At 41.1% G+C, this 60948-nt stretch overlaps 2 protein-coding genes across 3 annotated transcripts; both read right to left on the reverse strand.

Annotated features, from left to right (window-relative positions):
• Positions 1–19063: 19063 nt before the first annotated feature.
• Positions 19064–24215, reverse strand: CIMAP3 (ciliary microtubule associated protein 3). Of its 2 annotated transcripts, XM_021001515.2 has the most exons (6): positions 24082–24215; positions 23702–23844; positions 22457–22555; positions 20655–20788; positions 19735–19852; positions 19064–19287 (listed from the first exon to the last, which is right to left on the reverse strand). In XM_021001515.2, the coding sequence occupies exons 1-6, from the start codon at positions 24104–24106 to the stop codon at positions 19219–19221; spliced, it is 588 nt and encodes a 195-aa protein (XP_020857174.1). In that variant the 5' UTR covers positions 24107–24215; the 3' UTR covers positions 19064–19218. The 2 variants fall into 2 exon arrangements, with proteins under 2 accessions (XP_020857174.1, XP_020857183.1); XM_021001524.2 differs by lacking the exon at positions 22457–22555.
• Positions 24216–28397: 4182 nt separating this feature from the next.
• CHIA (chitinase acidic) lies at positions 28398–43712 on the reverse strand. Its single transcript, XM_020998310.2, is given in 12 exon segments — positions 28398–28420; positions 28967–29108; positions 29217–29336; positions 30279–30465; positions 31741–31863; positions 34449–34575; positions 36114–36277; positions 38156–38212; positions 38915–39077; positions 39080–39115; positions 40664–40693; positions 43688–43712. Coding segments are annotated over 12 exon segments (1197 nt in total).
• Positions 43713–60948: the final 17236 nt, after the last annotated feature.

The raw sequence follows: 60948 nt of genomic DNA on the forward strand, positions 1-60948 counted from the left end.
CGAGAGTTCATTCTTCCCAGAGCCCTAGCTAACCAGATCATCTTGGAGACAGCTCTAGTGCTATCGCTTAATTGGGACAAGTTCCTTGTTCTCCCAGCAAGGCTCCAGTGGTCCATTGGTACTTGAAGATAATGTTTGGGAAGTGCTTAGTACAATACCTAGCACATAAAAGGCATTAAATAAATTTTTGTCCTTTCCCCTCTCTATGGGGTGATGCCAACAGATGCCCCAAAGGTGCATTATCCTGTAAGCTCATCAAATTGAATGGGGGAGCTTATCAACCATCCCCTGACATTGATATCTTCCCCATCTCCTATCCCTAGAAGGGTCCCCCATCACTTCCCACCACAGAACCAACTCATTTACAATGAATTCAAGATCAGTTCCTATTAAAATTCGGGATACATCTGGGCCACCTTCTGTCGGTAAGCAATGAGTGCATAAGGACTTAAAATTCATTTTACAGTTTCCGTGTGAAGGAATTGGTGCAACTTTGTGAAGTATTTTTTTGTCCACATGCAAGGACGTTCTGGGTCCCCAGAGAGCCATCATTCTTCCAGCATGACAGAGTGTGGCTTGGAGCTGTTGCTAAGAAAGGAAGCTTAGCAAAGAGGAATTTTAACATGGCACTCCCAGCTCCGGATGTTCCAACTCCTGTGTTTCTGCTAGCCCATTTGTAGACATGGATTGTCTACTTGGACTTGAACTGGGTCCCTCTGGCTTTCAGCCTTCCTTGAATCCTCTGTCTATTTCTCTGAGATAGTGGGAAAAGACCAGCTGGGAGTTCTTGTTTAATGCCTTAATCCTGGTTCTTTCTCATCTTATTTAGTCCAGGGTTGAAAATATAAATGTTATAACTTATTTTAATTGCATTTCTGCCCTGACGCCCTCTCCCTGGATTCCCACTTTGACCTCATCTCTGTTTCTACTTGTGTGACCCAAAAGGACTACCTACTGTTATAGATTATCCTACGTTAAATGAATGGCATTGAAAAGAAAAGACACTACATTAAACCTTGGAGTGGCTGAGTATAATGTTCTCTGGTAAAAGTCTGGAATCTCCACTTTCCAACTACTTCCACTAAGAGCTGAGTTCCTAATTTTGATTCCTCCAAGGGAACAGATGAACCGAGGGGCCATTTGTGAGGCACTATCAGGGATCCCCCATATCAAAGCCACGAAGAGAGGGAAGGGATTAGCCTCATTATTTGAGGCATGATGGCTCACCCACTCCTTCCTGTAGACACTGAGGCAGTTGCTTCCTAGTCAATCACTAATCTCAACAGTCACTGAAAAGTCTCTCTAATGTCTCTGCTATTACCCTGCGCTTCCTGGGTCCCAAAACTCACATTTCACATATACTCTCTCTCTTTTTTTAAAATAAATAAATAATCAATTTATTTTTAGTTTTCAATATTCACTTTTATAAGATTTTGAGTTCTAAATTTTCCTCCCTCCCTCCCCTCCTCAAGACAGGATGCAATCTGATATAGGCTATATGTGTACAATACTATTTAATATATTTTTTAAATTTTTAAATTTTTTCAGTGAGGCAATTGGGTTTAAGTGACTTGCCCAGAGTCACACAGCTAGGAAGTACTGTGTGTGAGGCTGGGTTTAAACTCAGGTCCTCCTAACTCCAGGGCTGGTGCTGTATCCACTGTGCCACTTAGCTGCCCCCTACAATCCTATTAAACATATTTCCATATTAGTCATGTTGTGAAAGAAGAATCAGAACAAAAGGGAAAAACCACGAGAAAGAAAAAAACAAAAAAGAAGATAAAATAGTGTGCTTGATCTGCATTTAGACTCCATAGTTCTTTCTCTGGATGTGGATAGCATTTTCCATCATGAGTCTTTTCACACTCACTTTTTATCCTATCTCAGGTGTGTTTTCACCTGCATCCTCATCTTCAGGTGTGTTTTCTGAAAAGAAGTCAACTGTCTTTTCTTTAAAAGCCTCACTATAGCCTAGCATTGATGATCCTAGGGTGCTGCCTTTATATTAAAATATCTCACATGATTCATCTTCTATCATACAGTTTCTGTTCTTTTCCCAAGTCTAAAAAATCCAGAAAATCACGGGGGAGAAAACTTAGATTGTTTCGGACTTGGGTTACATTTGTTTAACCTGTGATTTCTCTTGATGGCTTCAAAATATTCAGAGAGAGTAAGGGTCTGGCCCCTTCTCCTGAGAAGTGAAGTTAGGAACAGTTAGAGCTTGGTTATGATAGAGACCCTAATCCTAATTTTGTGCTGGTAAATGTTTAACAACCAGCTCCCCCCACCCAAATGTGGGCAACCACAACACTTTTACATTTAATCTGCATTGTTAACATTTTCTCCATCTCTTTCTTAAGACTAGACAATCAATGAAACAATAAATCAAGTCCTGATTTGTAGCTTTCACTGATTTTCGAGGTATAGATGTTCACAGTGAAAATTTAACAATCAGCTTTCTTTGAGTTGATACAAGCCATCTCTAAGTACTCTCTTGAGTTGGGAGAAACCATCTTGTGTATCCTTTTAAAAGGCAATTTAGATGGGTAGCTAGGTGGTGCAGTGGATAGAGCACCCGCCCTGGATTTAGGAGGACCTGAGTTCAAATCTGACCTCAGACACATAACACTTACTAGCTGTGTGACCCTGGGCCAGTCACTTAACTCCATTGCCTAGGGGCCCCCCCCCAAATTTTTAAAAAAGGTAATTTAGAAATACTTGGAAGAGAGAGAAGAAGCAAAGGTTTGGAGTCTTAGGAGCTAGTTAGGGAATTCAGGGATTAAAATAGATAACTCAGTGGTAGGTGTTAAAGAGGTATGGTATTCCCTTGAACCCCTCTCCCTCATGGCGTGTTCAGTTGGCAATTGAGTTAGGGATATGGATACTTGAGGTGGGACTGCTCTAAGGGGGGTGCCATGATTTTTTATTGCTTAACATTCCCTTTTCTCTGTGGGAATAAACCTCCCTCATATATCAGATTAATGTTTCCACTCTAGCTAACTTTTATATTCCCTTCACCCTGCCTTTCCATCTGTTGGGGAAGGTTCATTAGACTATAGCCAAAAATAGAAGCAAAGGTGGAAAGTTGGGATTGAAGCAATGAGACCCTAGTTTACCTATTGAGAAGACAGAAAAGCTCAGAGCAATGAACCTGGTAGGCAAAAGCTCATCTCTATGGTCTCAGCCCAGCCTGCTGTGCTAGGGAGCTGAAGTAAAAAACAAAAATTCTCTAGATAGAAACTGTAATCAATCAATTAGCTTGTACATAAACAGGATGATAAACAAGTAGGTATTTAGGGACTATCTCGTAAACTAATTGAGTTATCAACTAGCTACTTAATTGATACTGTGAAGGGAATTATGATTTTTATAATAATCGATATGATATGTGTCATGAATATTCTAATAGATTTGATTTTTCAGAATTGCCTCTCTTGTGAGAGAGCTCACAATGCAGCTGAAAATGATAAATCAAACCTTTGACAGCACTCACAATCACTGGCATCCTTCTGACTGTGTACCTGAAGTGAAGCGAATCAAAGATTGTAGAACCTGTTCCCGTCGCAGAACTCTGGTCCTGTGACCCTCCAAGGATCGACCCCCAAAGAATTAAACAATGCTGGTCCCACAGGATGTCAGGACACCTGCACCTTAGCACTATGGGATTTGTGGGCTGGTCGAGGGAAACTACCCTGGCCCTGGGAATGATTGTCTGTAAATCACCTTCCCCTCTCCCTTCCCACTTGTGACTTATGTACATAATCTCTGTTTTCACTTCAGCAACCTGGAATTCGGATCAGGAGAATTCTCGATTTGCACCTCTGTTCCTCATAATGAAACTAATTAATGAAACGGCTGCCTCATTTGTCTCTGGGCTGTGGTTAAGTCATTCTGAGGTTAGAGACTGGCTCAGTAAAATCCTGTTAACAATATTTAGATTTTTTTTTAACTTTTGCTATAAACAGGGTATTTATTACCTTGTAACTGTAAGTCCCTTTTAGTTTTGGAAATATCAGGCTAAATAAGAAGTAATTAGGGAGATAAATCTACTGCTGCCGAAAATATCTCATCCACTATTAGGTTAAATGCAGGATTACCCATTCCCTCCATTAACTGAGACTGAGTCTTAGCTCGATGGATGTTTTGTGCCTGTTGCCTGCTTGACTCCTCAGAGACCTCTGTCTGTCTGTCTGTCTCTATCTCTTTCTTTCTCTTTCTCTCTGTCTCTTTCTCTCTGACTGTCTCTCTCAAGTGCTCAGGGCAGTATCCTGAGTAAGAAGAGTGGAGTCCTCCAGTGGAAGGGAGGTTATTTTTTCCACTTTTTCTTTCTTGGTCCCTTTTCACAGAATCACAGAATTACTAAGTTGGGAGTGACTTCAGAAGGCATCTAGTCTAACCTGTGCCTGACTAAGAATCCCCCTCTACAACCAACTTGATAAGTGGCTTCCACTCTCAGCTCCTGGCGCATTGTCTTTGGTGCTCTGTCTCTCCCCTATGGGTTCAAGGCCCAGAATGGGAGGGGTGGAGGGGTTGCTACACCAGTATGTTAACAAGACCTGGAAGTACCACCTAAAGCTTGAGGAGCTGCCCCTCTCAGTGCAGGAGGCCCTGTGACTCTGGAGGAGTTTCTCATCCCTCCAGTCCTCCGTTTCCTAGTTTGTAAAAGGGAGGCAATTGTGGAGGGTCTTGTCTATTTCGTGGGATGTTTGTGTAAGGAAAGTGCCTTGTGAATCGTTGAGCTTTCCCTATTACTCTGTTAACCAATTCTGGTAGATAGCCTGCATACAAAGGTTTGTGGGTACAGATTGATAAAAAAAAAACCATGGAGGCCTAAGCCACCTATGTAGTAAGGCTTTTGAAGATGGGGGTCTCTTTCTCCCCAGGGTTTTAAAGTGCCCTGAGTAACAAGTAGAGGGTCTGCAATGAGCATAATCTGCACAGGAGTAACTGGGAGATGGATGTTTCCGCTGGGCTGAGTTGCAAAGCAAGGACGGCAGTTCTATTTCATGTAGGAGAGGAAGCCCGTGGCCACCCCAGGCAGGGCAGATGGAAAGCAGACTGTCATGGTTTCTCCTTTGTTCAGCAGGTCTGGTCTTGCTGCTGCTGCTGCAGCTGCAGCTTGGTAAGTACGGTAACCTCCTTCCCACCCCTTTAACTCCCACCTCCGGTAGCCACCCGTCAGACCATGGTTGGTTCCTGGGATCCCTGAGTTCCTGCTGGGACTCCTAGGTTGTTTTTGGGGGTGAGGAGGGGGTAGCCTCCATTTTCAGGTTAATACTCGTCATTCTAAACAGTTCTGAATCTGTAATCCTGTCTGTAATAAGAGGTGAACTAGATGATCTCATTATAATTCCAGTCCCCATGAGCCTATCTCTAAATCAGAACCCTTCCTTTGTCCTCCCCCTGCTCCCTAATCCAATGAACAGAAGGAAGTCTGGTGAGATGGAAGCACACAGAAAGCACACAATGGGAGGGGTGCACCTGAGTTACAATGTCTCCATGGTTCTTGGTATCTCTTACTGAATAAGGGGGTAGATAAACTCTGGTGAGGTTTGGGGGTCAGTCTTTATGATGACATGACAGTTGGATGTAGGGAGCAAAGGTTCCAAAAAGGCAATGGATGTATTACACTCCCCAGCCAGCACCACCCCACTGTATGTAGGTCAACAGGAGATAAGGTCCAGGGAAAACTTCAAGCTCTTAGTCTCACTTGACTTGAGAAGCAGTATAGTGTAATGGAAGGAGCTCTGGAATTAGCCAGTGGGACAGGGACTCTGGCCTAGTCACTTAAACTCTCTGATCCTCAGTTTCCCCATCTGCAAGGCTTGGAGTGGATAGCCTCTGAGGTCCACCTCTAAAGAGACAACTGCAAAGCTTCAGCGGGTTGTTGATTTTGGAACTATGCCGTCGCTAAATTTTGTTCTTATGAGAGAATAACATTTCTGGGCTCGTGCTCAAAGCATTCATTGTAACCGCAGCTAAATCTGTGATCCTTGTGTGTGATTGTGGAGGGAGTAGCTGATCCTAAAGATTCCTCCCAACCCTAATTCCTATGAGCCTCTGCCTCAGTCTGAGCCCCCCTCAGGCTGAGAATCTGGGAGTCTGCTTTCCAGAGGGTCTCCCTTGAGAGGGATACACTTGAGTCATGGCATCTGCTCCTCTTCTTCACCAGGTGCAACCTTCAAGCTTGTGTGTTATTTTACCAACTGGTCCCATTACCAGCCAGACCCTGCCAAGTACATGCCCGAGAATGTGGAGCCGTGCATGTGCACCCACCTCATCTACGCCTTTGCCACCATGAGTAACAGCAATAGCCCCCTATGAGCGGAGTGATGATGTTCTCTACTTGAGATTCCATGGCTTGAAAGAGCAGCCAGTAGCCAACTCTGAGGACAGAGGAGTAGAGGAGGGTGGAGGAGGCAGACTGTGGGAGGCATAAATCAGAGGGAAGCCTGAATCCCGAGTCTGTTCTCTGGGGCTGTAGTCTAGGTTGATGTGGACAAAATAAAGAGGCTTAACATAGGGAAGGAGAATGAAAGCCTTAGGCCATGGAACTCCAGGTTCTGTGTAATGCAGGAGAAGCCGTCTTCTTTTCTCTCAACAATGGGTTGGCATTTTTTTTCTCTCTGCATGAATTATCTGTATCTTTACTTCCATTCTCCACTTAACTCTACTCATATAACCCCACAACACTCAGGCTCCAGATGCTGATAATCACAAGCATTGCTTCATACCTGGGTGACCTTCAAGGCTGCTCGGTATTATGATGATGGTAAAATCCAGCAAGGCTGAGGCAGGAAAGAGGGAAGAGGCAATGATTCCTAACCCTGCCCTGTGGATGGGCATTATCTTGGGAAATCATCTGTCTTGGTGCGCATAGGGTCCACGTGGGGAGCCTACTCCTTTTCTTGATTTAAAGAGGAACTAAATCCTTTTACAAACTGGGCTAAAATAACAAGAAAATGTGTCTGAGATTTCTATAGATATCTGACTGAGTCCCCTTGAGTTTGTCCCTGGACTACAAGAGTATAAATGCTTTTATCAAATTAGATGCGCATTTGTGGTTGCAGAATAGGAGACGCTTCCTGGGCTACTGTCTCTACTCCCTGCTCCCTTCCCCACTCACTCACTCACTTTGGGAGTGTGGTTTGGCCGGCTGAGAACCCCAAGGATGGAGGTTCTAATCTTAGGCTCAGACACTGCTATGGAAAGTGGGATGGACATTTCTCTAAGATGGGTTACTCCCTTTAAGGAAGGGAATTCTCAAGGCGGGAAGTCCCTGCTGGGTATATCGCCCTCTCCACCAGAACTCAAGGACTGAGATATGATAGTAAGCAGCTTCCAGGGTATTTATTTTGTGGGGATGATTAACTTCTGCTATCTCTCCTTTTTCCTCAGCACCAAGAACCTGGTTGTACTCCTGGCTATTGGTGGGTGGAACTTTGGCACTCAGAAGTGAGAACTTTTCCTGCCCCTGAGGGTGGGAGGAGGGGAAAGGGGAGGCAGGGTTAGCCCTGATGTCTCAAGGACAGGAGGATCTTGAGGATAAGGAGAGTCTGAAGAGGGCAAAGACAGAGATAGAACAGAAGGGGTGAAATCAGGACAATATCCCTGGATTGGCAGAAACGTTGGACTTAAGAAAGGGATGGATAACCATCTCTCTTGGATTTTTATCATCCTCTTAAGTCCAGGGAACCATATTGGTCCTTTTCATCTCTCTAAGAGGCAGTGCAGTATTAGTGGAAAGAGTCCTGGGATCAGAAGACCTTGGTTGAACTGAATCTCAGACACTTACTAGCTATGTGACTATAGACAACTTGCTTAACCTCTTGATGAAATCTCTCAGTTTCCCAATAAGAAAAGCATGAGGATCATAATATTTGTACTACCCTATGGGGCACTGGGGAGGAAAGAACTTGGCCGTCCTTAGCATGCTATACAAATGTGAATTAATAGTATGATTTATTTAGGTAGTCTGCCTCTGAGCTTGGTCCAGAATGAGAGAAAGGAGAAGCATAATGACCGCATCCTGGACCGGGAATTCTGGGAGATCTGTGTCTTAGACTCAGGTCTGCCATTAACCAGCTATATGATCATTTAAAAAAAAAATCACTTGTCTTCCTGGACTCAAGTTCCTCAGCCATAAAAGGAGGGGGTTGGGCAAGATGGTTTCTAAGATTCCTTCTAGCTATGTGATTCTATGACTACATTTCTTGCTAGGTTCACCACCATGGTGGCCATGGCTGGCTACCGTAAGATTTTCATTGAGTCTGTGATTGAATACTCTCGGCAGTATGACTTTGGTGGGTCCCAGGGCAGCCCTCCTGAGGACAAGCAGCGCTTCACTATTCTGATAGAGGTTGGATTAGTGTAGCCCCTGGTGCTACTTATCCCCCCTGGAGCTCCTTTGCCCCTGAGCCCCTCACCTAAAAGGAAGCAGAAGGCTGAAGGCAATTATCCAGATATTTCAGGTCCCAAAGCTGAGCTTACCTCTTAAGGGCAGGAAGGGTCAAGCATCCTTACCACCCACATGTGCCCATGTACCATCTAGAAAGGCAGCATGTATGGAAAGTGCTGTATTTGCTGCCATTCAGTTGTGACTGATTCTACATGACCCCATGGACTTTGTTCATGAGGTTTTCTTGGCAAAGATCCTGGAGTGGTTTGCTATTTTACAGATGAGGAACTAAGGCAAACAGAGGTTAAGTGACTTGCCCAAGGTCACAGGTAGTTAAGTGTCTGAGGCTGGATTTGAACTCAGATCTCCCTGACTCCAGGTCTGGTGTTCTGTCCACTGTACCACCTAGCTGCCCCAAAGTGCTTTATAAATATTGGTTATCATTATCATTGTAAAAGAACTGGATTTGGAATTAGGATAAAAACCTGGGTTTTAATTCAGTCTCTGATACTTAATAGCTGTGTGACCTTGGACAAATTACTTACTCTCTCTGAGCTGCAATTACTTCATGTAAAATGGGGTGCCTACTTCATTCAAGTAGTTGTGAATATCAAATGAGCTGACTTATCTATTTTGTAAACCATAGAATGCAATATAAATGTCAGCTATCAGCATTAATTACCCAGAAGGTTGTTTTCCTTAAAATACTGCAATACTTCAAATCTAACCTGGGTCATTTGGGGAAATCTCCATTTGACCCAGAACAAACATTTTCATTATCATCACAATCATTCTTGTTTTCTCTCCAGGAAATATTAGCAGCTTTTCAGGCCGAGGCCCAACTCACAAACAGACCTAGGCTGCGTATCTCAGCAGCTGTGTCTGCTGGCGAAGGGACCGTTGATGCAGGCTATGAGATCCCCAAGACTGGAGTACGAGTTGGGCAGAGAAGAACAAATGGCCTGTTCTAAATCAGGGCATGAATTTGATCTCATTGTCTCATCCATCATAGGGCACCTCCAATTTCAGTCAGACTAGTCAATTTAATTCACCTAATCAGTGCAAACAATATGTCCCATTTATCAGCTCTATTATTTGGATTCACACTGCATATTTCCTTTAGGCTGGAACTAATGACCATATCTTACATAATTCTAACTTTGAATAGCGTGATTCAAATATAAGTGATCACTTTCTTTTTTTCTTTTTTGGTAATTGGGGTTAAGTGACTTGCCCAGGGTCACATAGCTAGTGTCAAGTGTTTGGTCTGAGGCCACATTTGAACTCAGGTCCTCCTGACTTCAGGGCTGGTGCTATCCACTGTGCCACCTAGCTGCCCCTAAGTGATCACTTTCTAAGGTTCGTTATTTGTACTAATTGGGACCTAGTTATATTTGCTTACTATGTGTAAGGCTTTGGACCAGATATTTAGACCAATGGATCATGGCTCTGTATCTATCTTTTCCTTTCTATTTCTTCCTTCCTCCCTCCCTCCCTTCCTTCCTTCCTTCCCTTTCTTCCTTCTGCATTTATTAAACACCTCTTATGTTTCAAGCATGAAAGACTTTGCCCTTTAGGAGTTTACATTCTACCACATCCTTCTTCTTCTTCTTCTTCCTTCTTTCCTTCCCTTCCTTCCTTCTGCACTTATTAAGCACCTATTATATATCAAACGTGAAAGTCTTTTCCCTTCAGGAGTTTGCATTCTACCGCATTCCTCTTCTTGCTCTTCCTTCCTTCCTCCTCCATGAGAGCTGTCTTCAAGTACCTGAAAAACTATCACACAGAAGAGTGTTTAGAACCATTTGACCTGGCCCCAGAGGGTGGAACTGGGAGCAGGTGCTAAAAATTGTTATGAGGCAAATTGACACTAAAGGATAAAAGCAGTTCCTAACTAACAGCAAGAGCCCTCTCAGAGGGGAATGGGCCGCCCAGAAGGTACTGGGTTCCTCCCTCACTGGAGGTATTCAAGGAACAGCTAAATGATCAAGTGTTTAGTGTAAGACTGGCTGACACCGAGTATGTCGACTGTTTGTTGCCATTGATTTTTTCAGTGGTCCCTGTGAAAGTGGTCCCAGGCTCAGTGTAATAAGGAGGGGCCCAGAGAACAGTCTGCCTTTGAAGGCACATATAGTTAGGTAGCACAGTGGATAGATCCAGGCTTGAAGTCAGGAAGTTTCATACTATTTTGCCTCAGTTTCCTTATATGAAAAATGAAAAACCCCATCAGTAACTTCACCAAGAAACCCCCAAATGGGGTCACAAAGAGTTGGACATGACTAAAACAGCTGAACAATACCAACAAAATACCTAGCCCAACTCTGGGCAGAGATAGGATAGAGGGAGCCTTTATGGGCCTCAGTTTCCTCATTTGTAAAGTTCCACATCTTCTGACTTGAAGACCAACGGATGCTCTTACCACTGTATCTCATTTAAGACATCAAGGCACTTTCTCTGAGGGAAGTTATATTAGATTGTAAGCTCTTTGATAGTAGGGCCTATGTATGGTGCTTTGCCCATTATTATTGTTTAAATAGAATTCACCAGTTCATCAGTGTAGGAAGGTCTTGATGAGGAACCTCTTTACCAATGCAGATCAGCACCTTTTCCACAACCAATAACTTTATCAAACTGCCTCAGGGGCCACGGAAAAGTTAGATGAGTTACTCAGGGTTGCAGTAGGTGTCAAAAAATGGATTTGAACCCAGGTCTAACAGACTCAAGTCTGTCTCTCTATGCACTATCCCATGCTACTTCCCATGCCTTGTACCCAGTGACTGTTTAATAAATGTTTGGTGAATTCAGCTCCAAGGGTGTAATGAGCTTTTCTGATTTGCAGGAGAATCATAGAGTTTCGGGCAGCTGGATGCTCAGCAGGTTGAGTGCTGGGCCTGCAGTCAAGAAGACACATCTTTGTGAATTCAATTCCAGCCTCAGAGACTTGCTAGTTGTGTGACCCTGGGCGAATCACTTAACCCTGTTTGCCTCAGTTTCCTCATCTGTACAATGAGCTGGAGGAAGAAATGGCAAATCACTCCAGTATCTTTGCCAAGAAAATCCCAAAATAGGATCACAAAGAGTTGGGCACAGCTGAAACAACCGAACAACAACATAGCGGTTAGAGCTAAAAGGGAGCTTAGACCTATTTTACAGATGAGGAAACTGAGGCTCAGAGATGAAAATCACTTGCTCAAGGTCGCTCACACTGTTAGTAAGTAGCAGAGCCAGGATGTAAAGCCAAGTCTTGCAACTCCCAGATCTGTGCTGTGCCCTGTGGCATCATGCTGGCCCTCAGTTTCAGTTTTTCTGAGTCATACTGTTCCTTGACCCACATTCATACAACATCTCCAGAAGTGTACTGGAATGAAAAAGATAGACCTTTCAAGGAAAAACTTCAGTCGTTAAAATAACTTAGCAGTTTTCCAAAGGTTAAACAATCCTCCCTCCTCTTCTTATTGAGGCAGCATGGGTTCAAATGCTTTCAGTAATGTACTTACTACATCTTGAGCAAGTGACCTTGAGCAAGTCAACGGAGTTGGGGAGGGGAGTCAGTCTCTTCATTTATAGAATGAATGATTAGACTAAGTGAGGTCTCTTGCAATGCTAGTTCTATGATACTGTCTAATTCTAGACTCAAGTGTATCTATATATTTCTTTCTATGTGAAATTGGTGAGTTCTGTAGGCTTATCCATGCCACTTGCATATCACATAGGCATTCTGGGAAATAGGCTCATTCACTTGGATGTTCCTGAGCAGAGAGGTAGGCCCAAGTCTTTTTAGCTATGATGGATCTCAATGTTTCAGAGCTCAAGACAATCATCACAATGTTATCCACAAAGAGGAATACCTGGAGGACCCCACTATCAATAAGGAATCCATCTTCGACCTTGGACTCTGTTCTGGATTTCCTCCAATCCAACAGTGAACATCTTTTGTTAGCTCACACCTGCTTGTGTTGTGTCACCCCTTCTTTTAATAATCAGAGGATCATTGAACAGTGTTATCTCTGTTGTTACATCTATCAAGTAATATTGGTATGCTTTTAACGTATGCATGGAAGACATCTGGCTGGAAGACAGCCTTTAAGAAGATGTTTTGATTTGTCAGATCAAACTCTTTTTCATAATTAAACAAACAATAACCATTGTTTGGAATATTGTAATCTTTACAACTTTCAATTATTTATATGATGGCAAACGTGGTCTTGCCAGAAAGTTTGCTTGATAAAACCTGTCTACTCCTTTCTAATACCTTCTTCTTCTATAAGAATGCCCTTGACTTATGTATAGATTATTCTCATAAAGTTTTATAGAGCAGGAAAAATAGGCAAATGGATTGGGAATTATTGGTGTTCTCTCAATTGTTTGAGTGAGGAATAGAAATAATGTAAGAAATTTCTCCCTCTCCCATTTTTGGTGTCTTTTTCTCCTTCAGATACCTTGAAAATCAATCCCTTAATGCCCTGATGATAAAACTTCCAGCACAGAAGTCCTTCATATTTGCTGGTCTTCATCCAGCTGCTTTTTCCATCTTTTTTTCTTCAGTGTTATTTCTATGTCCTCTAGAAGCACATCTGGGACTGTAAGTTGGCATGCATGTGTGGTGGCTCCACATTCCTTCATGATATAGTTTGTTATGAGATTCTTTGCAGATGTTTTCCAAACTTCATCTATTTCTTGTCCTCCTTCAGGTTTCATTCTTAAATGCCCTCAGATGACTTTGCCTAGCTAACTTTCACCAAATTTTCTTTAACTAGTTTTCCCTCTATCATCATCATCATCATCATCATCATCATCATCATCATCATCATCATCTTCTTCTTCTTCTTCTTCTTCTCCTTCTTCTTCTCCTTCTCCTCCTCCTCCTCCTCCTCCTTCTTCTCCTTCTCCTCCTCCTCCTCCTCCTCCTCCTCCTCCTTCTTCTTCTTCTTCTTCTTCTTCTTCTTCTTCTTCTTCTTCTTCTTCTTCTCCTTCTTCTTCTTCTCCTTCTCCTTCTCCTCCTCCTCTTCCTCCTCCTCCTCCTCTTCCTTCTTCTCCTCCTTCTTTTCCTTCTTCTCCTTCTCTCTTCCTCCTCCTCCTCCTCCTCCTCCTCCTCCTTTTTCCTCAGGGTCACACAGTTATTAAGTGTCTGAGGGAATTTGAACTCAAGTCATCCTGACTCCCCAGCTGGAGTTCTATTCACTGCACCATTTAGCTTCCCCTCCCTCTAGTATTTCTTGCTATTTTAGAACGCTTTTTTTGGGACGTAGGGGTCCAGTGATTTTGATGGAGAAAACTTCCAATGAGGAAACTTACTCTATTAATTAATATCACCTACTGTTCTTCAATTTATTTAGAGTGTTAGAGAATTGTCTGTAACATTGAGAAGTTAAGTGACTTTTTAGGGTCAAACAGACAGTCCTTGTGAGAGGTGAGATTTGAACACAGGCAATTGTAACTTCAAGGCCAGGTCTCTATCCGTTATTAATCACTGCCACTATCAATCACGGCAATACTGCTCCTAACCTTCCGCCCTTCTTAGACTGTACAAATGAGTTCACCGTCTAAGCCAGTGCTGCCCTTGATTGTCACATCTTTCCACTTGACAAACTGTCCAAAACCAAGGCAGTTTTTAGGCTCTTTTGGTCTCCTTGTTATGTAAATTGGTTAAAGTTTAGTTACATTGGTTAAACATTAGTTAAACTTCTGTATGAAATTGTTATATTCAGCTAGACTTAGAGTCAGGAAGCACTGAGTTTAATCCTTTCTCAGGTACTTTCTACCTATGTGACATTGGGCAAGTCACTTATCCTTTTAGTCACAGTTTTCTCATCTGTAAAATCGAGATAAAAATAGCACCTACCTTCCAGAGTTGTTGTGAGGATCAAATGAGACAATAATTATATAAAGCACTTTGCAAATCTTAAATAGTTACATGAATGCTAGCTAAGACTCATCATGTCCATTGTCATGTCACTGGATGTCAATGAACCATGTTTGATTGATTTCTTGAAGACATTTTTCATGATAGATGAGGTTTCTGTGTCACCTACACTTTCTTTACCGCTCTCATTTCTTACTCCTTACCTATATTTTGGTGTGTTTTTCTTCTTGCTCTCCTCAAAAGGTATCTTCTTTTGCTCTGAAGGTCAACATATATATTTATTTAATTTGGAGGGGCTTATTGAGTCCTTCATAGAATAGGGATTCTTTTTTTTTAGCGAAGCAATTGGGGTTCAGTGACTTGCCCAGAGTCACACAGCTAGTGAGTGTCTAGTGTCTGAGGCCAGATTTGAACTCAGGTCCTCCTGACTCCAGGATTGGTGCTCTATCTATTGCACCACCAAGCTGCCTCTAGAATAGGGATTTTTTTTTAAAGTGAGGCAATTGTGGGTAAGTGACTTGCCCAGAGTCTCACAGCTAGGAAGTATTTTGTGTCTGAGGCTAGATTTGAACTTAGGTTAGAATAGGGATTCTTAACCTGGAGTCCATGAACTTGTTTTAAAAAATAATTCTGTAGCAGTTTTAAAATATCATTGATTTCCTTTGAAATACTATGTGTTTTATTTTATGCATTTAAAAATATTATTTCTAAGAAGGGGTCCATCACCAACGTGCCAAAGGGGCCCATGATACAAAAAAAAAAAGGTTTAAGAATCCTTGTCATAAATTTTCAGTATCTCTTCATCTCCCAGAACGGATATTGGAGCATCTATGATTATTTTCAGGGTACTATAACCCTTGGAGATGGGAACAGGGCTAGTTAGCTAAGGAAGCGTGTACTAGCTTCTATAATTAGGTTAAGCATTTCCCAGTTTTTGATTCTTGTGATCTGTAATTTAGTATTTCTGTGCTTCTATAAGTTTGCTTTATTTTACCTTAATTAGTGAAATGCATGCTAGATTTGGAGTCAAAAGATCTGAGTTAAAATTCTTTTTCTGCTTTTTGTTGCCTGTGTGATCTTGGAAAAGTCACTTAACCTAGGCCTCTGTTTCTTGATTTGTAAAATTAGGTAGTTGAATAAGATGGCTTTGAAGGTCCCTTCCAGAAATAAATTGGAACCTATTATCTTGTGATTCCTTAATTGTTAATAAAACTTTTTTTGAAGGGGAAAAATGACCTCTGCCTTATGTTCACAAAGGGGAATAGGAATAGAAGTCCACACCTAGGGTAAACAGATTGGTAGCATTGTAAGAGAGCTAAGGGTCAGCTAGGTGGCGCCATATTGCATAGAGTGCTGGGTCTGGAGTCAGGAAGTTCAAATCCAGCCTCAAACACGTACTGTGACCCTGGGCAAGTCACTTAACCCTGTTTGCCTCATTTCCTCACTTGTAAAATGAGCTGGAGAAGGAAAGGGCAAATCACTCCAGTATCTTTGCCAAGAAAGCCCCAAATGGAGTCACAAAGAGTCAGACAGGACTGAAAAACAACTTTATAACAAAAGAGAGCTAAAGAAGGGACTGCCACTTAGTTTTGGGGAACTGCCCAATAGTAAGCTAGTGAATATAAAGGTCCGACAGGAATTGTAAATTTTTCTCTCCATGCATATATCTATCAAGGAGTACTTGACAATCCCTGGCTTAAACCATCCAACAACAAGCATTTATTAAGTACCTACTATGTGCAAAGCACTGGGGATATAAAGGAAATACACGCAGTAATTCTGGCTAATTTGAATAACCCCACCTTTCAGTCCTAATTGGGCCCATTAGGCTAGAGGAAAAACGGAGGTAAAATGGGGGGTGGGCATTTTATTTAAATTTCTTTGCCCGTGGCAGGTGCTGATATGGGTGAAAAATATACCACCGAGGAAGTGGGGAGAAGAGGATGTTAGACTGTGATTTCAATTAAAACTTTTTTTGGGGGGCGGGGACAAATTTTGATTCAACACATCAGACAGACACCGAAGTGCACTCACAATGTGCAGTGCCTGTAAACAGGTAAGCAAAGTCACCTAAGGGTGTTACTGTGACTGACTGTATACACAATCTTACAGTTCAGTAATATTTGGGTTTAGACCTGATTCAACCTAGTGTCAATGAAGGTCTGCTTGAAGATGTAAGGAGAATGGGGTGTCACTGATCGCTGGGTGAACTCTTACGGAAGCCAGAGATTTGGGGGAATTGAATTTTAAGGGAGAGGCTTCAGAGTGAAGGCTCCGTGATCTGGCTCCACATTTCAACTTAACAGTGGCATGGGCCAGGGCTCCAAAGCGCCCCCTCTGCTGGCCATGATTTCCAGCTGAAGAGAGATGCGGTGACTGGTTCTGGTACTCTGGAGTTTTGTAGTAGGGACCAAACCCTGAGGAACTGTAAGAGGAACCATCCCAGAAAACCCTACTTAATGCTTGACCACAAGAGTCGAAGAGAAATGTTACTTATTGGAGGGTGTCAATATTTTCCATGAGCTCTGATAAGAGTTCTCTTTGTTTCACTCAATTTGGAAATTAAGCTCTTTTTTTCTTCTTTGAATTTTGGAAACTATTTTTTTTGCTCTCAGGAGGACTTGTTGACAACAGTATGGGTTGAGCCAGAGGTGTGAGAAATCCCTTGAAGTGTACCTGGGTCTTTTGGACAGAAGAGAGCGCCGGACACACAGGGATTACTGAACAAATCAAGAAAAGCCTAGGTAGGCTTGTTTTTGAATAGTTATTTTCCTATCTGGGGTCCACAGGAAGAGATGCCATCAAAGAGATGGAAGTACTGAAACAGAGGGAAAAAGAAGGTAAAGAGAGGAGAGGAGAGCAGCATTGATATTACTTAAAGAGGATGATTAAAAAATCTATTGGTTTGGGGGAAGGTGATAGAGATGTTGCCCAAACACATTTATCCTTGGATTTTTGTTTTTTTTAGGCAATTGGGATTAAGTGACTTGCCCAGGGTCACACAGCTAGTAAGTATTTGGTCTGAGGCTGGATTTGAACTCTGGTTCTCCTGACTTCAGGGCTGGTGCTCTATCCACTGCGTCATCTAGCTATCCTTGGGTTTTTATAGACACTTTGCTCCCCACTCATCAACTTCACAGTTGCCAGCTTTGAAAGACACATTTCCAGATATCTTCTAGCTACGATCCCTTAGACTTGAACCCAAATGAAATGACTTGGCACAGTCAGGATGTCATTGTTAAAGGAAAGGAGACTTGTACTCCGCCCGTACTGAAGGTTCCTGCCTGTTGCTTCCAGGAGTCGATATTTTAGCTATTACATGGTGGGTGGGTGAGGAGGAGGAATTCCAGAAGGACTAAGATGCTTGGTGGCTGAGATGACCAGCCAGGAGATAGTACAACGTCCAGACTATTGTAACTAGAAGCCTGGGAGAAGGGACATTGTTAAGGGATAATGAGAAAAATTCTCAGGTCCAAGATTGGCAACTGTCCCAAGCACCTGTGCCCATTGCTCTCAGCTTGGCAGAGCATCATCTCTTAGAGCACAGCAGCTAGCAGCTATAAATCTTTAGCCTGGATCAAGCCAGTGTTAGATAAACAGACCTTGGAAGGGGCAAATCAAGAAAGAAAGAACCCCGGCCCTCCCCATTCACCCCCTTCTCTCTAAGACATTCTTTCCCTGGAGAGCTAAGCCTTAGCAAAGATAGGACAAGTTGTTCCTTCCGCTCTCCCCACCTCCTCCACCCTTCACTCCTATGACCACTATCCAGTTTCTGCCAGGAGGGTGTATAGTGAGGAAGGGAGGGGAGACATCACGGGGGAAAGCCCAGGCTATTGCCTCTGCCAGCATGGGCATGGTGCCACCTGACTCCCTCCCCCCACTTTGTGGGTCAGTGGCAGCTGTGATGAAGTAGAGGCAAAGGAGACTGGGATAATAATAGCTTCTATTTCTATCGAATTTTACATCAATCATTGTTTTAAAGAAAGTGCTTTGCAAATGTTACTGCTGTATATTGGGGTTTTTAATCTTTTTGGTGGCAGGGACCCCTTTAGCAGGCTGGAGAAGCTTATGGACCCCTTCTTAGAATCATTTTTTAAATGTATCAAGACACACAGGGCTACATAGGAAGCCAGTTATATTTAAATATGATTATCAATATATTAATAAAAAATTCACTGATCCTAAATTAAGAACCTTGAGATGACCTTAGGAGTTTATTATTATTTATTTTTTAGGAGGTTATTATTATTATTAGTGCTATATTACTGTTTTAAAATGCTTTCCTGACAAGAAACCCATGTAAGGTAAGTAATACAGTTATTATTATCCCCATTAGACAGATGACAAAATTGAGGCTCTCAGATAAGTACAATTATTTGCCTATGGTCACACAGCTCCTAACTCTGAGAGCCAGGAGTCAAACTCAGGTCTTCTGGGTCCAAGTCCAGCAGTTTTAGCACTGTACTGCCCAGCTCCTGCACCTGCACTGCACCTAATGGTCTTTACGTGGTATGGTACAGAACCCCCAAATCTGAGTCCTGGCTTTGACCAGGGTGACCTTAAGCAAGTCATTTAACCTCATTTTTCTCATCTGTAAAATGGGAGAATTGGGCTAATGACCTTTACGGCCCTGCCTAGCTCTAAATTTAGGATCTTGTTGACCTCACTGGGGTGGGGAGCTGTGGGGAGTGGCTAATTGTGCTCCCTCCAGATAAAGCCATCCTAGGGGTCTCACAGCAGGGATGACTAGGTCTGTGGACTTGAGTATATACAGCAAAATGACACATGAAGACAACACACTCTTGAGTTTTTCAGGAGTACTATTTTGGAACTTAGAATGAACCACTCCCCACCGAAGGTTCAACCCTGGCGGACAAGAGGGTAACAGGGGTACCTTGTCTCATGGCGTTAAGATTAGGTAGGGTCGGGGGAATGAACAAGATGACAGAAAGGTCTCTCAGCTGTAATACAGGCTTAGGTAGGCCTCTCGGTTCCGATGTATCCTGAATTCTTTGTCTGTTATCAGCTGTAATGAAAATAATGCTGGTGAGTATCACACATTCAAAGTAACATTCCGTTCCCCAGTGGTCCAAGGGGGACTATGTCCTCTGTCCCTAGTATTACAACTACCCCGCTTGTGTCTATTCCGGGGGAATAGCTAATCACTCAAATGAAAAATTACAAACATAACTCTACATTTATATGGTCCACAATAATATTTCTCTCACTTTGAATTCCTCAACACTAACAACTGTTGTCTTAGAATTTTTTTCTAATTACCAGATATTTGTACCCAGATCATAAATTCACAGACTTTTGTGTGGGTATGTTTGGAGATCTCCTAACTCACTTGACATATTCTTCTAGCAACTGGACTCTTAAACTCCTGGGGGTAGGCAAGTATTGCACATAACCTAGCACATAACTCACTTAAAAAGTCTATTGAATGAATGAACATCTCTCTAATTCATACCTCAGTTTTTAGGGTCCTTTTCTTTAGGACTGGCACTTGAGCCCAATCTGGAGACCCAAATTTCATTGGCCAAGTGACTTTACGACAACACATGGTCTCTGGATTGTAGGTTCCAGGGCTAAGGAAGCAAATTCATAGCATGTCTAATATTTTTGTTACCACCTATGAGAACCCATGCATTACTGCAGAACTCCCAGCACTCTGACTATGGGGAAAGTTTGACTGATTCATTTCCTGTTTGGGTGGAAAAGAATAAGGGATCTTTAGGTAGATGTTTCACTGAATGCTAGAATTTAAGATGCTCTGCCTTGCCTTTCCCTAGTACCAGGGTCCCCAGAACAAAACATTTCTGTGACTATTCTGCACCAGGAGGTGGCTGGGAAGTCACAAGATTGCAAATTCATAGCTAACGGCAGGTATTCAAGATGAAGTTGGGCAGTTCTGCTACCATAATGCAACAGGGGTCCTTAACCTGGGGTCAATAAACTTAAAAAAAATTGTTTTTCTTGTAACCTTGTGTATTTTATTTTATATATTTAAAAACATTATTTTAAAAAGGATTCTAAAAAAAGGGAGTCTAGAGGCTTCAATCAGATTGGTAAAGGGACACAAAAAAGTTTAAGAATTGCTGGGTTTGGAAGTCCACCAATAATTAGCAATAGCACGAACTCCTTGTGGAACAGGTCTTAGGAGTACTCAAGCTAGCTCTCTCCCATAAAACTATGGAGGCAGCCTTTTTTTATGTCTCATTCCTTGTTAGGCATGTGTGACTATTCTAGGGAAGGTCATATTTCATGTTTTCTCTAGGGGGATTTAAATATAGGATGAATGGTTAACTCTGACATAGTTTGACCATCCCTAGCTGGCTACTTTCCTTACTGCTGTGGTGGCATGAAAGAAAAATCAAAGATTTGACATACCCAGGGAAAAATGATGAGTCTGTGGGTCTGTCATCAAATCGATTTGAGATGGAGTTAAATGGAGCATAAGAAGGAGGAGCACATTTGGGCTTAATTTTCAGTGAGTCGGGTGAAATTGCCTTGGGTATCACCTCCTGTTTACAAGAAAATATAGTCATTGAATATATATTTTATATATACAAAGAAGGGCTACTAAGGCTTTCAGTGGTGGTGCTTGGCAGTGGGGAGGGAGGGGAGGAGTTCATGTAGATCTCGAGGGTAGATCAACCTCAAGCTAAATCTGAATTAACTCTAGAGTATCATGAGCGGTTTGGGCCCCATGTAGCAGAGGAGGATTGGGAAAACTTGGGAAAGCACAATCTCAGTGTCAACAACAAGCAGTTCCAGCAAGGAAAGGCTAAAGGAGTGAGCCTATGGAGAGAGCTGTAGTTGGAGTGAGAAGACAAGAATTCACATTCCTATTCTATCCTTTTTAAGCTGTGTGACCTTGGACAAGTCATATCAGTTCTCTGAGTCTTGGTTTCTCTATCTATAAAGTATGGTGGTCTTCTTCTCCTTCTCCTCCTTCTCCTTCTCCTTCTCCTTCTCCTTCTCCTTCTCCTTCTCCTTCTCCTTCTCCTTCTCCTTCTCCTTCTCTTCTTCTTCTTCTTCTTCTTCTTCTTCTTCTTCTTCTTCTTCTTCTTCTTCTTCTTCTTCTTCTTCTCCTTCTCCTTCTTCTTCTTCATAGCTAAACTTGTATTACCTACCTCACAGACTTCTGAGGATTCATTGAAATAATGTATGTAAAGTGCTTTGAAAATCTAAATAATTGTTGTTGTTCTGACTCTGTGTCCCCATTTGGGGTTTTCTTGACAAAGACGCTGGAGTGGCTTGCCATTTCCTTCTCCAGCTCATATTACAGGTGAGGAAACTGAGGCAAACTGGGTTAAGTGACTTGCCCAGAGTCATATAGCTAATAAGTGCCTGAGGCCAGATTTGAGCTCATGCAAATGAGTCTTCCTAACTTCATGCCCAGTACTCTATCCATTGTGCCACCTAGCTGCCCCAATCTAAACAATTGTAATTTATCAATTATTTGAAAGAAGTCATTTGAAAAAAAAGGAAGTGGAAGAAGGGGGAAGACAATTAGCATTTATCAAGTGCTTCTTGTGTGCCACACTGCTAAGTACAGGACATACAAATGCGTACAAAAATAGAGTCCCTGAGCTGGAGGAAAGAGGAACAAAAAGGGAAGATACACAAAAAGGAACTGAAAAGCAAGGGTAAGGGGAAGGAAGAGTTCTGGGGTCAGAGTGCTGATTTTGAGTCCTGGCTCTGTTGCTTCCTAGCTGTGTGACCCTTGGTGAATAACTAAATCTCTCTATGCTTCAGTTTGCTCATATTAAGATGGAGATGATACCACCTGCACTCCCTACTTCACAGGGGTGTTGTGAGTCAACCGGTGAATCTGAAAGCCCTATAGAAAAAGGAATTACTATTATTGTCATTATTTTACCATCACAAGGACATAGATTCAGCTATCTCATCATCAAGTGCCTTGTCCTCCCTCTCTGAAAATACAGTTCCATGGAAGAGTTTTAGACAACCTCTGCCTTTCTGTTCTCCCTCTCTCTCTCACATACATATATGTAATCAAATCAACTCAAGTCTAGGCACTAAACATTCATTCTGAAGCCCCTATGTGCTTGGCCTAGGGAGACAAAGAAAGGTACAAAGAATTCCTTTTCTCAAGGAACTCACAGAATAGTGTAGATGCATGGATGGATGATCTTTAAATCAAAGTGTATGAAATTGTCACTAACCTTACGACCTTCTTTAAATCGTGAGCTCGTCCTGGATCCAATGATATATCCCTTATTACTCATAGGAATCTTAGCAAGGTTGTATGCCAGGTTATTCTTCTATAAGTTTATACATGTAAAAAGACAAGGTCAGGAAGCAGTCCTACCAAGCTGCTTACCCCAGCATCAATGAATGTGGGATTTTCTTTCATTCTGAAGTCCCTGTATCAAAGAGACCTTCCTTTCTCTCTCCTCCATTGCCATTCCGATCTTTGCACACCAATGGGGAATCATAAAAAAGCAGCTGCATTTGGAATTTGCTGATGAAGTTGGAAGTAAATGACTTTTAAGGTCCTTTCCAGCTCTTAATATACGATTCTAATCTGTCCAAGGATAATTATGTACGTGGCAAAAATAAATTTATAAGAATTTTCAGAAGATATTGAGGAGCAAAGATGCTGTTCAGGCCGCAAAATGGCTCATTTCCATTCCCTGGTCCCCCAAACCTTTGGCCTTTTGGAACCCTTCCCCAGGAGCTTTTCTGGTGAAAGCTGGTCCAGCCGGTCACAAGAAAGCTACCTAATTGCCTGTATTCTGGAAAGTTCATAGATTAGATGTCTGAGAAGGCACCAGGTTTGTCCCAAAAGCCTGTGGAGGAAATTTTGGCTTTTCTTGAGGCTGTTGGGGGAGGGTTTGAGGGGGCTCAGGGCTGCAAGAGGGAGGAAGCAATGGAGTGACTGGGTTTTGGCCAGAGGCATGGAGATTCAGCATGCAATTATATTGGAGGGAGGAGGGAGCGGGTGTGAAGCCCTCAATGTCATTGCGAAGAAGGAAGTGCAGCACCCAGCATTATTTGGATATTAGCATGTTTTAGAAAACACTCCTTAAAGGGGTGGTAGCACATCATATCACTGGATATTGTCAGTACAAGAAGTGAGGAAGATTTAGCAATACAGAATTAACGAAGAGGAGTGGAAAAACAGGGAACTGAGTATGAAATATCATGAATGAGCAGGGTGAGCACACAGTATCAGTGAGGAACCCAGGGAGTTTCACCTCATAGGATTAATGCTGGGATTGGGGGAGGTCCAGCACACAACATTTTTGCAAGGAGGTGAGAATTCATTAAACAAGTTACTAGTGGGATATTCGATTGGTCAGGCATAGGGAAGTTATTTTCCTGCTACGCACTGGATCCTAGAGAGATGAGAAATGAGGACCACTAAACCCAAGAGAGCGTGATGAGGGATGGGATGGGATACTCACCTCTTCGTGGAGGTAGCATCCAGGTCCTCTGTGAGGTGCCCCCACAAGAGGCACATTCTTATTACCTATTCTGTTTGGAGGGTGGTGGATGGGGAAGATTTTCCTCGGTTGGCATGATCCAAAACAGTATTTCAGCTGGGCTTCTGAAGATCAAGAAAGGGCAGAAATGCCCAATGCAGAACGTGTGTGTCCCCGAAGGACCAAGAGGGTGGCTGAGTGTGGGTGTGGATTTGGGGAGTGGGGAGCGTCATTAGTGGCGCCCTCCATATGGTAGTACCATGGCAAGCCAACATGTGAACGTTGCCTCCATCCCTTCTCTTTCTGAACCCCAACCCCACCCCTATCCAGTCCAAAAGCTGGTCGGAGGCACCCCCACTGACCTGTAAGCTGCCATTCCCAGTTCATGTCGCTAGCTATGTGTACAGTGGGTTGTCAGGGCAACAGAAACGGAGGTCGGAGGAGGGCGGAGAGCGCTGAGGCTGGTGACCTAGATTGCGTGGGAGTCCAGGTACTATAGGCGGGGCGGGGAGGGGCGGGGTGGGGCTGGCAGAGCAGAGGTGAACAGATGTGCGTAGAGATCACTCCCCAAACACGCTGAGTTGTCTTCAGCCTTTTCTCTAGTCATAGGGATGATAAGGCACTTCTAAACTGTCTTTGTTAAATTCAGCTCCGTTGCTGAAAGTCACCAGATGTCAGGTTTGTAAAAGGTGGATACGATCCGCTTTTTAAATTTAACCTGGAAACGCTTAATGGACGTGTATTTTCAGCGTGTCTGGTTTCTTTTCTTTTCTTTTTCCTTTCCTTTCCTTTCCTTTCCTTTCCTTTCCTTTCCTTTCCTTTCCTTTCCTTTCCTTTCCTTTCCTTTCCTTTCCTTTCCTTTCCTTTCCTTTCCTTTCCTTTCCTTTCCTTTCCTTTCCTTTCCTTTCCTTTCCTTTCCTTTCCTTTCCTTTCCTTTCCTTTCCTTTCCTTTCCTTTCCTTTCCTTTCCTTGCCGTTTTTATGCTAACACTTTTACTAGGGGAAAAGGAAGCTCATTTGATTTCCTTCTTCCTAGAATCATCATTCATTCGGCTTCTGTCACCTAATGATATAAGCTTTTCCCAATGCGGAAGAGGAAGGCAAGGGGGTCCTTGGGGGAAGAAACCTCCACTTTCCTGTACAGTCTTTTCTCTCTCTTTTGCTGTGTATGTGGAAACACCCATTTTATTCAGAATTTAATAAGATCAGAATAATAATAAATGGTTGTCTTAATGAAGGAAAACAAGGCAAAACAAAACAAAAGGAAGAAAGATGAAAGACATTCAGGGAAACCCTCTTCTTGGATTCTCTACTGGATCTCCTTCATCACAATGTGTATATAGCTCTCAGTTTAATTCCTTACCTCTCGTTTATAATCAGAGAGTCATCCAGTAGGGTTATTTTTGGAAGAATCTTTAGTGATTTTAATATATGGATGGATGACACCCTGTTGGAAAATAACCCACAAAGGTTTTGATTTAATAAATCGAATCTCCTCTGTTTTCTGGACCCCATTCTTTCCTGTTTCTTCTATGTGACTGCTTTTCCTCAGTCTCTTTTGCTGGCTCATCATCTACATTAAGTTCCCTAACTGTGCTTGCTCCCCAAAATTCTGTCCTAGGCTCTTTTCTCCCTCTCTCTCTGTACTCATCACCTCCTACGTGTTTGGCTCTCATTCATTAAGTAAATGACTCCAAAGACCTTCATATTTGACTCCCATCTCTGGAGCTTCAGGCCTCCATCATCAATGGCCTATTGGACATTTCAAATTGGATGTCCTGGAGACCTCTTAGACAAATATCCAAGACTAAGCTTATTATCTTTTCTCCTAAACTCATCCTCCCTTCCTGGGGCAGCTAGGTGAGTGTAGTGGATAGAGTGCTGGGCCTGGAGTAGGAGGACCTGAGTTCAAATGTGCCTTCAGACTCTTACTAGCTATGTGACCCTGGGCAAGTCATTTAACCTAGTTTGCCTCAGTTTCCTCCTCTGTCAAATGAGCTGGAGAAGGAAATGGTAAACCACTCTAGTATCTTTGCAAAAAAAAAAAACAAAACCCAAAACAACACACCCTAAATGAGGTCCTGAAGAGATGGAAACGGCTGATTGATATTATGCTTTCCAAGCTTTCTTATTGCTACTGAAAGCACCACCATCTTTCCAGTTCTCTCAGCATTCTCCTTGACCCTTCACTCATTCTCATCCTACCTAAACAATCAATTGCCAGAACTTGCTGCCTACCCCTACATCTGTTGCATCTTCTTTTCCTTCTTACAGCCTACAACTTTAATTTGGGCACTTGTCACCTCTCACCTAGATTACTAATTAATTACAAATTGATAGTTACTAATCCTAATTGATCTCCCTATCTCAAGTCTTTCACCTCTCCTGTCCATCCTCCATACTGCTGCCATAGTAATTTTCCTTAAATACAGACCTGACTCTCTTATTCCACTAACTCTAGTGGCTTCCTATTGCTTCTAGAATAAAATATAAATTCTTCTGTTTATCTCTGAAAGCCCTATACAACCTGACTACAGTCTGTCTTTCCAGCCTCGTTGGAAGTCATTCCCCCTCTTGCACTTTGCTTCTTCCTCACCCATTATTCTTCATCTCTCCATTTTGTGCTTTTGCCCTGGCCGCCCCTATACCTGGCATTCTCTCCCTCCTCATCTCTCCCTCATAGAGTCCCTCTCTTCCATTATGACAGGGCTGAAGAACTGTCTTCTGCGTGAAGCCTTTCCCCATCCCCCACAGCTGTTGGTGCCCTCCGTCCCAAACTCTCTTGTATTTAACTACTTAGGCTACATTTTTGTTCACTTAATATTTATGTTATAATGATAATAATTGTGGTTGTTGTTTAGCCATTTGCAGTCATGCCTGACTCTTTGTGCCTCCTTCTGGGCTCTTCTCAGCAAAGACACTGGAGTGGTCTGCTATTTCACTATCTGGCTGGATAATGAAAGAAGACAGCACATGTGCTAATTTGAGCTGTTGCTATCCAGTTGAATCCAACCCTTTGTGATCCCATTTGGGGGTTTCTTGGCAAAGATGCTGGAGTGGTTTGTCATTTCCTTCTCCAGCTCCTTTTACAGATGAGGAAACTGAGGCAAACAGGGTTAAGTGACTTGCCCAGGGTCACGCAGCTAGTAAGTGTCTACGGCTGATTTTGAACTCAGGTTTTCTTGGCTCTAGACCTGTTACTACATCCACTCTGCCACCCAGCTGCCATAATAATAATAATAATAATAATAATAATAATAGCTAGTATTTAGGGGATATAACATTGGAATAAGAGATCAGGGCAACTGGGAATGATTAGATTTTGCAACTTGAGCAAAGATTTCATTCTATTTGTAACCCCCCAGACTCCATCTAGGCTAGTGGGACACCAAAAGTGGTGAATTGGCCTGGGGTTAAAAGCCACATTAAACATTGTACAAGAAAGAAGCCTCTTTTTTTTTTTAAACTCCTTACAATGTCTTTAGAATCAGGCCAATGTGTCTCAGTCTTTGTCTATGTCTCTCCTCTCTATGTACCTCCTCTCAGTCTCTGTGTCTCCTCTCAGTTTATTGTCTCTGACTTTCTTTCTCTCCCCTTTCAAGTTTCTATGTCTCTGTGTCTCTTTTTCTCTGACTTTGTTTCTCTCTGACTGTGTGTTTCTCTCCCTCTTCATAAGAGCTAACATTTATATAACATCTGCTATTTGCCAGGCACTGTGCTAAAAACTTTACAAATATCTCATCTGATAGCAACCCTGGGAGGTAGGTGTTATTATTACCCCCCTTTTACAGATGAAGAAACTGAGGCAAGCAGAAGTTAAATGGCTTGCCCAGGATCGTACAGCTAGTAAGTGTCTGAGACCAGATATGAACTCAGGTCTTCCATCTATCACCTTATGAGTTAAATGATCAAAGAAAGGTTTCACATGATTAGGGAGAGGAAATGATGAATGACTCTGGAATATAGGATTTCTGGGTACCTTGAAATAACCACAGGGCTGAACAATAAGTGGGTTGGCATAGAACTTGGGGAGCATGGTGAAATAGTGCTTAACTTCAAGTCAAAAAACCAAGATTTGAGTTTATATCTGCCATGTACTCTGTGAAAGGCAATGAATCCCTGAGTTTCCGTGCCTTCATCTGTAAATGGTGTATGTTATGGCCGAGAATATTTGTAAAATAGAAACAATGGTATTTGTACTACTTACCTCACACAAATCATGGGAAACTAGATTTGGAACTGGAAGGGACCAGAAAGATCATCTTGTCTGTAAATGAGACCCCTGAGGTTCAAATCTTAAGGGACTTGCCCAAGGTCACACAGAAAATAAGTGGTAGATTCTAGATTTGAACCCACTTTTTATGGTACAAAATCCAGTACTCTTACCCCTTCACCATCTTGTTGTTATAAGAAAAGTGCTTTGTAAAGCTTTATACTTTGGGCAAGTCATGTCTACACCATATAGGAACATAGACTTAGAGTTTGAAGGGACCTAAAAAATCTAGCTTGGAATCAGGAAGACTCCGCTTCATGAGTTCAAATCCAGCCTCAGACACTTGTTTGTGTGACCCTGGGTAAGTCACTTAACCCTGTTTGCCTCAGTTTCCTTATCTATAAAACGAGCTGGAGAGGGAAATGGCAGACCACTCCAGTATCTTTGCCAAGAAAACCTCAAAACGTCACCACCGAGAGCCGGACACTGCTGAAACGATTGAAAAGTAACAAGAATCCAGCTATTCCACATCCCTCATTTTGCAGAGGAAGAAACTGAGGCCTCAGGGAAGTTAAATGGTTTGCTTAAGGTCAAGTAGGTAATTAAACACCAGAGGTGGGATTTGAATCCTGGATCTTTGAAGAGCCAGTGTTCTTTCTCCTTGGGCCTCAATTTTTTTTTTATCTGTAACAAGAGGGGGTTGAATTAGATGATGCTGGAGGTCCCTTCTGGCCCTAGGTCTGTGGCCCCATAAATTCAAGCCACGATGGTCCATCATTCTGCCTTACAACTATTCAAAGTCAACAAATCTGCCCATTTTTTTTACCTACTTTGTCGCTGATTTCCACTTACACTGTAAGTTGTGTTCTTGACATTACGATGCCAGGACAAGGACAGATGTGAGTATCTGATTCTCAGAAGAATGGGGATAGTCATTTAGCAGTTGCTTATGTGAGTTATCTTTTATGTATTGTAAGGTGTGGGAAGTAGATAAAGGGCATTTTGGGACCCTGGACATCTGCAGCTCCCACTTACTTGCGCTTTCCAGACCTGGGGCTTTCTTCAAGGTGTTGATCAGGGGGAATTTTCCCTGGTTACGGAAAGTCCCAGTGAAGTCATCCAGATCAATGGCCCAGACCATGGCACCTGCAAAGTTATTCTTCTTCAGCCACTCAGCCTGTGGGGGCAGGACAGATGTTTGATCCAGGCCTTCCTGGATTCTCCTAAGATTTTGGGCTACAGATAGAGATGTACTGACTCAGGGGAGCCCAGGGAAATACTCTACCTTAATTTGGAAGCTCTTGGGGTTGTCATAACCAACCCAATCACTGCCTTTGTAAGCATAGGGAATGTCCTTAGAAGCTTTCCACACCTGAGTAGCACCATTGTTCAGGAAAGGGCAAATCTGAGAAAAGAGAATAATGCAGCAGAGAGGTTGGAAAAAATTTGTAAGAAAGGGGTTCAAGGAGAGAGTATGTAATACTATCTGTGAACACTTTACATTGGGATTCTAATTCCTTAATAAATTTTGGACCATTGATTTTCAGTAATTATAAGGATATTGAAAGATGTAGAGAAGGGGATTAGTCTAGGCTAGGAGTTCTTAACCTGAGATATATCAGAGGGTCCATAAATTGCATTTTAATTTTCATCAACTTTTAACTGGAACTTAGCATTTCCTTCAATTACTTAAAACGTTACTCCGAGAAAAGACCAATAGACTTCACCACATTGCCAAAGCTGTTCATGGTATGAAAAAGTTAAGAACCCCCTGGTCCAGATAGATGATTTCCAAGACCCCTAAGTGTAACATTCTATGATTCTACACACCTAGTAAGGTATGCCCTGGCAGTTTTTAGGACTCTATAGATTTACAAAGATTCCATGATGAATGTTTGCTCTCTCACAGTCTCCAGATGAGAATTTCAGATATTCTCTGTGGCCTGGGTGAGAGTCCATCTAAAAGGCAGATTTTTCTGGCCTTCCAGTCACCTTTCTAAGGCACAAAAGAACAACCGGACAAAGTGTGGTACCGTGGAAAGAGAGAAAGAGCAGCCAGGCTCACAGCTAGCCTCTGATACTTACTTTCTGTGTGACCTGAGAATTCATGTGATTCTTGGCTTCCTTTTCTCTAAAATGAAGAGGTTGGTCTAGATGGTCTCTGGGGTCTGTCCTAGCCCTAGATGTCTGATTTTTCCCTTCTACTTTCTGCTTTGAATTATAGGAAAATGGGACAGAGTAAGAAGGCTAAGCATCACTGGGAATATGCAACCCTTTACATTTCTGTTCACAAGTAAAGAGTCAACAATAGTCTTTCCCCCTTTGTATACAACTTCTAGACACTTACCTCATAGTAAGCCCAGAAGCCAGACTGCCTGGTGTAGGTACCAGCAGGGCCAGGGCCAGAAACAGGGGCACCAATGCCAGTTTCAGAAGGATTTCTCAAGATGAAGGTGTGTCTGCAAGATGGGAATCCAATAATGAGCTTCTCAGCTGGGGCGCCACTGTTTTTCCAATAGTTCATAACAGAATCCCACAATGGAAGCACACTTAAACTTGGCCTATCTTGCTAGGCTCAGTTCATATACCTCTTCTTTCTTAAAGCATTCCCTAGTGATTCCCCAGTTAATAACAACTGGGCTCTGAGTTTTGATCTGGCAGGTTTTAGAACATGATTCCATGATGAATGTTTGCTCTCCTATAATCTCCACATGAGAACTTCAGACATTCTCTGTGGCCAGAGTGAGCATCTGCTATCAAGAAGTTTGTACTTCTCTTAAGCATGTTATATTGTGTTTTGTATAATAGTTAATTATATTTAATTAGAATTAATAACTATCATTAATTGTAGTTAATTGTATTGCAATGAATAGAGAAATGTCTTTTCTCTTCTTTAGGGTTGTATGCTCTTTGAGAATCTACCCTCAAAGAAATTTTTAAAATTTATTTTCCTGTCTTCCTCAGCATTCAATACAATATCTCACATATAATAGGTATTTAATAAGTGATTGTTGAATAAATGAATGGATGAATGAACACTTATTTCATCCAGGAGGCAGATTCTTAATTATTAGTTTACTGCCCTACCTATCAAAGCAGATATGTAAAGTGCTTCGAAGATCTTAAAACCCTATATAAACGTAGGTTAGTAGTAGCAGTAGTGGTATTAAATGAGAATTGATTCGTAAAGCACTTAGCACAGTGCCTGGCACATTGTACGCACGGTATAAATGCTTATGTATTTGTAGAGCACTCAGCACTGTGTCTGGCACATCATAGGTGTTCTATAAATCCTCATTCTCTTCCCTTTCCCTAATTCGGAGGGAGTAAGCATTTATATAGCACCTACTGCATGCCAGGCACTGAGCTAAGAGCTTTACAAATATCATCTCATTTGATCTTCACAACAACTCCTGCAAGGTAGGTGCTGTTATAATCCCCATTTTACAGTAGAGGAAACTGAGGCATACAGAAGTTAAGTGACTTGCTTAGGGTCATACAGTGTTTGCGGGTCTGCGGCTGGAGGTCTTCCTGACTCCAGGACCAGTGCTCTATCTACTGTGTCACTGAGCTGCCTCCAGTAGTAGGAGGGATGGTGGTGGTCATGGTAGTAATAAGCTTGACATTGCATACTTAATTACTAATGGATTGATCAATTTTCCAACCACAGCAATTTAATGCCTTTGCTGTGTATTAGAAATGATTAGTTGATTAATTGATCAGATAGCTGAATTGATAGTGCATCTTGTGCCCCAAACTAGTGATCTTCTTCAGTCCTCCTTGGAGTCTATGCAGGGGCTTCACTCACCACATTGCGGTAGGCATTGCTGCCAGTGTCACTGGGGGTTTTGTACAGGGGGCTATTCTCTCCAGTGTAGCCCTCCCACGAGCCATGGAAGTTATAGGTCATGACGTGGAAGAAGTCCAGGTACCTAGTCTGGAGAACAGAATTAATGGTGATTTCTGGTGATTATTTATTTCCCGTACCCTTGCCAGGGACAGCCTCCCATTCAATTCAATTCTGTTAAACAAGTGCTGTTACTATGTACTTTCAACTGAGGAAATCAGGGAAAATTCAGGTAATAGATGGTACCAGGGCTGAGCTCTGAAGGAGAGAAAGGTTTTAACAGATAAGAGATGTAGAGGCATTTCAGGCATGGAGGCGGGCCTATGTAAATGCATGGGAACAGGAAAGTGGGGAACAGCTGGTGGGTTATGTAGTTTGGCTGGAATGTAGGGTGGAAAAAGAGAAGTAGTGTGAAATTAGCCTGGAAAAGTAGGTTGGACTTAGGCTCTGGAAGGCTTTAAATCACAAATATAGACTTCAATCTCTTTCTTTTTATTTTTAAGGAAAGTATTTTCTTAACTATCCATGGCAATATTGTAATTCGTGATTTTTTTCTTTTTTTAAATTATATTTTATTTTTCCCTAATTACATGTAAAAACAATTTTAAACATTTATTTTTTTTTTAATTTTGATTTCTAAATTCTCTCCTTCCCTCCCCTTGCCTCTCCCCGAGATGGTAAGCAATTTAATATAGATGTGTTATCATGCAAAACATATTTCCATATTAGTCATGTTGTAAAAGAAAACACAGACAAAAAACAACCCATGGTAAAATAAAGAAAGTGGTCATTCATGATTAATTAACACTTCCTTACTTCCCACCTATTAGGAATTCAGAAGTCATAACGAAGCTCCTCCATAGACTGATAAATATTGGAAGAGGGAGCATTGAGAGGCCGGCCCAATGACTGGTCTGAGGAGGCAGCTTTCCATTCGCAGGTTAGACCCTATGGATCCTAACTTTATTGGCCCCTTGTAAATCAAGAGAACTCTCCAAGCTGCCAGAGCTGTAATATGTACAGAATGTAGAAGGTACTTTGGGAATTCTATCATGACTACAGGACAAGGAGTGGTCAGAGGGCAGATAAAAGATGCATGCAGGTATTTCATTCTCTTCCTTTTGCTTTTCTCTCTCCTTTGTCAGCTGTATTAGAGAGCACAGAACCTCAGAGGGTGGCCAGAGGAGTCAGGAGCAACTACCCTCCAGCCTTCTGGGAGGTTGGGTGGCTTTGTAACAAGCAGATCAACAGGGCCTAGGTCATTCTGTACTTTTCACGGGAATGTGTGTCTATATCTTTAGAATTATTGCTAAGAATTGTATTTTCAATTTGTGAGTCATTTTGGGTTAGATTTGTAAATCTCTATTGAGCTAAGAATTTTTCTAAAATCTCATGTGCTTACAAGTCCTTATGAAATACCCTTTTCCCTCTCTCTGGAGTAGATATCCTTGCTTATTGACTAGGGTTTGACTAAGTAGGGTCTCCTGTTAGCCATTTGCTTGAAAAGTTCCAAGGTTTGCTGACCAGAAAAGTGAACCAGTTGCACTCCCAACTTTCTTCCAAGAGTATTATTTGTAACAAGTTATTGAGCAGAAGAGTGACATGTGTAGGTATGATGTGAGGAAGGATATAGGATGGATTGGAAGCAGGGAGGTCCTTTAGGAAGCTATTATCATAGTCTAGATTAGAATGGAGGCTGAGTGAGTGGAAAGGTGAGGATAGAGAGAGATTGCTGAGATAAAAATGCCAAGACTTGGAAAGTGATTAGATGTGAAGGATGAGGGAGAGCGAAGAGTCAGAGACGAATCTAAGCTTTATGAAGCTGAGTGACTTGGAAGATAATGATACTATGGGTAGAAAGAAGGAAGTTGGGAAGGTATGCAGGTTTTGGGGAAAAGATTATGTGTTTAGTTTTTGGTGTTGAAGGAAGTTTGATATGAAGGACTGAAAATTAAAAGGAATATTGAGGTTGGTTAGATAAATTGGAGAATTACATGTTTAGAGGTAATAATTCAACATAAATATTGGGGTTGGCTAGATAAATTGGAGAATTATGTGTGCAGAGGTAATAATTCAACATAAATATTGGGGTTGGCTATATAAAATGGAGAAATGTGTGTAGAGGTAATAATTCAACATTAGGGAATAGGTGAGATAGAAGAACAAAGAAAGAAAAGAGTCAAGGATTGAAGGACACGTTTACTTAAGGGGTGGGAAGATGAGGATGAACTAACAAATAAGACAGAGTAGGCAAAGAGATAGCGAGAAAACCAGGAGAGTGAAAAGAACAAGGGAGGAGAGAATAATAGGAAGGAGGGAGAGGTCAATAGCACCAAATACTTAAGAAATGCTGAAGATCAATCTATCAATAAGCATTTACTAAATAGATTCTCTATGCTAAGCACAGTACTAGGCACAGGGGGCACTGGGGATTGTGAAAAGACTCTTGGAGTTAGCAATCGAGAGGTGATTGTTAATTTTGAAGACAAATTTCACTGGAGGGATTGAAGCAAAGGCCAGATCGCAAGGAGCTTGTGGGATAAATAGGAAAACAGGAACCTTTCCTGGAGCCTTCTGAGAAGTGAGATGGACCTGCCAATTGGCTGTCCCAACACAAGTGACAGCTGACCCCCAGAGAGAGACACTTGCAGGAGCAGCTGCAGTACTCACTGAGAGAGCTGGGGGATGTCGTAGCTGGACTCAATGTTGGAGATGCCAGCAGCCACGGCAGCAGTGACCATCAGCCGGGGTTTGTTGATCTGCTTGGCTTCCTGCTCAAAGGCTTCACACATTTCCTGTGGGTGAGCAGAAGAGAACAAGTGGACAGCAGCCCAAAGTTAGACTTCTCTGGCTTCTCTCTGTTCTCTCTAGACTCAACCTGGTTCTTCCATGGATCATTCATTCATATGTAGCACCAGTTCAATTCAGTTCATAGGATCATGGGAACATAGATCTCTCCTTGGCTCCCAGCATAATGCCTGGTATGTAGTAATCACTTTCAGAAGTACTTGTTGCTCGATTGATTGCAAGGAACCTCATAGATCATCAAGGATTTATTAAATCTCAGGCACCAGGGATAAAAAATCCAAAATGAAACAATGCCTGACCTCAATAAGCTTACATTTTATTGATGAGGGGAATGGTGGTGGAGGGAAGAACATATACATAGTTAAATATAAAATGCATACAAGATAAATACAATAATTTGGGGAGTGAAAAGCACTAACGACTGAGGAAATCATGAAAGGCCTCTTGGAGTGTTGGTAATTGAGTTGAAACTTTAAGGCAGCCAGGGCTTCCATGATGCTGAGATGAAGAGGGTAAGTCTTCCAGGCATGGGGCATAGGCTATGAAACAATAGAGAGATGAGAGATGTCTGGGGTGAGTGGGATAGTGAATTAATTAGGGGTGTATAAAAGGTTTGCCTAGCAGCAGTGATGGCTTGGTTGAGATTATGCAACAAAAATTTGTCATGCACTCAGTCATAATAGCTATGTGATTTTCTCTGCCTTTGTTCAATGGCACACACATAGTAGTGAAGGCGGTGATGATGGTAAGACTGAGACTTGGCAGGGCACAATTGGCAATATGACACAGGGTCAAGGGACTTGAGAGAAGAGGACAGTATAGAGTTGAACTGACTCCAAAGAGTCTAGATGGGGAAAAGAGGAGAGAATGCCTAATGCAGGGGTGATGGTCCAGGAGAGAAATGAGGACCTGAGGGATTGGAGGTCATGGTGTAAATGAAGAGTAGAGTTTGATATTCGAAGGCAAGAGGGAGAGGGGGAAAGCCAATAGATTGTGATCAGATAAGGGCATTTCAGAATTAATGAAGATGGGGTACATTTGTAAGTGATGGCAAAATCAAGCTCTCTGTGTGGCTAAGTTGGGGTGGAGGAGTAGGTCATGGGAAATGGGCAAATTGAAGAGCTAGGATGTTAGGATATTTGGTGGAGTTGAAGCCAAAGTTGGGGAGGAGAGAAAGATTGTGAGCGAGGCACTTAATTAATTGAGGAAAGAAAAGAAGTGTCTGGGAAGTTGGTAGCCAACAGTCAGCAGAATCTTGATTGGATGATAAATATAGATTGAATGAACCTCAAAGGAGGAAAGGTTACTGATTGCTGGTGGTAGAGAGAGAACCTAGAAGTGGCAATGGGAAGCAATGAGTGTTCCAACTCCCACACCAGTGAATTGGGGACAATGAGCAAAGGCCCAGCCAGTGCTGGAAAGGTGGCCAGAGAGGCTGTGTCATCAGGAGAGAGCGAGGGCTCAATGTGAGTCAGATGGTGGAAGGAGTAGGAAGGTAAGTCGCAATGAGATGTGTCCAGCTCAGCTTGACCAAGACGGTGAAGAGGTTCTTGTCCTGAGAAGGGCTGCCACGAGAGCCAGGGTACTCCCAGTCAAAATCCAGCCTATCAAACTCATACTGGCACAGGAATCTGATGACTGATTTGATGAAGGTCTGGTGGTTCTCAGTGGTGGAAACCCTGATGGTGAATCTGAAGGAGACAGAAAGAAGATAGAGTAAGGAAATTCATGTGCAGATTGCTCCAGTCTGTGTACTTCCTCACCTTTCTGGGTGATTTGTAAAGCTCTGCTGATAAGACAGTCCAGTCTGTGCCCATCTCCAGCTCACACTTTGAAACCAGAGACATGGTCCTTTCTTGAATCATCATATGACTATCCCTTATTCTCAAGTGGAAACTTCTGCAAACATTTGATAATTGGCACTTCAGTGTCCTTCACTCCTTCCACCTTCTCTATTCCCAAAGCCTGTTGTTTTTAATCTTCCCAATATTTCTAGAAGCCAACCCCTTTTTAAAAATCTCTCTTCAGTCACTCTTCATGTCTAGACTCTGATCTCCCTTTGGATTCACTGTACTGTCCTCCTCTATGGTTGAACAAGTCCAAATTCTTCAAAGCTCTAAGTGCATCCCAGGCCTGATCAGTTCCCTTCTCCTGTTTTCTCCTAACCTTCTTTTACTCTTGTAACTTCAGCCCTATCTAATAATATGAACATAGTGATCTCTTTATGTATTCCTCCCTTCCCCCTTCTTATCCTTCTTTCTAGATATATTTAATGTTAACAACTGTGTCCTGTTCTAATTCATCATTATCTATTATCATTCAAACAGTTTCTGAGCTCCTATAGCTTCCCCAACTAATTGGAGGTAAAATGGTAACCCCTCAAATGAGGAACCTCTATAATTTCTTTGTCATTCACTCCCCTATCCAATATACTGACTCCAGTACACCAGATCCTCAGTGTTCATGCTGTGGAATCATATTGTAACTAGATCCTTAGAAATTACAGAGTCTCAGACTTGGAAGGGACCTCAGAAGTCATCCAAAGTTGCCCTTGCCTAAGCAGCAATCTCTTCGAGAACATCCCCAACAAGTAACCTTTCACTCTCCACTTGAATACTTCCAGTGAGGGAGAACTCATCACCCTTTGAGGCAACCCATTTTTTTTCTGCATAGCTCTAGTTTTAAAGGCAGTTTTTCTTTCTATTGAGTCAAAATCTACCTTTTTTCAGCTTCTGCCCATTGCTCCTATATCTTCCATCTGAAACCAAGTGGAATAAATGTACTCCCTTCACATATTGGAAGATGGTTACCATGGCTCCCCTAAGTAGCTATTTGTCCAGGATCAATTTCTTAGGTTGTTGGTTTTTTTTTTTTAGAGGAAATCAGGGTTAAGTGACTTGCCAAGGGTCACATAGCTAGTAAGTATCTGAGGCTAGATTTGAACTTAGGACCTTCTGACTTTAGAGCCAGTGTTCTATCCACTTCGCTACCTAGCTTCCCCAGGATCAATTTCTTTAACAGATCCTTGTATGTCATGGTCTAGGAGTCCCTTCTCTATCCTGGTCGTCCTCCTTTAGGATGTGCTCCAGAGTGTTATGTCTGTCCCTAAATGTGATATGTATTGCTAAACACCACGTCCCAGCTGTGATCTAAGCCAGGCAAAGTCCCTTTTGTACTTCAGTAATTATAGAATATCAGAGCTGGAAGAGATCTCAGAGATCAAAGAGTCTACCACTTTCATTTTTCGGGAGAAGAAACTTGAGATTTAGAAAGGGTGAATTTTTTCCAGGTCTCATTGCTGGATAGTGAGAATAGGACCCAGTTTCCCATCTTTTAGGTGTGTAAAAATCTGCTGGAATGGAGCCCAAGGAAGAATGAAGCCTTTGTTTCAGACAATTTCTACTCTAGTTACTTATTTAGTGTATATGCATCTCAGTTATGGTGTCGGTCTTACACTGTAAGATTCCTCAGGGCAGGGGAAAATCTGACCTAGCCTCTCTGCAAAACACCTCCCTGCTTAAGAAGAAGCTCATAAGTCCTTTGGATTTTAGTTCTGATACTGGACTTACGGGACAGTTCCAAAGTTCCAGCCTCCAATGGCCAGGAGAGTTTTCAGTTCACTGTTCCTATAGAGAGAACAAAAAGGGAATGTTAAAAACTCCTTGCATTTCATAGTTTCTCATAGTCAGAGAGACTCATTGGGTAGCTAGACAGGATGGTCCCTGAAACAAGTCTGATGAGGTGCCAGAGGGTTTTTGGGGGTTGTTGTCCTCCACTTATTTACACGTTCCTTGTGGCGTGAAATGCTCGGTGAGTGTCCTCTGGCCTTTTGGGACCAAGGCTACAATGCGTTTATTCTTGAAAACAGAAGGTAACTTCGGCATCTTTTTGCTGACCTGCCATATACCCAACTTACAAACGTAGCTGCCTCATTACGAGAGGGGATGTAGCTTCTGTTCCATTAGAGTAAATTGTAAATCTTAGTGTGGGAAGGAACTTCCAGAGTCAAAGGGGAATTTCTAGACCAACGGGGGATAGAAAGGAATGGAAGGAAATAAGAATTTATTAAGTACCTTCTATGTGCCAGGTCCTGTGCTAAATTCTTTATAGTTGTTGTCTCATTTGATTCTCACAACAACCCAGTGAGGTAGGTTCTGTTATTATCCTCATTTTACAGTTGAGGAAACTGAGGCAGACAGCGGTTAAGTGACTTGCCCAGGGTCACACAGCTACAAAGTGTCTTAGGCTAGATTTGAACTCAGGTCTTCCTGACTCCAGGTACAGCTCTCTAACCACCAGACTACCAGCTGCTTTTTCCTCCTCCTTACATGTTTTTCAAACCATTGAAGGATTTGTAGAGGGTCACATCATTCCATTCAGTTGTGGTGATCTCATTGTTACTCATTCCAGCAAAAGCATAGATCAAGTGAGTACAGAGGCAGGGGTCGATGTTATCTGGCTTGAAGCTCCCCAGGCCTAGCCTGTACTGGCCCAGTTGGTGAAGTAGCATGTCAGATGGTAGGCAGAGCCTGTTGGCAGCAAGAAGGAAATGTCATGGTTGGGGACAGCAGCAGAGCCTACTCATTTATTCATTTATTCACACATTCATTCATTCATTCATTCATTCAACAAGCATTTATTAAGTCCCTACTATGTTCCAGACACTGGCAATGCAATGACAAAAATGAAACAATCTCTGCTCTCAAGAAGCTTACATTCTATGGGGGGAAACAACATGTACACAGGTAAATATAAGGTATTATATTATGTTATATATAATTATGTAGCATAATTATATGTAGTTACATAGTATAATTATATGTAAGGTATTATTTTGTATGTTATAAGGTAATATAAATATGAACTTGATATAAAGTAATTTCGGGGGTAGAGGAGGGCACTAATACCTGGGGGTAAGAGAGTAGAGGGTGGTCAGTTATCCTACAGGAGGTGGCACTTAAGTGGAGTTTATAATAATAATAATGATAATAACTAGAATGCTTATAAATACTTATAATACTTATAAATACTTATAAAGAATTTTTATGTACATTATTTCATTTGATCCTCACAACAATCCTGTGAAGTAGATTCGATTATGATCCCTATAAACAGATGAGAAAACTGAGGCAGAAAGAGTTTAAGTGACTTGTCCAAGGTTAGGAAGTGTCTCAGGCAGGTATTGAACTCAGTAATTTCTGACTCAAAGCTCAGTGTTTTATAGGCTAATAGAATGCCCAGTAGGATCACAGACAGTTGTTCTCAATGCTCTGGTGGAGGGCAGTGGTTTGGGGGAGAATCCCAAGCAACATTTTATCCAAAAGTCATTTCCACCTGCCTGTGGGATTTGTTAATAGGGTGACTACTCTGAATCCAGTTAGCTCCAGCTACTAAAATTCACTGGCCTTCTCTGAGCTCATAGAATGACCTTTATACTGTACAAAGGAATTATCTACACTTAACAATAGTGAGGGGCAGCTGGGGGGCATTGTAGTGCATAGACTACAGGACCTGGAGTCGGGAAGACGTGAGTTCAAAAGTGCTCTGAGACACTTACTAGCTGTGTGACCTTGAGCAAGTCACTTAACCCTGTTTGCCTCAGTTTTCTCATCTGTAAAATGAACTGGAGAAGGAAATGGCAAACCTCTCCAATATCTTTGCCAAGAAAACCCCAAATGGGGTTACAAAGAGTTGGATATGACTGAAATGATAGAAAAACAACAGTAATAGCTACCAATTATAAAGTGCCTACTAGGTGCCAGGAATTATGCAAATATTATCTCATTTGATCCTTAAAACTACCCTGGGAGGCAGGTGACATTATTATGCCTTTATTACATTTGCAATTGAATAAAGTAAGACAGACATTAAGTGACTTGCTCAGGATCACACAGGTAATAAATGTCTAAAATAGGACTTGAACTCAGGTCTTCCTGAATCCAGGCCCAGTACTCTATCCACTGTACCAACTAGCTGCCGTTTGTATATTTGAGAATTGGCTAGGTCTATGAGGATCTTGTAAAAACAAGTGTGTACGTGTAGGGTGGGGAGTGAGGAAGCAGGAGACTGTGACTTACCCAGCTGAGTAAGCAGCACCAGGGCCAGACCTAGAGAAGAAAAAAAATCAACAAACATTTATTAAGTACATAATACATACCAGACCCTCTACTAGGTTCTGAGGAGACAACAGAAATTGCATAGTCCCTGCCGTAAAGGAGCTTGTATTCTATCCAGGAATGATCTATGTGGTTCCAATAGTTTTCATGCCCTAGGTCTTGTGAGTACTTGGGGTCCAATTTATCTCAGCTATAGTGTTTTAAGTTGGTTTTCAGGGAAGCCAAGAATATCATGTGTCAAAGGATGAAACCAAAATTAATGCACACAGAAGTCAAGGTGGTGAGATCTCACTCATACAGACGTTCCCACTCTGTAGGCTGCTTGCCCAGAGAATCACAGAATTTCAAAGAAAAGAGGGACCTGAGATAATCAGGCCTAACCCATACAGGAATTCTCTCTGTAAGGTCCCTGACAAATGGTCATCCAGCTTTTGCTGGGAGGTTCCCAGGGAAGGAGAGCCTATTATTTCAGCTAGATGGATCAACGGATAAGAGTGTTGGCCTTGGAGTCAGGCAGGCTTGAGTTCAAATTCTGCTTCAGACATATATGAACTCTGTGACCCTAGATTAGTCACTTACCCTTTAAGTTTGCTCATTTGTAAAATGGGGAATGGCTGAACAAATTGTAGTATACAATCGTGATGGAATACTATTGTGCTAAAAGAAATGATGAGAAGGATGCTTTCAGAAAAACCTGAAAAGACTTATATGAACTGATGCAAAGTGAAGTCAGCAGAACCAGGAGAACCTTGTGCACAGTCACAGCAGTATCGTCTGATGATCGACTGTGAATGACTTAGCTATTCTCAGCTACAATGATCCAAGACAGAGTTGTGAGGGTCAAAGTAAATAACACATATAAGGTACTTTACAAACTATAAATGCTTTGTTGCGGTTGTTACTAAGGCAGCCCTTTCCACTTTTGGACAGCTCTAAATGGAACTTACATTGAACCAAAATCGACCTCTCTGACATTTCTACCCATGGCCTCTAGTTCTGACCTCTGGAGCCAATTTGGATAAGGTTAATCCCTCTTGTACAAAACATTTACATAACTGAAGATTACAATCATGTCTCCTTCCTTGGGCCGAGGAGAGCAGGGACATCCCCTCCAAGCTTCTGGATTCTAGGCCTCACTTAATGAAGTTTCCCATGTCAGAGACAGACTCTTTAGGAGGCCAGAGCTCAGAATGGGGGCCAGAAGCTTGCTGTCTATGAGAGAGCTATTGTCCAGGCTTCCTCAGCATATTGTCTAGGTTTCCCAGGACTCACAGAGTCTGTATCTGCAGAATCATCCTTTCTTTCTACCCATCATCTACCTTGGGCTGGACCAATCATTCAGCTGATTCGCATCAGATCCTATTTGTTTGAGGAGAATGTGCTGAATGGAATCTTTCAAGTAACTGCTGGAACAGTGTAAATTCTATGGTACATGTAACCAAATGAGTTAGAATAAAATGTCAAGGAGAGTTAATCTGAAAAAAAAGTGGTGTGTGTTTGTGTGTGTGTGTGTGTGTGTGTGTGTGTGTACAGCTGAATTTCTCTGTCCTGCTTTCACTACCACAAAGGATGCTACATAACTGAGCAAATGAATCATCCTGGACCCTTCTCCACTACACAGACTTTCACTTTTCAGCTTTTCTTTTCTTCCCCCAGCTGTTGTAGTTGATTTGGTAAATAAAATTAAGAGAAACCAAGAAGAAGTACCAAGGGTGGTAACTGGAGAAATAGGAAAAACTTAAGAGGGAGGTAAAGAGGGAGATGGGAAATGGGGTCAAGAAATCCTCTCAGATATGGCTGTGTCAGCATCAGAAGCAGAGAGAGAAGAGGTCTTGAGTTAAGTACAGGAAGTCAGTCATGGGAACTAGAAAACCAGAGGTTAGATGGGGAGGCCATTTCAGGACCTCAGATGTCATTGAATTCATTTCAACACAGCAAGCATTTATTAACTGTGTATAATAACTCCTCCAGGGCAGGGATGATTTCATTTTTGTCTCTCTTCCATTGTCTAGCACAATACTTGGCACAGCATTAGCTGCTTAGGAAATGCTTGCTGGTGGTTTGATCATAAGACACTGGAGACACAGACAAAAATGAAGTAGACGCTGCCCTTGGGGAGCTTATGTTGTAGAACAGAGGTTCATAACACTCTTGTGTCATGGACCCCTTTGGAAGTCTGGTGATACTCATGGGCCCTTTCACAAAATAATTTTTTGAACACAAAAAATTCACGAGATTATAAAGGAAATAAATTACATTGAAATATAGCTATATATAACACAATATAGCATATAACACATGTATTATCTATGAATACGTGTATACATGTCAATTATTAATTATATTGAGACCAACCAATTATATTGAAATATAGTTATATATTACACATATATAACATATAACACACATGTGTAAGTGTATATATCAATTATCAATTATATTGAGATCAATTATATTGAAATAGGTTTATATATGACATCTGAAGCATGTAACATATATTTATATGTATATAAGTATGTATGTGTATATGTACACACACATATATATCACGAGTTTATGGACTCCAGGTTAAGAATCTCTACCCCTTACATTTTGCAGGTGAGGAAACTGAGGTCCAGGAGTTGCTTATGTAAGGCAGGTTGTGAAAGTATCAGAGGTGGAATGGAAGAAAATAAAGTATGATGAGGTTAAAATAGACAGGAACGCAGAACACTGGGCTTGGACACAGGAAGAACTGGGTCCAGATGCCCCCTCAGACAATTACTAGATGTGTGATCCTTGGGCAAGTCACTTAACCAATCTGTCCTTCAGTTTCCTCATTTGTAAAAAATAAAGGATTGGATCTGATGGTCTCTAAGGTCTCTTTCTAGCTCTAAATCTCCGAGACTGTTTTCATACATAGTGATTCTTTACGAAAGACCCAGAAAAAAAAGGGAAGGAAGAAAGGCACCAGGGATTGAGTTTCCCCTTAGAATATTGACTCACCAGCGAGGAGGATGGGCTTTGCCATGGCTGCCGTCTGTACTGGTCTAGCAGGGGTTGGTTTCCAACTTTTATACTGCCTGTCCCAAGTCTTATCAGAAGAGCTCCAAAGTATGGGGGCATTTAACCCGGAAGTTCATGTGGCTAATCAGTAAATCAACAGAGCTCCCCACAACTCCACATAATAAAGGGAATTCAATGAAGTGGCCCCTTCAAAGGACAATCATAACGGTGCCATGGAAGGAGCAGCTCAATAGCTTTTTGGGCAATTTCCAGAGCTAATAAGCTTTTGGAGAAGGAGTCTAGCTGGATTCTGTGCTGTGGACATTACGTGCCTGGAATAAAAGCATGTTTGTCTCAGCACAGAAGCAACCACTACCTTGGAAAGCAGTCATTAGATTAACAAATGATTTCTCTGTTTGTAATTATTCAGAGAGTACTTGTATTCTTTCAATAGATAGAAACACCTGATTATATTGAAATGAAGTTTTATAGATGATGTACACAAAACACGTAACACACATATAACACGCTTAGCAAAAATAATGAGTTAAACTAGGAAGCTAATAGATGGTACCACCTCCTCCCTTCTTCCAAAGCTACATCCCCGGTAAGTCCTTATCAATAACACAGTGACTGGTGTTGCTTTTTGGGTTCCTTGCCCCAAGTTCATTCTATAGCCTTTACCCTAGATGCCAGAATTGCTAGTCAAAATCTGTCCTCTGCTCTAGTAAAAATGATTCCCCTAATATATTTTGCACTTTCCCACCTCCATACCTTAGCTCATGCTTTCCCCCTTGCCTCAAATGCCCTCTCTCACTTCTCTCTACCTGTTTAAATACTACCCCTCCTTCAAGGCTCAGTTCAGGTCCACTTTCCTAGCTCTTATTCTTTGTAGCGCTCATTTGGAATTGCGTAGTGGCATAATGCCCTTTTTGCCATCATGTAATGTCTAGTCTGGCCAGATGATTCCAATAGGGCTTCATGAGATGACTGCATCTAAATGGAGTCCCACAGTTGTAGCACGTGGGCTCAGGATTATGCTCCTTGCGGGCATGTACTGTGTTTTCATTTTTTTATCCCCACCTCTCGCCATAGTGCCTGGCACAGAGTAAATACTTAATAAATGTTCACTGACTGACTTACTTTCTAGGGTTTGGGGATTTGGTCACACTCATGATCAGTTTCACAAGAGATAGATCTATGAGCCAGGGTGGCAATTTATTGGGAGATAACCCTGGCAGCAAAGTGCCAACCATTTACACTGATCAATTTAATGGACCTTGGAGCCTCTTGGAGTATGGGTCCCTGTAAAGCCAGGGGAGACTGCCCCTCCAGGAGCAGGGTTTTTCAGAAGGCTCAAGCTACTTGTGAAAGAGCCATCCTTCACAGGAATACCCCAAAGGAAACTTTTTTTCCTTAAATATTTTTTAGTTTCTTTTACTGTATTTCACCACCTAAGCTCAAGGACTTACTAGCACAGCTGGGTCTGGCGGGGACATGAAGGACCTAGTCGGTAGTTGTATCAACCTAATAGTGCCAGGCAGTAGCTGGGAACACACAAGGTGTCCCAAAAGCCCTAGTACAGCTTCAAGCTTAAAACTCCACTAAGACTTTTGGAATAAATACCTCATGCCCATCTTTGGGGAGACAGATTGAGTCTAACAAAGAGTCATCTTCTCAATACTGCCTGTTGTCTCTTTTTTAGGCACTGAACTTCTGTCCTGTATTTCCCCTTCTGAGAATAGTTTCCAATTTTCATCTCAATTCCCCGGGTTTTGTTGCTCCAAAGAAAAGCTGGAATTGACCCAGATTGGTCTTGGTTTATATTCAGTTGGATCCTGATTTGGACATAATCTTCCTCACTTCAGTAAAATTCTCAGGAGGGCATTCTCTCTCCCCAGCCCTTCCCACTGGAGAGATGATCTGACACATGACTGGTAATGATTGGACTGTTTATTGTTCAGAAAACTGCCCTGTCGAGGGATTCAGAGGCTGAGGACCTATGTGACCATCTAGACCAAATCTGAGGAAGAGCAGGCAGCCATGTGAATTGTGTTTCCCATGCTGAGGGGAGGAGGTTGGAGCTAGCTACCCTGGCCAGTGATGGTCCCTGAAATGGATGTGTTCACCAAGGCTTCCTGGACTCTTGTAACTCATCTATGGCTCTCTTTCTCCCTGTACATTTGCCACAAACCAGGCTAAAGTGGTCTTTATACCAGATACCACCTATCTCCCAGGCAATATCCCCCTACTGGACAATATGGAAGGGCTCCTTTGGAATTCAAAGAGACTAAAAATGTGTACTTATCCCATTAATACAAGAGTTCTTGACTTAGTGTTCATGAACTCAAAATAAATTGATATATGTATTTCAATATATTTAGTTTTCTGAGAAGCCTTTCCCCATGACCCTTAATGCTTGGGCCTCCCCTCTTTTGATTATCCCCAATTTATCTTTTTTTAAACTTTTTTTTTAGTACTTTATTTTGATTTATTGCCAGTCATTTCCATAAGCTTTTGAGTTTTAAATTTTTCTCCCCCTCCCTCCCCACCTCCCTCCCCAAGATGGCACACCATCTGATATAGACTATACATATGCATTCCTATTAAATGTATTGTCACACTAATGATGTTGTAAGTAAGAATTAGAACCAATAGGAGGAACCACCAGAAAGAGGAAACAAAACACAACAGAAGAAAAAAATAGCAAAATAGTATGCTTCAGTCTGTATTCAAACTCCATAGTTCTTTCTCTGGATGTGGATAGCATTTTCCACCATGAGGCCTTTTGAGCATTTTATCTTTTATGTAGCTTGTTTGTATGTAGTTGCTTGCATCTTGTCTCCTCCATCAGACTGTTGTATCTCCATTGCTTATCTCAGCACCCGGCATGCAGGAGACATTAATAAATGTTTATTAACTGACTGAAGACAGGCCATAAGCTTCCCTAGACTGCCAAAGGGGTGTCTGTAAGACAAAAAGGTTAAGACCCCCTGAATTAATATAAAAAGTTAAGTCCCCCTGAATTAATATAAAAGGTTAAGACCCCCGAATTAATATAAAAGGTTAAGACCCTCTGAATTACAGTTATTCTAAAACAGTCATGCCAAAGGGTTGTGTCTTCACGAATATATGGAGTTTAGATTGTTCTTACAATTACAAGGTTATTGCCATCACCTAGAATCTAACTTTCAGTGAATAGTGGAGAAGAGCCAAGGGAAAAAAAGAACAACATGGCATGGTGCCCCATGATCTGCACCAGCTAAGAAAATTTCTGACTCATTGTTAGTTAAAATGGGATAAGAAACCTGCACTCTGTAAACATTTATTTCTGTGGTTCTGTATCTATTTTCTATTACATTTGCAGCTCGTTTTTAGATTCTTGTTTTTGTTTGGTCATTTTAGTTATGTCCAAGTCTTTGTGACCCCATTTGGGTTTTTGTTTTTTGTTTTTTGGTGTTTTGGGGTACAGATACTAGAGTGGTTTGCCATTTCCTTCTCCAGCTCATTTTACAGATGAAGAAACTGAGGCAAATGGAGTGAAGTGACTTGCCTAGGGTCACATAGCTAGTAAGTGTCTGAGTTCGGATTTGAGCTCACTCCAACACTCTATCCACTGTACCACCTAGCTGCCCTTGAAAGATTCCAATCTCGTCTAATTTGAACTAAAGGAAAAAAGATCTAATTTGAACTAATGGAAAAAGATGTTCCCCAAAGAGATTTTTCTACATCTGAATTGGGATAGGCGGGGAAATCAGTGAATTTCCAGAGGTCAGGAGTGATGGCACCTGTAGCCATACTGCCGAGGTCCCTTCCCCTTTAAAGCTGAGATGCCTAACCAGCAGGTTTTCTAGTTTCACTGGGGCCGCTGACCGCAGTATGACATGCTACCTCCTTCTGGATCCCGTCACAATATGAGTTGGAACATCCCTGCAGGGAACCTTAGGGCTTCCGTGTACCACGTTGCCTGGACGACAGCCATCATCCTCATTTCTCACTGCCAGCTCTCTCCCAGCATTCCCCCCTCCAGCAACCTTAGACTCTGCCCATAGTAACCAGGCTCTGAGAGGCGAGCTTTTGCTTTCTTTTGCCCAGAACCTGGGCTGCAAGTCACTTTGCAGCCATACCCACACCGTGCCTTTAACACATAGTCCCCTCATTTATACTACTTTATTGGTTTCTCTTGTCAGAGTCTTGAGGTAAAGACTGTCCTTGCTTGTATTATATGCCTGGCACTTACGCAGAGGCTGGCACATACTATGAACTTAATAAAATGTTAAATGCTCTCTCTCTCGTTTATCAATCTGTCTTAATCTCACTATCTCATCTATTTATTTAGCTCTTACTATCTCTTTGCCAATCTCACTGTCACTACCTATCCACTTATCTATCAATCTATTATCTTTTAATCTATATATGTATTAATTTCTCTGTTTCATTATCTCACTATTTATATAGCTCTTACTATCTCTCTACCTATCTTACTATCCTTATCAATCTATGAACCTATCTAACTCTCATTATCTCACTATATATCTCTTACTATCTTTCTACTGTCTTATCACTATCTATCCACGTATACATCAATCTGTTCATCTATTTCACTATTTCATTGTCTCACTATATAGCTTTCTATCTCTCTATCCACTTATCTATCAATCTGCTACCTATTAATCTATCTTACCTTCATTACCTCATTGTATATCTCTATCTTACTATCCACTTATCTATCAATCTGTTAATCTGTTTCACTATTTCATTATGTCATTATTTATATAGCTCTTACAATCTCTCTACCTATCTCATTCACTCACACACTCACTCACTCACTCACTCTATCTGTCCATCTATCTATCTATCTATCTATCTATCTATCTATCTATCTATCTATCTGTCTGTCTGTCTGTCTGTCTGTCTGTCTGTCTACCTACCTACCTACCTACCATTCATGCTGCTTTCTTTTGAACTCTTAAGTCAGACCTCAACCTGGCATATACATTTTTGCAGGACTTCAGTTTACCTATCCAACCTAATTTCAGTTCGATTCACCGAACATTTATTAAGACACTGGGCTGAGTTTCAGGACACAAAGAGAAAAATGAAACTGCCCTTTCCGCCAGGGAATTTACATTTTGCCAAGGGGATTCAACATATACACAAGAGAAAGAAAAGTATATATGAGGTAACACCATCAAGAGTGAGCTCTTGAATTCGAGCTATGAATTATGCCAGAAGACAAGGCTGTCTAGCTGCTTGTGTTCGTCTGGTGATGCATTCAAACCAAGTTATGTCTTCTATCACAGCTAAAGTTGTGACAGACCCTTTATCATCTGCTTAGCCTGCCTACTGAAAGCCTGTTGCATGAATGAAAGTGGTGGGAATAAGTGTATCTTAGAGGACACTGTATCTGGCTTCCCAGGCAGGAAGGCAACCAGGAGAGGAGATGGAGAGATTTTCCCCCCATCCCACTTTCTAAGAATGCCTAGACTTATTCCCAGGCCACCCTTGGGATACAGGACTCTCTATCCCTTCCTCTTCCTCCCTTTCTCCCAGTTTGCTAAAGGTTATACATGTGCAGGCATGTCGTGAAACATACAAAAACAAAACCAAGAAAAATAAAATTTAAAAAAAGTATGCTTCAATCTGCATTCATACAACTTCAGTTTTTTTTTTTCTGGAGGTGGATAGCATTTTTCATCTTAAGTTCTTTGGAATTGTCTTGGATCATTGTATTGCTGAGAATACAATGGTATTACATCACAATCATATACCACAACTTGTTCAGCCATTCCCTGATTGATGGGCATCCCCTCAATTTCTGATTCTTTGCCACCACAAAAAGGGCTGCTATAAATATTTTTGTACATAGAGGTTCTTTTCCCTTTTGTTTCTTATCTCTTTGGGATACAGATCTAGTTGTGGTACTGCTGCATCAAAGGGTATGCACAATTTCATAGCCTTTTGGGCTCTCCAGAATAATTGGATCAGTTCACAACTCCATCAATAACGCATTAATGTCTCAATTTTCCCACATCATCTTTAACACTTGTCATTTTCCTTTTCTTTCATATTAGCCAATCTGATAGGTGTGATATGGTACTTTAAAGTTGTTTTATTTGCATTTCTCTAATCAATAGTGATTGAGAGCATTTTTTCACATGACTATAGATAGTTTTGATTTCTTTGTCTGAAAACTCCCTCTTCATATCTTTTGACCATTTATCAATCGGGGAATGACTAGTATTCTTATAAATTTGACTAAGTTCTCTATATATTTGACAGAGAAACTTGCTATAAGTTTTTTTTCATGGTAACGATTACTAACTGTGTATTTCCCTTCATCCTATTTCCCACTCTGTTTATCCTACTCTCTCCTTTCACTGTGGCCATCTTCAAAAGTGTTTTGCCTCTGACTACTGCCTCCCTCAATCTACCCTTCCTTCTATCAGCACCCACCCTCCTTCTCTTATCCTCTTCCCCTCCTACTTTCCTGTAGAGTAAGGTAGATTTCTAAACTTAACTGAGTGTGTCTGTTATTCCCCCTTTCAGTCAATTCTAATGAGAATAAGGTTCAAGTACTCCTCCCATATCCCCCGTCTTCCCACCACTGTACAAGCTCTTTTGAACTTCTTCTGTGTGAGATAATTTACCCCATTCTATCTCTCCCTTTCCCCATCTCCCAGTGCATTCCTCTTTCTCACCCTTTAATTTAATTTTTTTAGATGTGTCCCATCATAGTCAACTCATATCTGTGCTCTCTGTCTATGTATACTCTGTCTAACTTGCCTAATAATGATAAAGTTCTTAGAAGTTAAAACTATCATCTTCCCATGTAGGAATGTAAATAGTTTAACCTTATTGAATCCCTTACAATTTCTCTTTCCTGTTTGCCTTTTTATCTTGCTCTCGTCTTATGTTTCAATGTCAAATTTTCAATCAGCTTTGGTATTTTTATCACAAATGCTTGAAAGTGCTCTTATTTCATTTATCAACCTGCCAGAGTTCATTCTAAGAAGACAAACAAAGTTAGCCTGTATGCACATGTTTATTTCCCTCAAAGTGGCAGATATGCATGCGCTCACACATGGGAGTTCATTAGAAATGAGCTCACTTTGGGGCCAGGCTGCAAAGATTATATACCCATAGAACAAGAGAGTGCCCCCAGGATGCCTGGGTTCTGACAGCGATAAACAAGGAAATGTCACAACAAAAGTGTCATAATAGGATAGTGTCCACAAAACAACAAGAGAAATGACATCAATCAAGATAGTGTCCAGTTCAAGGCGCCTGGTCCTTCTCAGTCATAAACTGGGGAACGCTCCCACTCAGCTTAATTTGGGAGTTCACTCAGAAAACATTTCAAAGGGGCTCAAGTGCGGTTCCACATCTCCCCTCCTTTTAGTCAAAGGTGTGCCAAAGGCACCACTTAGCCAAGAAAAGTGTGGGGAAAACTTCACTCTTCTTCAAGGAGCAGGAAGGAGAGTTTTAGCAGCCCTTTGCAATGCAACCAAAAGCATGTACAGAAGGAGACTTGAGGTAGAGGGAAAAGAAAATCATACATCCAGGCACTCAAAACCAAAACCAGGGCAGCCTAGAGACACATGCAAATGGTGCGTGGCATACAGGGATATGAAAAAGAGGCTCAAGTGGGAAAGGGAGCCCTTTTTCTCACAGGGCTGGTCTGGAATCTTGGGAAAGCCACCTGCGTCAGATATTGTCTTCTTCAGGCCCTTATAGAACTGAAGGACAAGGTCTCTTGTAGGCTCAGATATCCACTTGGAAGTGGGGGGAGTTTTTAGATGATCCAGGAATCCACACCCACAAGTTGGCAGCTGTGGGAGTAGTCAGAAAGATCTGGTAGGGGCCCTTAGAAAACATATGGGTTGACAATTGAGAGAAAATTCCTTTTATCAGGCTTTGGATTGGAGTTTCTGGTCAGCATCATATACGTCCTTGGTTAAAGGCATGTAGAGATGGTCCAGTTTCCCAACCATATAGCACTAGGTACAAACAATGAGATAAAGTATTTCTCACAATTCCCATAATTGCATAATTAGACTAAGTCAGGTGCAGATCAAACTGCTTAGAGGGCTCACAATGGACTAGTTTTGAGAAGGTAGATTTACATGTCACCAAGGTAAACAAGAAAACGTAAACATAAACCATGCAAAGCAGTACAATCATTATTACCGATGTTAACTAACATCAAGTCTTCTTGTAGCTCAGTAACCCTTTCTCAATGTCCATTTAATCATCATTTTTTGAGTCCCAGATGTCTCATGTAGTTATCTCGTCTCTAGATATCTTTTCTTGGACAATAGGTTTTATTCTCCAAAAGGGGTTTGACTTTTCTGGTTTGAGATCTAGAAGTTCCTAGATAATTCTGACTTAGTATAATTTAGCATACTCCCTTAAATTTGGTTCTCCAATTTTGAAACTTCAGAGAATTGCAGTTTATATACCATTTGCTGTTTCTATCTTTACCAAAATCCTGTACCTGACATAAGAATCTTTTTTAAAATTTGAGGGTCCAACCACAAAATGAACTTTTCTATCTTTTAAAATGACCAGACAGATACTTTAATAATGGGAAAATCCAATCATTTCCCACTTAGGAGGTTATCATCCCTGTATTATTATTTGACCATAAATATAGGTTAGAATTGTAAGATTAACTCAGAGATATTCCAGTATCGATCTATTATTTAACATATCTAGTATTGTACTTATAACACTTCTTGTTTATAGAAATTTGCTCTCAAAGGGAAAAGAGGGACATAGTTATAACAATGTCGTATATCATAACAGAGGGGGAAAACCTCCTTAGCTCTGTTTGATTCCAGGCATGAGTCATATCTGATAGCAAATAAATGCAGTCATAAGATGTTCAAAGCAGGGCTCAGGATTAACTAGGTAGAGAATTTTCCTTTTCAGAAAGGAAATAGCACAATGGGGAAATAGAGTGAGGAGGATCCTAACTAAACAATGTCCGAGGTTGTCCCCAGAACTTTTCCCAGGCACAGACATCCACCTTTAGCAGTTCCCAGACTGCAGCACATGCCACCTTCTACTACTGGCTTCATGACAATTCAGACAGCTAGCCCTCTAATCAAAGTCCAAAATAATAGTAAATTATAGTCCCATAAAGTCGTGAATAGCAAGTTCCAATAAACAGAGTTTCAGGTGGGTTCAGCTTTCAAGGATCACATAGCCTACCTAGATAATACGTATTGACTATAATCTCACATTGGTAACCATAAGAATTCATCACAGAAAAATACTACTGCTCTCAGAATCCCTTTAAACAATGGGAACATCTTTAATGTGAGTCTTAAATAGTTTGCATACATTTCTACACATGTTCTAATTCCAGATTAAATAACAAACACACAGAAAGAAACAAACATTCCTTAAAACAAAAACAAAAGAGGTTCTTGACTTTAACCTCACAACTTAATAGATTTGCATCCTTGTTTCACAAGCTTGTTTATCTTTCTCTAATTATACTCAGCCTTCTGAAAGAAGGAGATACTTCAGGCATTGAATCTTATACATGTGTTAAGTTCAAACACTAATTTAACTCCTGCTTAGGCCATAGTTGACTACAGATTCATATCAAAACAGCAACATCTCTCCCACTTACAGCTCATTATAGTAAGTTAGCAAGAAATTAGCTTACAAATAAAATTTTAATAGGCCTTCTAAAAATCACACAAAAGATTTTTACAAAGCATTTCTTCTTAAAAGTATTTCCCTTTCTTAAAACAGCTTAAAATTTATCCTGATATTAAAGGGAATAATAACTAAACTTTTGTGAAATAAATAAAATAAAATTGGAAACCTCTAAAATGATAGATTTCTCTCTTTTCAATCTAAAAGCAAAAATAAGTCTTTAAAATTGAAATTTATCAGAACTAAGTTGTTTTTAAGTTGTCTAACTTAGCCAAAATGTTTTTAAGTAACATAAATAAATCCCTAAAGTACTATAACAAACTAAATTCCTAGTTACTGCAAAGTTCCTGGTTATTACCTCCCTCTAATCAAAAAGGTGTTTGCAATGGGGGAGGTGATTCAATTTTTATAAGCCAAGAAGAACATATCCAATTAGATTAGCCTTATCATAATAACAAAGTTTACCATGCCTTCTTAATCTAACACCTAGAAAGATTATAAGAGGAATTGCTTTTCCAAAAACATGGCTGATATAATTGTTTACCAAATTACATAATATAAGAAAATTTGGAAATGTAACAATACTGTAAACAATATTATGTATTTAAAACTTGAAATGAACCCATTGTCAATCTAAGTGAATGCACTTCCAAATTACCTTGCACAGAAAATCATTCATCTCATCATTGATATGCTTGAAGCTACATCTTTAAACCACCTTACATGCTTTCATAATAGACAAGATTTTCAATGAAAATTTGCTATTACAGTAAATGTCATTATTATTATCACTATTACTATTACCTGTTTATAATTAAATATACCTCATTAAATGTTTGACAATTTTCAAATTATCTATTTTTTTTTACCACATCTTAAAAGCCCAATCCATATGCAACAAAATCCAGATTAGAAATTGTTTTGTCTAACTCTATTTCTGTTTTACAAAGGTCTCTCAAATTTTATAGTATGAGATAATTTTAGAAATACAATTTAGAAATACAATTATAGCACAAACAATAAACTTAAGATGACATCAGTTGCATTTTCAAATTATCACACATAGAAATCCTTGATCTTATTACCTTAGGCATTTTAAAGCCACTTCAAAGTTATCAGGTATGGAACAATTACATTAAATTAGAGAAATAATAATGATGTAGTGCTTACCATATGCCAGTCACTGTGTTAAGCACTTTACAATCATTATGCCATTTTGATCTCACAACAGCAACCATTATTATTTTCCTCTTTACAAATCAGGAAACTGGAGTAAACAGAGATAAAATAACTTGCTTATTCTGATCTGAGATGTGAGGGGTTAACAGAGAAACACAGGCTCTTAGAAATCCCTCTGCTGAGATACACTCTTGACTCTCTGGAAGGGAGTGAGGAATGCTGAGTGATCAGGATTGTGAGGAGGTGTTTCAGAAGGGAGTGAGTTTCTGGAATTACCCCAAAGTCTCAGGAGTTTTTTTCCTACAATGTTAAAATGATTAATTTCCAAACTCCTTAATGCTTAATCTCAAAACCTCCAGGATCTGCTAAGTTTTTTTTTTAGTGGTTCTATAACTTTAATTATCTAACTTTTCTCTGTAGCCCCTAACTTGGCCAGTGTTGGGATTACAGAGAAAAGGTTTTACAGGCTTCTCCTCTTTTAAAATAATCTAATCTCCCATGGAAAGTGTAAGGTGGGAGTTAGTTTTGCTTTCAGCTATGACCTCAAAATAACAGAGAGTTTCATTAATCTTACCCAGTGTTTTCTTTAGGTACAGCCCTTAAAAGTTTTTCTGCATGACTGCATTTTAAATCTTTCAAGGTAACAGAATCTATCTAGCTCACAGCACAAACATGACACAGACATTTTACAACACAGAGACACATAGACAGATATGAATGACAGGGAGAAAGGAAGTCTGATAAAAGGCTTAGAGGGGCTTGTTAGAAACCCCCATCATGAATATCATTACTCCAAGGGAGGGAGGAGTCAAATTTGCAAGGATCCAAGACAGATAGGGTGGCCCCTGTATCTACCAAGGTGTCGATATACACCTCTCCTAGTTGAGAGAGGGGCAAAGAGGGACATATAGGAGCTGGATCCCACAAACTTTCCTCAGAGCACCCTTAAGGTTGCAGATTTAAAGGGGCAGGTCTCAGTGGAGCTAAGTTTAGGGATCTGGTCTGTAAGTAGGGTGGAGTTTGCCTCCATCAAGAGTGTAACCCTCAAAGGAAAGGAGAGGGGGAAGGAGATTAGATGGTACTGGGGAAAGGGTACTAAAGCTGAAATGGCTTTACAAACTTTAAGGGAAGAAGCTTCTGCCTTACATTCTTGCTCTGCCATTTCAGCAAACCAGTGGTGGAAACTCTCCCACTTTAGTCTAGATGTCTTGTTGGCTTTTTAGGTTTTTTTGCTTTTTTTTTTTTAAGGGCCAAATTGCTGAGAACATCCAATTACATTTAAGAAAAAGACCTACTCAAGTGGCCTTCACCCCCAGAGCCAGCTTAGAGAGAAAAATGTGTACTGAAATGAATAAGAAGACTCCGATGAAAGGAGCAGGGGATAGAGAAGGAACTTACCACCCCTCCCAAAAAAAAATCAGAATGGGAACTTTTCAGGAGAATAAGTCCTGTGGATGCCTAGTCCCAGCACTGTCAGAGGAAGGGTCCATTCTCTAATTGCTGTCTTATCTGAGTAACATGGCATCAAAACTGTCAACCTGCCAGAGTTCTAATAACTATTGGTTCTTTTATTATTTTTTCTATTTTCTATATTTCTATTTTCTATTATATATTTACATATAATATATGATACAGTATATAGTATATATTTATTATATATTTTCTATTCTCTCTCTCTATATATATGTATATATATATATAGTCAAGAAAGACAAATAGAGTTAGGTTGTAGGCACATGTTTATTTCTTTCAAAGTGGTGGACATGCATGTATCCATGCATAAGAGTTCATGAAAAATTAGCTCACTTTGGAGCCAGGCTGTGCAGATTACATATCCGTAGAGTAAGGATGTATTCCCCACTCCCATTCCTTTCCTTCTTGACTCAGGATGCTTTTGCCAGCCAAAATTGTAGTTTCCATAGAACAAGAGAGTGCCCTCAGGATGTCTGGGTTCTGTCAGTCATAAACAAGGAGATGTCATAGCAAGAGTGTCATAACAGGATAGTGTCCATAAAGCAACAAGATAAGAGAAATGCAATTAGTCAAGATAGTGTCTGGTTCAAGGCACCTGATCCTTCTCAGTCACAAACTGGAGGATGCTCCCAGGCAGCTTAATTTTGGAGTTCACTCAGAGAGCATTTCAAAGAGGCTCAAGTAGAGTTCCATATCTCGAAGATTCATTTTTGCCCCTGAAGGATTATACTCTGTTTTGCTGAGTAGGTGATTATTAGCTGTAATCCTACCTCCTTTACCTTCTGGAATATCATATTCCAAGCCCTCTGACTCTTTAATGTAGGTACCACTAAATCTTCTGTCATCCTGACTGTGACTCCATGATATCTGAATTTTTTTTCTGCCTGCTTTGAAGTATTTTCTCCTTGACCTGGGAGCTCTGAAATTTGGTTATAATATGTGTGGGAGTTTTCATTTGGAATCTCAGGAGGTGATTAGTAGATTCTTTCAATTTCTATTTTGCCCTCTGGTTCTGGAATATCAGGGCAGTTTTCCTTGATAATTTCTTGAAAGATGATGTCTGGGCTCTTTTGTTGATCATGGCTTTCAGGTAGTCCAATAATTCTTAAATTCTCTCTCCTCAATCTATTTTCCAAGTCAATTGTTTCAGTGAGATATTTCACATTTTCTTCTCTATTTTTTCATTCTTTTGATTTCATTTTGTTGCTTTTTGATGTCTCATGAAGTCATCAGCTTCCACTTGCCCCATTCTAATTTTTTTTTATTGTTGTTGTTTTAGGCAATGGGGTTAAGTGACTTGCCCAGGGTCATACAGCTAGTAAGTGTTATGTGTCTGAGGCCGAATTTGAACTCAGGTCCTCCTGAATCCAGGGCCGGTGTTCTATTCACTGCACCACCTAGCTGCCCCTGCCCCATTCTAATTTTTAAAGAATTATTTCCTTCAGTGAGCTTTTGTATCTCCTTTTCTGATAGGCCAATTTTACTTTTTAAGGAATTCTCTTCAGTGAATTTTTGTTCTCTTTTTCCATGTGGCCAATTCTTCTTTTTAAGGCATTCTTCTCTTCAGTTGATTTTTGTACTTCTTTTACCATCTGGCCTATTTCTGTTTTTTAATGTGTTATTTTCATCAGTATTTTTTTGTACTTCCTTTACTAAGCTTTTGACTCCTTTTTCATGATTTTCTTGCATCACTCTCGTTTCTTTTTCCAGTTCTTCCTATATGTCTCCTATTTCAGTTTTAAAATCTTTTTTGAGCTCTTCTAACAATTCTTTTTGGGCCTGAGACCAATTCACATTTTATCTGAAGCTTTGGATGTAGCAGTTTTGACTTTGTTGTCTTCTTCTGAGTTTGTGTTTTAATCTTCCCAGTTACCACAGTAACTTTCTATGGTCAGATTCTTTTTTTTTTTATTGTTGTTTTCTCATTTTTCCAGCCTATTTCTTGACTTTTAACTTTATGTTAAAGTTGGGTGGAGGGGGCATGTTCCCAAGCTTCAGTTTTTTCGTGCAGCTGTTTTCAGAGCTAGTTCCTGGGGGTCTGTGAGTCTTCAATTCTTCCAAGGTGGTATGCTCTAAGAGGGTGTGTGTTTACTACTCTCCTGACCTGTGCTCTGATCTGTGAATAATCACAAGCACTCTTTTCTGCCCTGGAACTGTGGCCAGGGTCCCCACTCCCCTGGGGGCTGCAAGCTATAGCGTGCTAGTGCTCCTCATCTCCCTGGGACTATGAGCTAGGATTGTGACCTGGACCCATTGATGGGCAATGCAACAGAGTCCTGCCCCCGGTGCCAGCAAGGGGACCCCTGTAATCTCTTTCTGACCAGTTGTCCAACCTCTTTATCATCTGTGGACTGAAGACTCTGGAAGCCACTGCTACTGATTCAGTTGCTTCCAAGGCCTGCTCCATCTCTACCTCCGTTGGATCTGATGTTTCTGAGCATTGAGTTACACTCTGATTTCTTGTTTGGATCCAAGTTTGGAGAACTTACTTCTTTCTTGGAGTGAGAGGCTTTCCTTTAAGCATGATATTTGTCCTAATTATTGTCATGTTGGCCTCCTGAGAATGTTCTGACGTAGGGATAAATATGAATTCCTCCATTTGGGTTTTTGAAAAATAATCATCTACGTGACTATCCAAAATGAGGTAATTAATCATGGTTAGACAACAGTTCTATGAAAAAGCCCAGAGAGTTTTTAAGTGGGCTCGTTTTGAGTCAACAGCCTCACTTGGCTGCTGGGAAAGCTCATTCCGTCTTTGGCTATATTTTGAAGGGCGTAGTGTCCAGAAGAAGAGAGTTACTAATCCTGCCTTTGTCTTGTGTGCTTGTGTCTACTTTTGCCTACTAAATTAATTAAACTTAATAACCCTAAACTGTCCACTTGCAAACTCCACTAAAAGCGCACTCTAGTGGAGACAAAGATCTTATTGGCCATAGGATATATGAATATCTGCAGGAATGAGGGAAAGGTGAATAGATCTAAGGAAATTTTTATTTTAAAATCAGATTCTATTCACTTGTGTTTATGCTTTACACAAATTAAACCTTATTCTTCCTCTCCTTCCCCATCCTTCTCCAGTGGGAATAGACTCTTTATCCAAGGAGTCAAGGAAGTATAGGGAGGTATCTGGAAGCCAGCAACAAGGAGAAACAAGGCAGGTGGATCTCATTGTAAAATTGGATTTCTGCTTGTGAATAGATTTCTAAAGGGCTCCATGTTCCAAAGTTACTTCTCCCTTCTTCCTTTTTCCCACCCTAAACCCCCCACCCCCAATTCTCTTAAGTGAGCAGAATTAGGAAAACAATTTGATTAAATTACAAGAGACAATCTCAAAAGTTGCAGAGAATGTTGGAGTTGAAAGAACAGTTAAAAGCTCTCTAGTTCAATGCCCTCATTTCACCGCTGAGGAAGCAGAGACTCAGAGGGTTCTGTGCAAAGTCATGAAGTAAATACTAAAACCCAGGTGTCTCCCCCCGACCTCACCTACCCACTGAAGTGGCCATCTGGTGGACTTTCTATTATGGCACTGATGCATTTTTGCTTCATATAATCATCAGGTAAGGGCTTTTTCATAGAGCAAAGGTTGCTTTGTTAGCGTTCTATACTCCTGGATTCAATATTATCCTGTAGATGGCATTAATGCATTGCCTTTTATGTCCTACTGGAAACAGAGCCCTCTGACCTCCATATATTTATGGTTTTAAAGAAAACCTTTTTCTCTAGCTGCTTATTTTATTAGGAGGGAAGCTTTACATTGGCCTTTTTGTCTCCAAATCAGGCTTAGAATGTCTTTCCAGGGCAACTTGCTTTAGATCAAAGTTTTTAGCAACCTGGCGTCTCTAAAACACTGTAGAAGGAAGAGGAACCCCAGAGAACATAAAGAATTGAGACAGGATAAAGTTTACTCTTGCTCCTAAACCAAAAACTTTTACTGCTTTGCCAGTTATTCTGAAAGCTCCTTGCTAACTGAAAAATTACATTAATATTTGAAGGACCCACAATTTTCAGTGAAGTCACTCCTGCCAAAGACCCAGCCAGTTCCCATTTTCTTCCCCTTCCTTTTGTTCTCCACTCTCCCATCCATCCATCTATCCATCCTCTTACTCCTCCTCTCATTGTCTTCCACCCTCTTATCACCCATCCATGCATCCATCCACCTATCCTCTCCCTCCTCCTATCATTCTCTACTCTTCCCATCCATCCATGCATCCAGCCAACTTCTTCCTCCCATTGTCTTTCACCCTTTTATCATCCATTCATCCACCCGCCCATCCATCCATCCATCTACTCATCTACCCATCCCTCCATCAATCCTCTTCTCCCTCCTCCCATTGTCTGACACTTTCCCATCCATCCATGTATCCAGCCAGTCAGCCCCTTCTTCCCGTTGTTTTCCACCCTGTTATCATTCATCCATCCATCTTCTCTTCCTCTTCCTTTCCCTTACATAGATTCATCAATCTTGATTTAGAAGGGACCTCAGAGACTATATAGATTAACTTTTTCATTTGACATGTGAGGAAACTGAGGCCAAGAAGGTTAAGTAACTTGCACGAGGTCAATCACATATCATGCATCAGAAGTAGGACTTAATAATACTAATAATAATGATAGCTAGCATTTATATGGGGCTTTAAGATTTGTAAAACACTTTACAAATATCTCATTTCATGCTCACAACATCAGGAGGAAGGTAATATTATTATCCCAATTTTACAGGTGAGGAAACTGAGGCATGCAACAGCTAAGTGACTTATTCAGGATGACACAGTTAAGAAGCGTCTAAAGTGGGATATGAGCTTTGGTCCTCCTGATTCCAGGTCCTGCCTTCTATCCACAGCACTGAGCTACCTATTTGTGCTCAGGTTTTCTTCCTCTCTAGTTCTAACTCATTTTCCTACACTATATTTTAAAGCTTTTATGTATTTTACATATAT

This window comes from Phascolarctos cinereus, unplaced genomic scaffold (assembly GCF_003287225.1).
Source record: "Phascolarctos cinereus isolate Bilbo 61053 unplaced genomic scaffold, phaCin_HiC Scaffold_5;HRSCAF=322, whole genome shotgun sequence".
In the NCBI taxonomy this organism is placed as follows: Eukaryota; Metazoa; Chordata; class Mammalia; order Diprotodontia; family Phascolarctidae; genus Phascolarctos; species Phascolarctos cinereus.

Excerpts from the sequence above, each read along its gene's own strand:
- CIMAP3 (XM_021001515.2), bottom strand. The coding sequence starts at position 24,106 with ATGAACTGGGAATGGCAGCTTACAG. Across the intron at positions 22,556-23,701 it reads GATGCTACCTCCACGAAGAG|AAGAATAACCTGGCATACAA; the intron begins GTGAGTATCCCA and ends ATAAACTTATAG. Across the intron at positions 19,288-19,734 it reads AAAGGACCCTAAAAACTGAG|CTGATAACAGACAAAGAATT; the intron begins GTATGAATTAGA and ends TTTTCATTACAG.